Here is a 71626-nt window from a genome sequence, read left to right as displayed (position 1 = left end):
CAGACAGGAGTATTAACCCTAACATGCATGTCTTTTTGATGGTGGGAGGAAACCCATGCAGACACGGTAAGAACATGCAAACTCCACACAGAAAGGACCTGGGACGGCCTTGAGTTCAAACCCAGGACTTTCTTGCTGTGAGGCAACAGTGCTAACCACTGGGCCACTGTGATGCAATCAAGTTTCCACAGAATTTGATAGTAGTAGTTGGAGATTAGTAATCTGTTCTGTTTAAAGAACTAGTATACTTCCCTCTTCATTGTGTCACATATTAAAGCAAATGCCAACTAGATTCAGTATCAATGTTTTCCTACTATTGATTAAATTAGGTAGTATTGTTTTTTTATGTTTGTGCACCTGGCATATCTTTAGTATTTCAGTTTGGCCTTCAACTGAGAGCAGTGTTGAGGCCTTGATTTCCATGGCCTTTAACATGGGGAGCTAATTTAACTAATTTTATCCTGGTATCATGGAAAATCGTCTAGCAGACAGATGCAACAGATTAGCAATTTTTTTTCATTTTCAAATCAAAATATTGATGAATTCTTTAATGACAGGTTTGCTGACCTGAGGAAAAGTAACATTAAATTTGTAAATCACACCAGCACTAGATGCCTAGGGAAGTGTGTTAGTCTACCTGTGCTTGCCATTTCCTCCAATAGCCTCCTGCTCCTCTGAAGGTAGGGACTCCACTCTCAGCACTCACCCCTGCCCCAGTCAGGATGGCTACATGCTGGGCCTTAGAGAAGATCTCCCTAAACGCTGCCAGATCTAAACAAACACACAAACACACACACACACACACACACACCTATGAATGTGAATGACAGCTCACTGGTCTGTGTTAATTTCTACTGTATGCAAGTGAATGTAAATGTGAGGCAGGGTAGTAAATATAAAGACCTAAACCACTACCTGAACTTGGCCGGGTCATGACTTTATTGCCACTGGGGTTTCCAAAGTGGGCACACAGATGAGAGGATATTATGCCTCTACTGGTAATCTGGCGCACAATCATTGAAAATTAGCGGCTGGGGGGAAAATTAGGAAAAATCAGTAAAACCAAACAGCTCTGGGGTATATAGGCGTGTACTCGAGAGGGAAGGTGACCATGAACTATACCTCAAATGAGGTCACAAGAGTGAGCAGCTTTTGCTACTGCACTGCTTTAGTCGCCCAGTATCGGTATCTACAGACGCTTTTCGTTTGTTCGCTCATACATAAACACTGGCATAAACCCTTCTGCAAATGACACCTTAAACATGGCATTAGCTAACTGGTTACAAGGCACGCTGAGCAGGTCACGTCAGAAGAAGGAAGCTAGCGAGTTATTGCTTGCTAACAAGCTAACAAGGCTAACGACAACGATGGCTTTATTATTACCGAAAAATAGCAAATGCAGTGATCCGCACTATGGAGGCAACGATGTTAAGCATGATGATAGGGGGGGCAGAATTTCCATGGTGAAATTTGAAGATTTTTCTAATCTCTGGTTTGCAAACTACCTTAAAAGTTGGAAAACTGGATAACCCGCTGCTTGCGCAGGAAGTTGCTTGCTGTTATTTTCCTCGTTCACCGTCTCACGCACCATAGGTAGATGACTCCGATGGGAGTAAATCAACCAATGGAAAAAAACCGCGAAGAAAATAACAACCATGCCAGTTCCGGTAATAACTAATATGACCACTAGAGGGCGTATTTGCACAACAACGCATGTATTTCTTGGTGTGATTTTTTTCCGATATTAAACTGCTGCTACTTTCGGCTGCTCCCTTTAGGTCCCGTTTTTGTCGATATTAATGCTGAAATTTTTATTGTATTTTTATTTTGTCTTCATTCATACGTCGATGCTATGATTTATGGTATATTGCGGTCACAAGAAACGTGTATGAATTGTATTCAGACACAGTTCAGTTCAAGATAGCCAAACAAAATGATAGTTTTTTTTTGACAAATAATATTTTACTAGAATCCACAATCGAGCAAATCCTATAGCCCAAGAACATTTGTTCATATCACAAAAGCAGTGTAGACTCAGTCCACATGTAGTGCTGTGCCGCCCAATTTTAACTGGACAACTGTGCAGAGGGAGACGGTGGCCTGCAGGTGTTATTCTTTTATTTTATCTATTTATTTTTATTTCATTTTATTACTTTATTGATCCCCGTGGGAAAATTCTTCCTCTGCATTTAACCCATCCTAGCTGTGTAGCTAGGAGCAGTGGGCAGCTGCCGTGCAGCGCCCGGGCTATCTTTCCTTAATCTGTCAGCAGTATAGGCCCGGGCTACGTTTTTCCGATGCGTTTATCATCACAGCTCTCTCTCTCTCGCTCTCTCTCTCTCTCTCTCTCTCTCTCTCTCTCTCTCTCTCTCTCTCTCTCTCTCTCTCTCTCTCTCTCTCTCTCTCTCTCTCTCTCTCTCTCTCGCTCTCTCACGTCATTCCATCGTCATCCTAGTCATCACAGCTCGCCCCTCCTATACCGTCTGGCCGGGTACACGAGTGGCGGCGGCGGCGGCGGCGGCGGCGGCAGCGGCGGCGGCGGCGAGTCTCCTCCAGTCCCACCGGTTGCCAGTGGACGCTGCCCGCCTGGCCGAATATGGCGGCTGCTCCGGAGGATGAGATAGACCGTAGACCGATCCGGAGAGTCCGGTCCAAGAGTGACACGCCTTACATCAACGAGGCAAGGATCTCGTTGCACCTGGAGACAGGTAGGCAATGAGCAGCATGCAACGCTCGCACAGAAGGGATATAGTCTCAGTCACCGTTGGCCAGATATCTCGGGGGGAAATATTGCGTATAAGCTTATTGTGATTATTGTCATCGTCCCCACTGACAGTCGCCACATAGGCTACCAACGTGACTTTATGGTGCAATTTGCAGGTCTGGCGTTATCCATGGTGCTGAGCTGCGCCTTGGCGGTGACTCCACGGTGACTCATGCATTGTAAGATGGGCGAATGAGAATTTCCCACATAGACTGTACCAAAGCCAGACAGTGGTGTGGTCTGCGACGAACAGTTAGAGACAAGTAGGCTTATCATCATCAGGGGCGTGATTGCCTGGCAGAAAGCGGATACGTGATTATTAGCTCGTCGGACGTAAAAACGACACCGCATGTTGCACGAACTTGTCCCCCTTACTCCCATCAGACGCAGCCAAACTTGTCCCCACCTCCATTTGACTCTGGAATATGGCTGCTCCATGGTAGCACCATCCTTTCCAATAGCCTAGTAGCCTAGCATATGTTTGCCTTACAAGGCTGCGAAAACCGGTAATATATAAGTTATTGTTGCCATTGTTGCCATGGCCACCATATAAGCTAGTCTCCATCTTCTGCACCCCAAGGGGGCCTTTAGCTTAATCAGAGGACAAATGTATATCTATCTTCCCCACGTTTATTACGCTTGGAAAAACAACCAACGTTGGGTTTTCACCGAATTCCCATTTAAAATCCCAAATGACCACGTTCCCGGTTTGACAACCCGGCGGTGCTTATCGGTCCAACGCGGCTGCGGAGCTGTCCACTGTTCCCCGGTGCTGAAAACGCCGCCGAGCAGAATCGCTGAACGGACCCCGGGAATGTATTAAGTGTTAATGATGATCCACCTTAGTTAATAAGGAACAGATCTAGCATCCGAATTTATTTGAACCACATCCACACTGCCTGGTGTGACAAATCGCAGTCACGTGGTGTGTAGTCTCGTAGCCTTTATTTTCCATATCGGAGGGATTCCCAACTCTCGAAAATTCCCAAGCAAGGCTGTTGTTCAATATTGTCGTTTAACTCCATAAAAGCTGCACTACTGGATCCGTTGTACCTTACTCAGCACTGACGTAGACTGTGGGACTGTAGACCAGCTAATTCCCCGTGTTACGTTTCATTTAAAAGGTGTAGAATAACAGACTAAAAGAGCACCGGACATGCGTAGGTCTAGTTTAGCCATATCTGGACTAGTCCATCACACGTTACTTTATCATACCCGCATTAAACAAAGATGAGGCATCCCAGTGAGAATGAAGTGTTTAGATGAATCAGAATAAGGTCAGCAATCCTTCACAAGTGGGCTCCATAATATGCCTCCTTTTAGCCATCTTAAGCCATCATGACTCATGGTCCTCAGATCCACCTCCACATAATCTCTCTTAACTGCCTTCTCCAGCCCGTACAGTCTCCCATCCCATCATACCTCCTGTTTAAGATACCACCTTCTTCCCAAGTAGATTATCCTTCCACCACACAATACAGGCCACACGGTGCTCTCTTGAGGCTTTGTATTAGGACTCACTGACAGGCCCCGACTTTATTTTGCGTAAGGGGGGGAGGACTCTCTGTGACCGTGGAAATATTATCTCTTTAGCTTGACTTGGCAGTCTAAGGCTGCATGGAGCTGAGTGGTATCACGGGAATCGGTTCAACCTATGCGGTGACCCTTAACAGCCATACCATTACAGGCATCCTCTCACCATGCCTTTTCCTTGAACTGTGAAGCACTCCTCCTTCACTTGTCCCTCTTTCTTTTTTTCACCCTTTTTTTATAATTCCCCATATTTCAATGGTTTGGTCAAATCTCCGTTTTTTTTTGTTGGTTTTTTTAATCACCACTGAAGGAAGCCATCTGCCCACCCACTCTCTTGTCTCTAATTTATGTTTGTGTTTTTAGCATCTATTTTGCATAAACACAACCCACTCCATTCTTTGATGTGTGTTCATACACAGTTGTGATAATCCCAATCCCTGTGTGTTTGTATGTGTGTGTACATGCATGCGTGTGCACGCAAGTTTGTATATCCAATTACGTGTGTCTAGATGTGTGTCTGGTGTGCTTGTGTGAGTGGAAGACTGGATGTGTGAGTTGCGTTTCATAAACAAAGGTTACCAAGGCTCACCAGTGTTGTGGCTTTTGCCAGATGGTATGTTGTTCTACCAAGTATGACCCCTTTTCAGCCGTATCTATATGGTAGAAAAATAAGATCATTTCACAGCTTGTCAAGTAAAATCAGATCTCTAGCTCGGAACACTGGCAATAATTTATATATAGAGAATAAAAACTGCATATAGAAGATGAAAACAGCACTAATATCCAGCCATTGTCTGCACACGGGCTTCTCAAAATGTAGAGATTGTCTGCACTACAAAACCTTGGCTGCGTTGTTAAGTTGAATTTGTGGTTGAACAGCGATTCGTTTTATTCATCCGCACAGTAAAGCCGCTTTTCATTATTTCCATCCATTCCTTCAATAGGCGAGGTTGATTTGAGAGCATGTGGTCTGGACTTCATTAGGCTCCACTGTGTTCCACCTCGATATGCACGTCTAGTACCCAGGCAGGCAGCACGGCTCTTCAGACATGAAAATCCAGGTCAGCTGGGTGAGAGCTTAGCCCTGCTCACAAAGACCAAGACGCGGCCATTACCACGCTCTCATTCAACACAAAGTGCACCAACGTAGACCTCAATGAGGAACAGAACCAGAGCGGGCTAGACTGAGGGGGCAATGTTGGGGGGTTTTAAACTGCAGCAGCACATGGGCTTTGATACGGGGGGGGGTTGTTTGGCTTTTGACCATAGAATGTGTTGGCAATATTACACACAGGTAGACAAGTACACATAAACACAAACACACATACACATGCACGCGCACAAATACACACATGCATGACAAGCAGAAGAAGGACACAATCAACCTACAAACACCTCCTGCTTTCTGGGTAGTTTCTCTCTCTCTCTCTCTCTCTCTCTCTCTCTCTCTCTCTCTCTCTCTCTCTCTCTCTCCCCCCCCCTCTCTCTCCCTCTCTCTCTCTCTCCCCGTGCCCCTGACTTGCTCATTCTATTTCACACACTTACAGAACCACTCCTGTCTGAGAGTTGGCGTACACATTACCAAGACCTTGGGCCGGGTTAGCAGAACTACCTGGGCAGAATACAAAAGCAAAGTGAGAAGTGTAAACCCAGCTTGCAATGCAGAGAAGTACATCCATTGTACCCCCCCCCCCTCCAACGACCACCCTCACTCTCCCCCTCCTGGCAAGGGTTCATCTATTCAGCTTGAACAAGCCAGCCTTTGTAGTGAAACGGAAGACCTGGGCCAGGCAACGGTGATGACTCAGGCTGAGGCCGACACTCAAGACGGCTGGAAGATCGCGGCTCTTGTGTGACTTGATGTTACTGTACAGGAAGGAGTAAGTGTCCAAGTGTTCTACCCATATAGGAGATGGACACCCATTGGAGCAGTTGTCAGCGCAGCTGGGTAGAGAGGGGCATGAGAGATAGACAGATAGACAGACAGATAGAGAGAGAGAGAGAACGATAGAACAAGGAGGTCGGGAAAGAGAAGCGTGACTCATATCTCTGTGATATGCCAGGTTTCACATCCACACGTTTTTTTGCTCACACACACACACACACACACACACACACACACACACACACTTGATCCTACAGGCTCCGCTGTCCTGTCACTTTGTATTAATTCAACACGTAGAGGGTCCAATGAGAGAAGAAAAAAAGGGAGGGGTGGAAGCAAAGGAAGATGGGAGTTGGTGCATTCAAACACTGAGAGGTATTGAATGGGCGTGAGATAAAGGAGGGACTGACACACTGAACACTCTGTTTTCTCTACTCCCACAGACCTCCATTGTCCGTCTAAATAGCTTTATCCATTATTTAGGGCTGTTGCAGAGTGTTTGTTGATGTGTTGGCGCCAACTCTTTTCTAGAGGGGGGATGTGAGGGGGGGGGGGAGACCGCTGGAGACATAGAACTAAACTTGGATATTTGTGGGAAGAACCTTTATTTATTTATTTATTTCTTGGGGCAGCAGTCTTTTCGTTCAAACCGTGTGTTTTATCCACAAGAAGCTGATGGCAGCCATCTTTCTCTGCCCCAGCTGGCCCGCCATCAGTCCTCTAGAGCGAGATGTTGTTAAGTTGAGGAGAAGACTGGATGAGGAGGACAGGCGATGGCCCGGCTTTGAAGCTAATTATCTACAACACAGTGCTTCCCCAGCTCCTTCCTGCCACTGCTTAGAAGGCGTCTATGAAAGAACAATTAAGCATTGTCTCCCCCCCCCCCCCAATGGAAAACCAATAGCATGATACTGTATATGCCCCTCCCTCCCCCCCCTCCCGTCCAGATTAGGCCAGGGTTTATTCCACAGCACTGCAAGAGTCAGCATCTTAACAAATATATGATAGGAGGGAAGATGAACAAATGGAAAGATGGAGGAGGAAGGAGGTGGGAGAGGGTAGATTAAATGCCACAGTGAGTCTGTTTTAAAATCAAAGCATCAGGTCTCCACCTATCTGTCTTAACGGCAGCGCAGACCTTCATTTTGCATACTAAATCTCTGACAGGCTCATGTGCTCGGTTCAGCTCTTAAATTAGCAACACCATCGAGGCTGGAAGAGGATTAATCTCTTTGGCCAAGTGTAAAATTATAACATAGAACCAGTTGAGATGAATATATATATATAGAGAGAGAGAGAGAGTGTATATATATAGAGAGAGTGTATATGTGTGTGTGTGTGTGTGTGTGTGTGTGTGTATATATATATATAGCAGCTGATGAGTGTGAGATGCACGAAAAAGGCCTGTACTGCTATGCATTAAAACTTTTTTCCTACATATATATATATATATGTGTGTGTGTGTGCATATATATATATATATATATGTGTGTGTGTGTGTGTGTGTGTGTGTGTGTGTGTGTGTGTGTGTATGTATGTATATGTATATATCTGGGGTAATGGGCACTTATTACAACTAGTAAATGTAAATGGAGATGTTGCTCTCAACGAGAGAAGGTTACCTGGCTGTTTATCCACTGTATGAGTGACAAGGAGATTATATTGAGAGTCGTGACCAACAGGAATGGCTCAGTTATGGCTGGGATGGGCATACAACCTAGGCAGGTATCCTGTAAGAATGCCACAATGATAACCACCATTGTCTTCTGCACCCTGCGTCTGTTGTAGTACTGCACAACTTTCGGGTCATTCATTGAAAAGTAGAAACAATACACTAGACAAATCTGGGTGTTGCATTCGGGAGCCTTAGGCACTGGCACAGCTATGTAAATAGGAATGAGGTTGTCCTAAGAATACGTAGCCAGCTGGCATCAGCCAGCACTACTGCACTGACGCCACTATTGATCATGCCATTCTCAGTTGGCAGGCAGTGCAGAGGTATTGTGATGCAAATGGAGAGAACTAGACACATGACCCATGGGTCCCGATCGATAACATGACCCCCCCTGACCACAGTCACATGAACTGTAGAGGAAGTTCTGAAACAGGCTGCATTTTATCCTTCGCTGTTCTAACAACAGAGCTAGTTAAATTGAGCAGTATGGCCTTCTCTTGTGCTTGTGCTTATTTCAGCTTTCTGTTCATGTATGCCATCTTTAACGTCACACACACACACACACACCTCCGGTATTAAGATGTGTGTGTGTATGTGCATGCGTGCATGTGTGCAGATGCATGTATGGTCATAGACACATGCCCCCACATGCTTGTGCAATCATGAGCTTGTGCTTGCAACCGCTGCATAAAAGAAGATACAGAACATATAAAGGATGAAAATGGAGGGAATGTGGAAGATAAATTCAGACACAGTGCAACAGAATAAACTTGGGCTACGCTGTACATATAACACTGAGGTGCAAAATCACAGTGATTGATAACAGTGGTTGGTTACACAAGTAGTGCCAGGTGACTGAGGAGTGGTCATAGCCCAGCGGGTGCAAAGGGAGATCAGGATATATTGTTCATAAGTCTTGTGGCCTGTGGGTAGGAACCGAGTGTTTCTGTGTGTGAAAGTGTTTTGCCTAGTTTACTTACTTTAACACTTGGTTCACCAACTGAAACATCAGGTCCCTTTTACCCATTATCTGTATTATTTTACTCTCTGTATCAGTAATATATTAAAAGAACTTTATCTCTGTCAGTAATTGACATTAATGACCCTAATTATCTGAATTTCAAATTCCATGCCTGACCAGTTCAACTATGAAAATAATTTGTCCTCACAGAGAAACAATTTCCCATGATTTGTCTTGCAGTTCTGTTGTTGATACTGTACATAATTCAAGTCAATACTTGAACATTTATGTTTTCGGGCACCTTGCGATATTTGAGAAGTCATCTGATCCCTTTTAATGGCATTTATTCCCAAAGGAGTTGGATTAACTCCGTGGCATATTAACCCTTTGTGAGTCATTAGAAGTTATTTGAACAGATTTGGAGCAGGTCATAGGTCTTCATTAGGCACCATCATGCTTGTGATTTTCTTTAAATTTTATTACTTTATTGATCCCCATGGGGAAATTCTTCCTCTGCATTTAACCCATCCTAACTGTGTAGCTAGCAGCAGTGGGCAGCTACCGTGCAGCGCCCGGGGACCAACTCCGGTTCGTCTTGCCCTGCCTCGCTCAGGGGCACAGACAGGAGTATTAACCCTAACATGCATGTCTTACTGATGGTGGGGGAAACCAGAGCACCTGGAGAAAACCCACCACAGACATGGGGAGAACATGCAAACTCCACACAGATGATGACCTGGGATGACCCCCCAAGGTTGGACAACCCCAGGGTTCAAACCCAGGACCTTCTTGGTGTGAGGCAACAGCGCTAACCACTGTGCCACCATGCCTTCAATATCCGTAGCCATTTAGTATGGTTATGGATATTGGAGACTATGAGTTAGTATGAGATTGTGCAAGTTTTCTTCAACGGTAAATGGACTGCATTATATATAACACTATTCCAGCTCAAACAGACACTCAAAGCACTCTACAACTAATTCTTGCTTCATATTCACCCATGCACACAGACACACAGACACACACACACACACACACACACACACACACACACACACACACACACACACACACACACACACACACACACCAATGGTGGTGCCAACCATGCAGGGTGACAAACGGCTCATCACAGCAGTCAGTGTTTACATGCCTTGCTCAGGGACACCTCACATTTTTGCAGCTGTCCTGTCACCGGACTACCTGCTCTACCTCCTGATCCACTGCCGCCCCAAATTTTCTCACCTAAAATTGGTATCAGAATAAAGTACACAGATCTTGACTGTATACTTTCTAGGTGTGTCTGTCTTTATCTGTATCCCTTAAACGAAGTGTTAGTCAAGCGTCTTGTGCCGGTTTAATTTTGTAATGTGAGTCAAACCCAGTCTGCCATAGACTGCTTTCTCTCGCCATAGACCACGCTACTTTGGCAGGCTGCCTGAGGCCAGCTAAAGGCTATTTATAAAATCCTGTTATGTATTCTTGCTCAAAAATGCAGTGGCCCTTCTGTTCTGAAAGGTAACGCATGATAGAAACCAAGTGAAAAGAAAGAATAGATCAGCGAGTTGAATGCTGAAACCTCTGTGCGTCTGCAAGAGGGTGCAGCGAAGTGACATGGATGTGAGCACAGGCGTTTGCCTACATGCTTGCGCGTAGCCATAATGTGTCCCCCCGGAGGGCAGCGTTGTTTGACAAAACCAACGGAAACACGGAAAATAAACAAAAGAACAAAATAGAGCACGAAGACCCGAGGTGGAATGCACTTTTGGTTACGTTATGGGTTGACTCTTTGTCCCCGCTGCTGGTTTGGCTTTGTGTCCGTCTCGTCACCATCCTTCCCTATGCAGCCAGTCAGCATGGATGCCATATTGCGCAAGCTTACCGAGGCTTAAGCCCCCAGGTCCCGGGCCCCGGGCCCCGGGCTCCAACCAAGAACCGGGGGCCTTACGAGACATGTTTTTCCAGGCAGGATGTCGGAGTCATCGCATCACCAACCCACTTGGTGATGCGCTTTTAGGTGTAAAGATGGAATCAAACTGGGCTTGTTTACACGGCGGGGTGTCTGAGCATGTTAACTGGCTATGTGATGCTGTTTTCACACTTACTAAATGAGCAGAACCAGGTTCGTTAACAAGGCAGGATGTCGGAGCATGTTAACACACTTGGTGATGCCCTTTTACGCATAAAACAAGGATTCTTTGGGGGGGGGGGCTCCAAAACGTCTGTAGTCCAAGTGCCTAAAGTAATGTTAAGGCACCTACGTATGCCATTCAGCATTGCTATTGTATGTAGCCCCACAGACATGGTCGACACACTGTTGAGATTTTGGAGGTGTGCATTTCTGCACAGTTACCCAGAGACCCCTTCTCTGCAATACTTCCCAGAAGTGTCTAGCTGCAGCCTTAATGCAGGAATTTCTGCCCCATAGTGGTAGACGGTGCAGCATGGTGCATGAGTTGACTTCAATTCCCAGGATTCCGTTTTGTGTCGCTTTAACGATGCACAGGAAGTGATGTACGTAGACCAGTCATGGGAAAGCAACAGGGGTGCTGAGTATGTGTCAGCCAGGGGATGGATGAGGATCTGTTTTGAGCTACTGGAGCTGCTCGAGGCTCACGAGAAGGCCATCTGCAGAGCCACTGTTAATATCTTTGGTTACGTCGCCAAGGCTATCAGTCCCCATGACGTCTTGGCCACTTTGCTCAATAACCTAAAGGTCCAGGAGCGTCAGAACCGTGTTGGCACCACCGGTGCCATTGTGATTGTGGCTGAGACCTGTTCACCCTTCGCTGTGCTGCCAGTGCTCATGAATGAGTACTGCGTGCCTGAGCTCAACATGCAAAACGGTGTGTCCCTGTCAAGTCCCCGTCCTTCTTCTTTGAGTACATTGGAGAGATGGGCAAGGACTACATCTACACTGTCACACCACTGCTTGAGGACGCTCTCATGGACAGCGACTTGGTTCACAGACAGACAGCCAGTGCAGTGGTACAGCACATGTCCCTGTGCGTCTATGGCTTTGGTTGTGAAGACTCTCTCAACCCCCCGCTTAACTATGTGTGGCCCAGTGTCTTTGAGACATCACCCCGTGTCCTCCGGGCAGTCATGGGTGCTCTAGAAGGGCTGAGGGTAGCCATTGGACCCTGTCGCATGCTTCAGTACTGCCCACAGGGGCTGTTCCACCCAGCCAGGGAGGTGAGGGATGTCTACTGGAAGATTTACAACTCCATTTACATTGGCTCCTAGGAAGCCCTCATTGCCCACTACCCACAAGTCTACAGCGACAAGAAAAACCCGTTCATCCGCTATGAGCCGGACTATGTCTTGTAAATATGAACCCATTTTATCCCCAACTCTTCACTCCTCTCCTTTATCGTTGTTTTTCTCTACAGTCCCACGGGCAGCTCCATCATCCCGTCTCTCCTGGCCTAGAGCCCAATCCTTTTTGTGTTATTTAGCGAACTGTCTTTCTGATAGGTGTCAAGCAATCCAACACCGACACATTTAGTGTCAGTTGGCTGTCACCTTTTGTCCTCTAAGTAGAAAGTATGAAAAATGGAACCCTGAAGAGCCTGTATGTATGTGTTAAATCTCCATTTGGCGGCTGTAAAGAACTGCCGTTTGAGGTCAGAGTAGCCTCGCTGAAAGAATGAGATGCAACCGTCAAACTGTTTTTAAGATAGAGGTGGCACGGTGGCACAGTGGTTAGCACAGTCGCCTCACAACAAGTAGGTCCTGGGTTCGAGCCCCGGGGTAGTCCAACCTTGGTGGGTCATCCTGGGTCGTCCTCTGTGTGGAGTTTGCATGTTCTCCCACAGTCCAAATACATGTAAGTTAGGTGAATCGGCCATACTAAATTGTCCCTAGGTGTGTGTGTGTGTGTGTGTGTGTGTGTGTGTGTGTGTGTGTGTGTGTGTGTGTGTGTGTGTGTGTGTGTGTGTGTGTGTGTGTGTGTGTGTGTGTCAGCCCTGTGATGGCCTGGCAGCCTGTCCAGGGTGTCTCCCTGCCTGCTGCCCAGTGACTGCTTGGATAGGCTCCGGCATCCCCGCAACCCTGAGAGCAAGATAAGCGGTCAAGATAATGGATGGATGGATGGATGGATGGGTTTTCTGTGTTGATGGGCCTCTGCACCTGCTGTTTTTCACATATCAGCCGGCATCTCATTTGTTATCAGAATGTTTGATTTGACCAAATAAAATGTTTGTGTATAAAAAAAAGGCATGGGAAAGCATGAGATATGGTCAGCAAACGACGCAAACTGTCAAATCCATCTAACAAAGTTCTGTTTTCTTATTTTCATTGAGGCTTGGGAGAAAAATGGCGATGATCTATCTATCTATCTATCTATCTATCTATCTATCTATCTATCTATCTATCTATCTATCTATCTATCTATCTATCTATCTATCTATCTATCTATCTATCTATCTATCTATCTATCTATCTATCTATCTATCTATCTATCTATCTATCTATCTATCTATCTATCTATCTATCTATCTATCTATCCATCTATCCATCTATATATCTATATATCTATCTATCTATAATTGCAAGTAAAAGGTAACATTTTACCAGGGAAATATTAACTTAAGCAACTTTAAGATGTGAATGTATGAATGGACCGTGGATGATGTATGCTGCTGCTTGGTGTGTGTGTGCGTGTGTGTGTGTGAGAGAGAGACAGAGAGAGAGAGAGAGAGAGAGAGAGAGAGAGAGAGAGAGAGAGAGAGAGAGAGAGAGAGAGAGAGAGAGATACTTTACTGAATATAGTTATACATTATTGTGGCGAAAGCGAACGTATCTGAAGAAGCGGTCTTTAATTGGACTAGTGGTCAACACTATAGGCTTAGCAGAGGAGGCAGACTAAAAGAGGACCCTTAAGCTGGGGATAGATGAAGATAAAGAAGAAGGCAATGTTTGTCTTACTTGATTGGTCATTATCCCCTATCATTTAACACCTGAATCTGATTGTGAAGAAGATAACTGACTATACAATTTTCTTCATAATGAGATTGTGAATATAAAAAAATCTTCTTAACCCAAGGAAAACTATAAATAGAAGGGTCTTTGTTGCAAAACACAATATACGCATGAGAGCTCTTCCTGACATGTTGTCTACGTTAATATTGAAAGTGAGGGACTTATTCCAGGTCAGCGGCTCACTCCCTAAACCCTTCTTCTTTCACACGGTGATATGATGCCTCATGCTTTGAAATGGCAAAACTGCCAAATGTCACCATCAGCTCCAGACGGATGCGAAAGGGAAGAATTTGGATGCTTTTGATCCTATTATAAAACACGTGCGCAAGAAATGCACATATGAAAAATGTACACATTTGAATGGAAAAAAAGAAATATTAGAAGGGTCAGTACATGATCCTCAGACAAAGCCGTAGTCATTCAGTACATACAGGTGCATCTCAGAAAATTACAATATTGTGGAAAAGTTCATTATTTTCCGTAATTTAATTCAAAAAGTTAAACTTTCATATATTCTAGGTTCATTACACATAAAGTGAAATACGCCAAGCCTTTTTTGTTTTAATCTTGATGATTATGGCTTACAGCTCATGAAAATTAAATATCCAGTATCTCAAAATACTAGACTATTACAGAAGACCAATCAAAAAAAGGATTTATAATACAAAAATGTTGACCTTCTGAAAAGTATGTTCATTTATAGACTCAATACTCAGTTGGGGCTCCTTTTGCACGAATTACTGCATCAATGCGGTGTGGCATGGAGGCAATCAGCCTGTGGCACTGCTGAGGTGTTATGGAAGCCCAGGTTGCTTTGATAACGGCCTTCAGCTCGTCTGCATTGTTGGGTCTGGCGTCTCTCATCTTCCTCCTGACAATGGTTCAGGTCAGGCGAGTTGGCTGGCCAATCAAGCCCAGTAATACCATGGTAGTTTTGGCACTGTGGGCAGGTGCCAAGTCCTGCTGGAAAAGGAAATCAGCATCTCCGTAAAGCTTGTCAGCAGACGGAAGCATGAAGTGCTCTAACATCTCCTGGTAGACGGCTGTGTTGACTCTGGGCTTGATGAAACACAGTGGACCAACACCAGCAGATGACATGGCACCCCAAATCATCACTGACTGTGGAAACTTCACACTGGACTTCAAGCAACTTGGATTCTGTGCCTCGCCACTCTTCCTCCAGACTCTGGGACCTTGATTTCCAAATGAAATTCAGCATTTACTTTCATCTGAAGAGGACTTGGGACCACTGACCAACGGTCCAGTTCTTTTTCTCCTTAGCCCAGGTAAGACGCTTCTGATGTTGTCTCTGGTTCAGGAGTGGCTTGACACTAGGAATGTGACACTTGTAGCCCAGTTCCTGGGCACATCTGTGCATGGTGGCTCTTGATACAGTGACTCCAGCCTCAGTCCACTCCTTGTGAAGCTCCCTCAAATTCTTGAATCGGCCTTGCTTGACAATCCTCTCAAGGCTGCAGTCATCCCTGTTGCTTGTGCACCTTTTCCTGCCACACTTTTCCCTTCCAGTCAACTTTCCATGGATATGCTTTGATACAGCCCTCTGCGAACAGCCAGCCCTTTCAGCAATGACCTTCTGTGGCTTACGGGGTATTGTCAAGAGGAAGATGAGAGACGCCAGACCCAACAATGCAGACGAGCTGAAGGCCGCTATCAAAGCAACCTGGGCTTCCATAACACCTCAGCAGTGCCACAGGCTGATTGCCTCCATGCCACGCCGCATTGATGCAGTAATTCGTACAAAAGAAGCCCCGACCAAGTATTGAGTGCATAAATGAACATACTTTTCAGAAGGTCGACATTTCTGTATTATAAATCCTTTTTTTTTATTGGTCTTCTGTAATATTCTAATATTTTGAGATACTGGATATTTAATTTTCATGAGCTGTAAACCGTAATCATCAAGATTACAACAAAAAAGGCTTGGCATATTTCACTTTATGTGTAATGAACCTAGAATATATGAAAGTTTCACTTTTTGAATTAAATTACGGAAAATAATGAACATTTCCACAATATTCTAATTTTTTGCGCTGCACCTGTATACACAGGCACATGCACATTTACAGTTCTGCCTGCCCGTGCACCTCATTTAGTTTCCTAACGCCAAGGGGATTAAAGAGTGAGTCAGCTCTGATTAGGCACTTGCACTCCTCCTATCTGCTTCGCACCCTGCCACTTGTCAGAGAGAGAGAGAGAGAGAGAGAGAGAGAGAGAGAGAGAGAGAGAGAGAGAGAGAGAGAGAGAGAGAGAGAGAGAGAGAGAGAGAGAGAGAGAGAGAGAGAGAGAGTGTTAGACACTTGACTGCTCATTTTACTGTGGCCGCGCTCTCCCTGCTGGTGATACTATGTAGCTACAGATGGTGACCCTCTAAAGCGGTAGCCTCCAATACGATGTAATGCTGTGGGTCGCTATTTTTTGCATTGCTCTGTAATAAGGGGTATAACATGAAAAATGCAATATTTACGATGACAAAAACTAAACTCAGTGTTTCCCAAGTTAAGGTATGTTACTTGCATCAGTGTCATTAGTGTAACGTGCATGGATAAGAAGACACGCTGGCCGCTGACTCGCGAGTCTAAGCCTTTAGTCGAGCGGTTAGCGATGTCTCCTGCGGTGCGGGCGACACGGGTTCGCTTCCCGGCCGCGGCAGTTCCTGTGGTTGCGTTGTCCCCCGAATTCGCTACATTGGTGTCAGAAGTGGGATGGAGCGACCGTAAGGCCATCGGAAACGTATGCGCCATGAGGCGTGAAGGAGCTGATATGTTTAAGCGCGGGGACGCGCTTCCCGAAGGAGGAGGAGGAGGGGGGTGGTGGTAGTGTAACGTGCATGGATAAGAAGACACGCTGGCCGCTGGCTCGCGGGTCTAACCCTTTAGCGAGGGGTTAGCGATGTCTCCTGCGGTGCGGTCGATACAGGTTCGCTTCCCGGCCGCGGCAGTTCCTGTGGTTGCGTTGTCCCCCGAATTCGCTACAGTATGTTACTTGCATCAGTGTCATTTGCTGTTTTTGTTTTTATTTATTGTTTTCATTCTTTTTCCCACGCTGCTTGCTGCAATAATCAGAATCCTTTCAGCTTCTGTATCGTTTTTATGGAAAAGACTGAAACTTTTTAAGCCTCCATCAGTCACTTTATGCGCATGAAACGTCTAAAGCATAATATGTGGGTGTAGTTGCTGACAGATGGTAATTTTGCCCGAGATCACAGAAAGAAAGTTGAATCAGTTCATCCGGATAATGCATTACATTACAACATCTACTGACAGAAACGTTTCATCCCTCATCTAAGTGACCTCTTCAGTCTCACTGACTGCAGGTTTCCTCCACCCTTACAAACAATACAGTGGCATAACCACCGAAAACAACGATCGGTTTCATATGCAAATAGGCGTGACCATTAACTAGAGTTTCAATGGTCATGTGTACTATTCAGAGGATTGTGGGAATGTTTGCAATCACAGCATTGCAATATGGTGACAGATGTAGTGTTATATCTTCCAAATTCATTAACAACTTCCTTCAGTGCATTATGCACAAATCTGTGCCGTGTTTATTTTTAAAGCCAAATTGATGGTCAGTAGTTGATATATATTCTTGAAGCCTATCCAAGAGGATTTGTTCCAATACTTTGGAAAAAATGCTAGCCAGAGCAATTGGCCTATAATTTTCTATGCTGGATATTTGACCAGTTTTGTCTTTGATTACTGGCACTGGTAAGACAGACAACATAGAGTCAGGTAGGATGCCAGGCATTATCAATCCAGAGAAACACAGAGCCAGTTACACTGAGATTCCTTGGCTAGCATACTTCAGATGTTCTGCTGTTATTTGGTCAAGGCCACGTGCTTTGTTCACTGACAATTTCTCAATGGCATAGCACACTTCAGTGGGTCTAATAACCACATCATCATTGTTAGAGACATCGCCAAATTAAATCCATCACTCTTTACACAATTGAAAATATCTCTGTAGTGTTTTCTCTACAATTCAGCAATATTTTCAGGCCCAGTAATCCCATCAATAATGGATGGCAAGGACATCTTACTATTATTAATAACCTTAACTTCCTTCCAGAAGTCATAGACATTATTCTGCTGAAGCTTTTTGGCCATGGAGTTTGCCCTCATGGCCTGCTCATTCCTTTTAATAAAACGTACAGCATATTTAAGTCTAGCGTTAGCCTGTTTCTTGTGTTCACACTCTGGACCATGCCTAGCTTTTTCTGATAAATTTCTCAGTTTCAGTTCTGTAAGCCAAGACCAATCTACTTTCCAACTTTGTTAATGGTTATCATAACTACTTAACTCAGGTAGACTCTCCACATTTAATATCATACACACAGGTATGTGATCTGTTGTGGCCAGACCATACAAGATCTCCACTTTCTCATGAGCATCATGTCATGCTTCATTGGTATATGTGTAGCTATCTACTGGTAACAGCACTTTACTAGAAAGAACCACCTTGTAATCTTGACAAAATTGGATTAGGTGTTGACCAAATAAGGAATTATTATCTGAGATATCAGCATTCATGTCTTCCACAACAAATATACATGCACACACACACACACACACACACATACACACATGTATATACACACACACACACACACATATATATATATATATATATATTTATATAAAAACACACACACACACATACACACACACATACATATATGTATATATATGGGCAGCACGGTGGTGCAGTGGTTAGAGCGGTCGCCTCACAGCAAGAAAGTCCTGGGTTCGAGCCCCGGGGTAGTCCAACCTCGGTGGGCCGTCCTGGGTCGCGCTCTGTGTGGAGTTTGCGTGTTCTCCCCGTGTCTGTGTGGGTTTCCTGCGGGGGCTCCAGTTTCCTCCCACAGTCCAAAGACATGTAGGTCAGGTGAATTGGCTGTACTGAATTGTCCCTAGGTGTGTGCGCGCGCGTGTGCGCGACCTGTGATGGCCTGGCAGCCTGTCCAGGGTGTCTCCCTGCCTGCCGCCCAATGACTGCTGGGATAGGCTCCAGCATCCCTGAGAGCGGGATAAGCGGTTCAGATAATGAATGGATATGTATAACTTTGTTAAAAGAAACACTCAATGGTAGGGAAAGTGCTCAACAAATAAGGAGCAAAATAATCCAGTGAGTCAAGTAAGTTCTTTATGAGACAATACAAGCCTGTTTCATGCCATAAGCAATCATCAGCTGTCAAATTATATCCATCCATCCATTATCTTAACCACTTGTCCTGCTCTCCAGTGAGTCTAGTAAACTCTTTATTTACTTGACTCACCTGTCTCATAAAGAATGTACTTGACTCACTGGATTATATATATAATAGAGCACTTCCCCTACCATTGAGGGTTTCTTTTAACAAAGTTATATACACTACCGTTCAAAAGTTTGGGATCACCCAAACAATTTTGTGTTTTCCATGAAAAGTCACACTTATTCACCACCATATGTTGTGAAATGAATAGAAAATAGACAAGGTTAGAAATAATGATTTGTATTTGAAATAAGATTTTTTTTACATCAAACTTTGCTTTCGTCAAAGAATCCTCCATTTGCAGCAATTACAGCATTGCAGACCTTTGGCATTCTAGCTGTTAATTTGTTGAGGTAATCTGGAGAAATTGCACCCCACGCTTCCAGAAGCAGCTCCCACAAGTTGGATTGGTTAGATGGGCACTTCTTGCGTACCATACGGTCAAGCTGCTCCCACAACAGCTCAATGGGGTTCAGATCTGGTGACTGCGCTGGCCACTCCATTACCGATAGAATACCAGCTGCCTGCTTCTGCTCTAAATAGTTCTTGCACAATTTGGAGGTGTGTTTAGTGTCATTGTCCTGTTGTAGGATGAAATTGGCTCCAATCAAGCGCTGTCCACTGGGTATGGCATGGCGTTGCAAAATGGAGTGATAGCCTTCCTTATTCAGAATCCCTTTTACCCTGTACAAATCTCCCACCTTACCAGCACCAAAGCAACCCCAGACCATCACATTACCTCCACCATGCTTAACAGATGGCGTCAGGCATTCGTCCAGCATCTTTTCATTTGTTCTGCGTCTCACAAACGTTCTTCTTTGTGATCCAAACACCTCAAACTTGGATTCATCCGTCCACAACACTTTTTTCCAGTCTTCCTCTGTCCAATGTCTGTGTTCTTTTGCCCATCTTAATCTTTTTCTTTTATTGGTCAGTCTCAGATATGGCTTTTTCTTTGCCACTCTGCCCTGAAGCCCAGAATCCCGCAGCCGCCTCTTCACTGTAGATGTTGACACTGGTGTTTTGCGGGTACTATTTAATGAAGATGCCAGTTGGGGACCTGTGAGGCGTCTGTTTCTCAAACTAGAGACTCTAATGTACTTATCTTCTTGCTCAGTTGTGCAACGCGGCCTCCCACTTCTTTTTCTACTCTGGTTAGAGCCTGTTTGTGCTGTCCTCTGAAGGGAGTAGTACACACCGGTGTAGGAAATCTTCAATTTCTTAGCAATTTCTCGCATGGAATAGCCTTCATTTCTAAGAACAAGAATAGACTGTCGAGTTTCAGATGAAAGTTCTCTTTTTCTGGCCATTTTGAGCGTTTAATTGACCCCACAAATGTGATGCTCCAGAAACTCAATCTGCTCAAAGGAAGGTCAGTTTTGTAGCTTCTGTAACGAGCTAAACTGTTTTCAGATGTGTGAACATGATTGCACAAGGGTTTTCTAATCATCAAATAGCCTTCTGAGCCAATGAGCAAACACATTGTACCATTAGAACACTGGAGTGATAGTTGCTTGAAATGGGCCTCTATACACCTATGTAGATATTGCACCAAAAACCAGACATTTGCAGCTAGAATAGTCATTTACCACATTAGCAATGTATAGAGTGTATTTCTTTAAAGTTAAGACTAGTTTAAAGTTATCTTCATTGAAAAGTACAGTGCTTTTCCTTCAAAAATATGGACATTTCAATGTGATCCCAAACTTTTGAACGGTAGTGTATATATATAATGTTTCCACTAATATATGGGAAACGTTCCTATTCCTCGGAGGATACAGCATGTTACACCCCCGAGCCAAAGAGGGAGAGTTGCATGTGTACGTGTGTCCGGCTGCGTGTACAAAATGGCTTTTGTCATGATGAGATCAGAGACGTAAACGAACGGCGCGTGGTTTGGCGCAGGCGAACCACGCGTAAAACGTGTAAAACAACTTAACTGCACGGCGGTGAACCTAAACCTATAGTCTAAATCTCCCGGCGCTTTAAACTCATTGGCTGACGTTGCTAGTCCCATGCGCAATAACGAGTCGGGATTGGTGAGGACTGGAGAGAGAGGGAGGAGAAGGAGGAGGAGAGGGCGGAGGAAAGGGGTTGTCCATTCTCGTATGCATGGACTGAGAACTGTTTCAAATCCCCCCCTTCGGCAGAGAGAGAGAGGGGGGGAGATAAGCGAATGTTAACCCCGCAGTCCATCGCAAACATGGCGGGCTGTGGAGGCGATGTAATGCGCCCATGGCACGAATCTGGATCCCTGGACGACGCCACCTCTCTTTCCGTACCCGAGGAGAAACCGCGAAAGAGGAGAGCGTTCTGCCTGGTCCGGATGAAGTCTCGCCACACCGACCGCAAACAGCAGCAACAACCCGCGGCGGCAAATAACAACATGCCGTTCATCATCAATTGCCAAATAGGCAGAGAGATCAAACACATTTGCAGCAACTGCCGCGGAGCAGACCATGTGGAAGGTGAGCGGAATATAAGTTGACTTTGCATGTGCAACGGGGCGAAGGGCAGGAGAGCAGATTGTTGCCCCTGTTTTTATGGCTATCTTTCTGTTCCTGACCGCTCCCTTGGTCTTCGGCAGGGGACATTCGTGAGAAAAAGCTTAACGTGGCTCAATGTACCAAAGCAAAGAAGACCAGGTTTCCCTCACACATCTGTTGTCATAAACACTTCCGCCTGTCAAAAAAAATAAAGAAAGAAAGAAATCCTGAGTATGGACATTATCTTACACGCCCCCCGCTCTGCTGACCCCCATTATGAGGAAAAAGCTGAACGTGGCTTAATTTGTCAAAGCTACGATCAAAGATCATCACCAAATTTCTCTCAAGCATCTCTTTTCACGAGCTCTCTGTCGTCTTAAAAAAATCCAATTGAAGTGCATAAAGATTTTCTTTATCTTCTAATGAGGTTCTAATAATAATATTATAATAATAGGAGAGAGCTGGTGACATCAGATGTGTATGGGAAGTTTGATGATCTTTGATCGCAGTTTTGGACGTAAAGCCACATTAGCGTTTTCCTTATAATGGGGGTCAACGGAGAGGCAACGCTTACTGTAAGATAACGTCGATACTCAGGACTTCGGTTTGGGGTTTTGGTTTTTTGACAGGTGGATGGCTGTGTTGATGGCAGTAGATGTGTGAGCGAAATTTGGTCGTCTTTGATCGCAGTTTTGGTACATTAAGCCACGTTACGCTTTTTTCACGTTATGCGTTGACCGCCTTTGCAGCCCCTTGGTGAACTGGGATCTCTCTCTCTCTCTCTCTCTCTCTCTCTCTCTCTCTCTCTCTCTCTCTCTCTCTCTCTCTCTCTCTCTCTCTCTCGCGCGCGCGCGCGCGCCGCGCACATACACACACACACCATCATTTTAACCTAACTACAAACCTTGCTGGGGTACAGTTAGCCAGATGTCAGAGAAATGTAGATCCATCCTGATCAGGACTGAGCAAAACATCATTTCAGAGTGACTACATTCATTTCCTAGCCCTTAACCCTAACCTTACCCATGCAAACTACATGCCTAACCCTAACCTTAACCTTAACCTAACCCTAATTCTAACCGTAACCCTAAAACCAACTCCTAACCCTAAAATAGACCCTTTTCCTTGTGTGGACCAGGTTTTGCTATCTTTGTGTGGACATTTGGTCCACACAAGGATAACTAAACATGTACACACACACACACACACACACATACACACACACACCATCATTTTAACCTAACTACAAACCTTCCTGGGGTACAGTTAGCCAGATGTCAGAGAAATGTAGATCCATCCTGATCAGGGCTGAGCAAAACATCATTTCAGAGTTGACATCGCCATATGTGCAAACTGGGACCATCGTTCATGCTAGGCTGAAACTTACTGGTTGGTAGAAAATGAAATCTAGCAAGTTCTGATTTTTTTATGATTACTTGTGAGAAATATTCTAGTGCATTTGTCTAATAATTAGGGCTGAGCAACAAATTCACTATTCGCTATTGTACTGGAGTAGAATTAGGTTATTATCATAGTGTGACACAGTTTTGTTGTCTAAATTAATGATGTTGAGAATATATCAACTAAAATTTCTCACAAATTGACATCTGAAATATTTGAGAGAGAATTATTTTGAAAAACTAGCTTTGGTTTGATATTATCCCCGCCTACCTGAGAGCAGGATAAGCAGTTCGGTTAATGGATAGATGGATTGAATACCCCAACAGTTGGATTCTTAAATATGGCATCTTTGCATGTGAAAGCAGATATGTGTATCTATATTTTGGAAAATGCAATATAATTACCATTTTCGATATCGCCCAGCACTACAAATAACATAATACAATGACTTCTTGGAAAACAGTCTTATTTCCTTCTCTAAAATTGCCCCGATCATTTCTGGAGTGATAAATTATTTTACAAATGGACCTTTGCAAGTTAAAAGCAATGTATATCTGGTCAAGTAATGTCACTCCTTTTTATCTTTAACATTGTAATACCTTGCGGAAAGAGATGATGCTCGGGTTTATTTATTGTTCAATCTCTAGCATTTTGAGTAAAGACAATATTGTCTCATTTGTTTTGCTTTTTTCCCCCTGTAATGTCCGTAGACGCCTTGTCTTACTGACATAAGAATAATTCAAGAACGAGCCGACTTCGTAGGTTCTTAACTGTGTAGCTTTTACTAGCGTCATCCGACATACAACCTTCATAACATGCGCGTCTCACTTCCTGTATACGTCACACGCACTGCACGTACACCCGTGAGTAGGTCAAGTTAAACACGTGACCTTTCATTCATTACACCCCCCTTTTGTCTATCATGTGATCTAGTCCTTTAAAATCATCTTTGTGAGACCATCGTAGATATGAGCATGTCGTGCAACGATTTATTGTCAGTTGCACCATCATTTCTCACAAATGCTTCAGGACTGATTGATGGCTGTTTAGTTTGTGGGGGAGTCATTTGATGGAGCACCACTTTAGCTAGCACAGAGTAGAAGAATGTTGCCCCACCGTGTGAGCTGCCGCTAACTGACTCACAGGTTGCCTCAGTCCACACAGCTGGGGTTTAGATAAAGTCAGTGCACACCGCAGATCTTCCTTCTCATCGAGTGAGCTATACCAAGGAGGTTCTCTGCTTATTAACTCATGCTCTCTGAGATGAGCCTTAAACTCTTTTATCTTTTATTTATCCAGGTCACATTAATGCAGCAGGCTGGCTTGGCTTTCAAGCTGTTGGCACTTGGTTGATTAGTTTGCTGGTTATTTATTTATTTCCTTGGCCGGACAATCGGCTCTTGTATTTAGATTTTTTTTCCTTTGCATATCCCTCAAGGAATACATGCAAATCTGCGTTTCTGTGAAGAGGTCGGTGTGCATCCACGTTGGGCCATTTGCTCCTTCCTTAGAGCTTTACTTGAACTGTTGCTGTTCTTGTTATTGTGCATGTTGCTTCTGGGAGAGCCAAGAGATCTTGTCTGAATGCTTCCTCTCATATAGAAGGATTGTGCATGTAATGGAAAGGTGTGCATGTAATGGAAAGGTGAAATTTAAAATGGAAAACTAGAGAATGTTATATATATAGAAAAGCCTTAGATTTAATTATTTTAAAGCCCGCTGTATTCTCCCAGTGGAACTGACGAAATCTCTATTCAGAGAAAGAGGGAGAGATGATTGAATGGGAGAGTTATTTCATGCTGACAATGTGAAGAGATTTCTATTCTATGATTTACATAATTTTGTTTATTAAAAAACTCTTTGCAGATACGGGGTTTCGTCTTTGTGCTACACATGAATTAAATGTCTCCAAAGTCAGAATGTAATTGGTAAAATTTTTCTAGTTTAGCTTGTTTGTGAACCTGCTAATCTTGGATTCATTTTAAGCTGAGGAAGTGGAGCGACTGGCGGCGATGCGCTCTGATTCATTGGTACCAGGCACGCATACACCTCCCATCCGACGGCGCAGCAAGTTTGCCACTCTGGGTCGTCTCTTTAAGCCATGGAAATGGAGGAAGAAGAAGAGTGAGAAGTTCAAACAGACCTCAGCTGGTAAGAGCCAAAGTGCTGTCATTGTTCCTACTAACCCCGCCTTTGCACATACACGTGCCACTAAGATCACAAAGCCTTTTCCCAGCCCACAGCCAACCCTGCCTTCCATTTCATCACAAGTCTGCTGCCACATCTCCAGTAGTAGAAAATGTCTCCCGGCTGCACCTAGCTTAGATGTGTATTGAGGCAGTGTTGATGAGTTGGACAATGGAGGATGCTACAGAGCAGGGGAGGCAGCAGTGATTTAAGCTTTGAAGGCAAAACCTGCTGTATATGACTGATTACGTTAGGATGGTTAAGCAGTGAGGCCCCAGGTCAGCAGCTCCTGATACTGCTATATTAACCCCCTGGATCCCTACGGCCACACCACTGAGAGTCTGGAGAGCTTTGGTATGATTGACCTTTGCTGTTGACGCATTCATTAGGTCTGTCTTCTAATATTGATACGATACAGTTTCTCCACAGCCACTGTGCTTTCCTGTGACTTAATTTTAACATCACTGTCGTCAGTGCATGCATGTGTTCGTGAATATATACTTAGCACAAAAAGTAAGGAAATTTGTGTTTGGTGGGTTAATTTCTTTGTTGTAACAATGCTTCTTGGCAATAAATCTTATACCGTTGGAAAGCCTGTTTATTTCCCTTTTAAATGGGGCCACATTTGTAAGGATCACGCATTTGTGGGATGAGCAGCAGAACTGAGTATGTGGGTTACGCCCATGAAAAATTTGCCAGATATTCTCGGCCAATGTCAAACAGCTTATTTTGCTGTTGCTATTGACTCTTGTTTTGAGCTTCTGGTACCCCAGGTGCTGACAATCAGATGCCTGATATAAGATTTGTTGCCAAGAAGCATTGTTACAACAAAGAAATAATCTACCTAACACAAATTTCCTTACTTTTTGTGCGAAGTTTATTTATGGGTTCAATATACCTTGAATCAAGTAAGGCTAAGGAAACTTGGAGTCGCTGGTAAGATTTGAAGGGCAAATTTGGTGATTTTCAACCTTAGCTGTGTCTACCTGCAACAAGGATAGCATTTGAAAAACACCTGCAGTTGTTCCTAATTTTTTCTGCATCTCTGGGGCGGCAGTGAAACTGAGTTGGGATTTTTTTCTGTCCGACAAGTGACATGTTATGACGTCAGCTTGAAAAACTACAACCCAGCAGAGTTTCTAATACTTTAATCTACTCTAAACACGCTGTTTAAAAAACACATAATTCTTTTGGCTAAGACACAACACTAGTGCAGAGGATTTTGTCGATGATGATACAGAGGCTTACACACAATGCATTCTGGTACATGTAGGTGCAGTGATAAAGACTCAGGCGTGGGAGAACGCCTATTTCTCCATCAATATAGTACACAGTAAGGACTTTATTTCTTCAATCATCTACATTACCTATCAGTGAATTTCCCTTTAAAGCTGTTAGGGATTTTTTTTGTTGACTTTGCATGCCGCTGTTGGCAAAAACGGTAGTGTTTCGCGGAAGAACAACATCATTTTGAACAAGCATTGCCTCTTTTTGTAAATATTTACATTCACTTTAATGCCATAAATCGTCTTGTCACATTTAGCAGGGAATCTGACCCCAAAGATTAGCATTTCAAATCATAGTATACCAAAATCTGATCTTTTCACTGATGTACTCATTTATCAAATTGAGACTGGTATATAATCAATGAAAATTCCTTGTAGCAGCTTTAAATGAAAAGTAAAGTCATGCGCTTTCTTTCATTCTAAACATACTTTGGCTTCAAAATATATTTACATTAATATTTGCGGCTTTATTCATGAGAAGGGCGGGCTTGTTGTGACAGAAATTGATTTTCCGGGTCAGTGTGCGCTAATTCCAGGGAACCACCCCGTTGTTCCTGTTACAATGAATGAAATCCTCCTGTGCTGGCTGGGCTACTCGGGTGCTATCTGAAGTAATGTCCATGTAATAATAGGCAAATCCAAGACATGATACATGCAGAGTATTAAGTTATGAAATTAAAGGTAGTATTTAATTTAGACAGAGGAATTAAGGCTTTATACATTTCAGGTGGCTGGTCTTCGCTACACCCTCTTCCTGCTCTCATAGAAACACACAGGATGAGGAGTGTATTTCAAAACTCAAGCTGGCCTCCCAGCTGTTCTTTTTATATATATATATATATATATATATATATATATGCCTTTTTCTGTGCATGACACATACGCAGATAGATAACATGTTGTGTGTACCATATGTTATTGCTGGACCCTCGCTATTATTTGGTTGTTAAAGCTAAAGTGACTGGTTAAAGTGACTGCTTATTTGTTGGCTCTTTTGGAGACATGAGAAAGACAAGTATATGCCTGCTTGCAGGAGCTGCTCATTGCAAAGTCCTGATGGATATGTTTCAAGTTGCTCTTGCAGGATCCGTTCATAAAGTTAAAATGAACAAAGATATGTGACCTGATTTAGTTTTGTCATTCCAAAGCTGGTCTTGTTAACATCTGCATGTATCCTGTTCTTTCTTTCTCCTATGGCTCAGTCAAATCTGTGACGTAGAAAAATGTTAACAACACTAAAATGCCGTAATAGTCACACAATGATCCACTCTGTTTTCGCAACCTTTTGGATTAGTATAAATTGGCTAATTTTATCATCCTGTGCTTGGCTAGGGTTACTATCCATATGCCCTACTTCAAGCAACCTCGTTGTAAATAACTCCAACCCGAAGTCAGAACTGGTGGCAGAAAAATGGGTAGACCAACAGTTGGGTAACATTTTGGAACATAAACTCTCAACGGATTAAACTTTTCTTTTTCAGAAACATTTTTTGAAAACAATCAGCCAGATCTTTCAAGATATTTAATGAATTGAGAAAGATCAATAACGGTTGCTTCTTTTGATCATATCAGAATACTGCTGTCTCCAGAGACACGGCTTTTATGGAGTTAAAAGCAAATATTAGGTAGTTTAAAGCATGTAAATTTCTTCTGAAGGATGAAACAGTCATGGTAGTGTAGCTTGTGTTTCATAAGGTCATGTAGCCAGAGGACGCTCAGTACAAGTTGCTATCAACAATGGCAAAGGCGACAATTTTTTTGTAGGAAGTGAAACATTCGTAAACACTAAGACATTCTCAGGTGCTTGATATCTGGTAAATGACTGTCCATGACCTGTTGTTTTCTGATATCACCCTGCCTGGTCTGTTCCCTCAGTGTTGGAGAGGAAAATGTCCACTCGCCAGAGCAGAGAAGAGCTGATTATGAAAGGGGTGCTGAAGGAGGTTTATGACAAAGGTCAGTTTTCGAGAATAGCTTGGAGCAAATGTCACTTGTGCTATTGGCTATTAAGCATTATCATGCAATCCTACCTCTTCCTTGTTCTGCAAGTTCCTTTTCGATAAGTGTTTCATTTACCTTGCTTTCTGATTCTCATCTGTCTTCCTTTTATTCAGATGGCTCAGCCCAGGCTATGCGTGAGGAGGTGAAATTGGACAATGGTCGTTCCCCTGTGCTTGGCTCTGGCCTGTCAGAGACTGAAGGAGCTGAGCTCATGGAAGGAGCAACTTCAGCCATAGGTACGCATCAGTGTGACTGTATAATAATGGGCTTTTCCTGTCCTATCTTAATGCATTTTTCACTGAATGCATTTCTTTTAAGGTACAATGGAGTTCCAGATGCCTGGTGAGGCAGGGTGCCAACAAGATCACACCCAGAAATCCAACCAAGTACTTCCCACTAAAAAGCCCACTGTGTATCCAGGTGACGGTGCTGAGTCAACACTCTCCAGACCTCCTGCACTCCACAAACAACCCCCTGCGTTGCCACCCAAACCCTTTAACAGGCTGCCCAATCACATTGCAGGTAGATATAAACATCTGTGTTCACGTGCACAAATCTGTGCCAGTAAGTCTAAGCCCATCTTCTCTTTCACCACACCCTCCTCTTTGGTGCAGAAGGTGCCCCAGTGAAGTTGCCATGTATGTCAGTGAAGCTGTCTCCTCCTCTACCTCCTAAGAAGCTCATGATATGTGTGCCTGCGGCAAGTATGGAGCCCTCACCCCTTGCCTTCCAGAAGTGCCCCCCTCCAAGCCATACTCCGCTGGTTGGGCACTCTGTGCAGTACGGCACCCTGCCTGTTCCTCTCCACCCTCCCAGCCGTATAATAGAGGAACTCAACAAGACCCTGGCTCTCACCATGCAAAGGTTTGAGGGGTGAGGAAATAACTGTCGGCTTCATACACACAGCCACATCTCAGATGCTATCTGAGCCCTTTTATAAATGCACCAACATCAGTTTGATAGAGCCTGCCTACTTTGACACATTTTTGTGGTTACATTTAACCAGGTGAATTTTGCAGCACAGATGCACGATTATGCATTGTGTTTGTCTATGGTTGTATATTGGAATTGTTGTCTGATATTAATCGATCTTAGAGGTATTTCTGGTTTGCTTTACTACTGACTTTGCCTTCGAATATTCACATACATTTCTTGGCTGAAATGCATTTGGGGAACTCTGAATTGGCACAGCAAAGCATCTTCGGATTCATGCAATACCATACTCAGCCTATCACTCCTTAGATATCACATCATACATGGAAAACGCTGTGTTATCAGCCCTCCTGATCTCTGATTAGTGGACATGTATTGGACACATCTCATCCCGCCCTACCCTCATACCTCATCATTCAGCTGCCTGATTGCCTGCCTGTCAAGGCTGATTCTCTGCTGGTCAGCTCTGCACCAGGCATATAGTGTTTGGTTTTTGAATGAATTCATGATCAAGGAAAAGTTCCACTAGGCTGACTTGTGTGCATTTCAGCTATTGTTTGAAACATGTAACCCTTTAAAGAAATATCTTTTGAGAACTACTTGTCTTTCACAATAGTCAGTTGCTGCTTTTGCCTTTCTTTATTAAGTGCTTGTAACACCAGTGCTTCTCTCATGAGCAGTTGGTAGAAATGTTTTTTGGTTTTTTTGGGTCTCTATGTGAACACAGTGAACATGGAATTGTGCAGTGTGACCGATACCAAATGCCGCTGTAGCAAATGCGATTGCTTTAGACCACAGAGGATCTTGTTGGACGAAAACTTTAAACACCATCTGGGCCCACTGAGGTTGAAAAACAAAAACAAAGCAATGATTCAACACAAATTTGCTCACTTCCCACCCGGCCTTCTTGCTCAAGTGTCCTCGCACCTGCATCAGCAAATGTTATGTGGCTGGTACTGTTTGAATTTTGCAGCAAACCATGTTTTCCTCTCATTTTACACCACAAAGGTGCTAGTTACAAGGCCATGGCTCCACTTCATAGATAGGAATCACACTTGTATATCCCACCTGACTAGCCACCCCCCACATTGTTTTAGCTAACACCCTAAGCTCACCCTCCACGTCACTGAGCAAAAACTTCTGACCTTTGCCCTTTTTCTCACCACCCTCAGCTCCATGGTGCATGCTCTTCCCACGGTGATGATCGAGTGTGACGATGACAAAGAAAACCTCCCGAATGAGTTGGACTATGAAGATCTGCCAAGTATGTACAAGGATGAAGAAGATGAGGATGAAGAGGACGAGGAAGAAGAGGAGGAGGAAGATGACGAGGAGGATGACGATGACACACTGTTCACAAGTAGGTGTCTTTATTTCCTGTAATAGTGTTTCAACAGGGCATATTTTTGTGGCTGTTTCAAACAGTTCACCAGATCCTGTTTCTAGAACGGCTCATCAAACTGTGTTTACCTTCAGAGGTTGGTATTGTGATGACTCAACTGACCCGAAATTATGCGTTTGTGTATGTGAGTTGCACTACCCTTTGTACAAATGACCTAAGAAGTGCTCAAGGCTGTAATTTATAATGAGAGTTGTGAATTATTGATCACAGGGCTTACATGCATATGAACTAATTGCACAGGCTCAGCTCTTTACGATCTGCCCATGAGATGTGAGGAAAGAGATGGCAAAGTAAACACTTACAGTGGATATGAAAAACCTACACACCCCTGTTAAAATGGCAGGTTTTTATGATGTAAAAAAATGAAACCAATAAATTATGTCAGAAGTTTTTCCACCTTTAATGTGAAATTGTAACCTATAAAAATAAAGTGAAAAACCTGAAGGTCTGTGGGGCGCCCCGGTGGCCGAATGGTTAAGGCACATGCCACATAGTCACAAGTGTTGTTTTTGCATCAAACATACCTTTTGGAATTATGGTCAAAAAATTCAATCTTGGTCTCGTTAGACCACAACACATTTTCCCACATGGTTTTGGGAGACTGGATGTATCTTTTTGCACAATTTAGCCAGGCTTGGATGTTTTTGTTTTGGTTTTTTTCCAAGTGAAAAAAGCTCCCGTCTTGCCACCCTACCCCATGGCCCAGACGTATGAAGAATATGGGACTCGAGTCAATTTTATTTGTATAACCCAATATCACAAATTTGCCTCAGGGGCTTTACAACAATACAATATCCTATCCTTAAGCCCTCGCATCAGATAAGGAACAACTGCCTAACATTTTTTTTAAAAAAAAACCTATAACAGGGAGAGGGAAAAAAATAGGAAGAACCCTCAGGGAGAGCAACAGAGGAGGGATCTCTCTCCCAAGACCGACAGACGCGCAGTGGATGTTGCGTGTACAGAATAAAACACAATTTACAGAATTCAACATTGAAAGAGGTTAACAGAATTAAAATGGATTTATGAGATATATGAAGAATGTGATGAGGAGGAGGCCAAGCAGCATCCAGATGTCACCAGAACAGCCTAGGACCTGAGCTAGATGACCATCATCACCTTGGAGACCTGGCAGGGGGACAGACTACACAAGCACACAAGAGAGACTCACATCACACCATTCACATACACGGGAGCATAAACAAGAAAAGACATCAGTCAAATCGGGGAGAAAGAAAGACAACATTGAAACAGGATACCAAAATTATATGGATTTATAAGACATACTACGTATATACTTGGCAGCTGATGAGTGCGCGACGCACGAACAGGCTTGTACTGCTATGAATTAAAGTTTTTTTCCCCTACATCTAGCTTAATATGTGTGTGTGTGTGTGTGTGTGTGTGTGTGTGTATATGTATATATATATATATATATATATATATATATATATATATATATATATATATATGATGAGGATGCCAAGCAGCATCTAGGTGGTGACGGGAGAAGAGACAGTAGAAGACATCATTCAGAGAGAGAGAAAAGAAGTGTGAGAGAAAAGAGAACAGTTTGCAGTAGTCAATAATCTATACTCTATAATATCATCAGCGGAACAGTGGTTGGTAAATTTATTGAGACAGAAACTGACCCGCCATGCACTACAGATCATGAAGCACTCAACTTAACGGCAGCCAATTGTAGGATAAGGCAAAAAGATGAGTTTGGATTTAAAGGACTCAACAGACTCTGACTGTCTGATGGCAGCAGGCAGGTTATTCCACAAGTACGGGAACTGGTAAGAAAAGGCCCTGCCACCAGCTGACCTCTTACAGGAGCCCTGTATTTTGAGAGTGAAGAGCTCGAGAGGGAATGTATGGTTTAAGGCGATCAGACAGGTAAAATCGGGCAAGTCCATTTAGGATTTTATAAGTCAGGATAAGCACCTTGACGTCTGATCTAACGTGGATAGGAAGCCAATGAAGGGAGGAAAGAATTGGTGCAATATGGTCAAATTTTCTAGTTTTAGTTAGGATTCTAGCTGCAGCATTCTGAGCCATCTGAAGACTTTTCGTAATAGCATGTGGCAGACCTGAAAACAGAACATTACAGTAATCAAGTCTGGATTAAGCAAATGCATGTATTAAGAGTCTCTGTGTCAGCCATGGACAGAAAAGACAGAATTTTAGCTGTTACGTAAGTGGGGGGGGGGTTGGGCCTCATTCATCAATGGTTCATACGTACAAATTTCTTCTTCCACACCCGTGGAATTTTTTTAGCTGTCAAGATTGTCCGACACTCAGAAGCAAAGCCTGATGGTTATTTGTAATTCCTTCCCCATAACATCTATTGTCTATCTCTTGCAACGAGTAATCACCAAGGCTTGCAAAGACATCAGTGTTCGCCAGTTGGTGTCTAAATTCAGGGATCACCCAGGTTCTACACTGGTCTCTGAGACAAAGTTCAGGGCTAAAAAATTCCATCATTGTGTAAGAACAAATTTGTACATACTAACAATTGATGAATGAGGTCCATTGTTGTCACATGTAGGGAGCAACCAGTACTTGCCAGAAATTCCTGCAGCTCCTTTAATGTTGCCGTAGGCCTCTTGGCAGCCTCCCTGACTGGTTTTCTCCTTGTCCTCTCATCAGTTTTGGAGGGGGCGTGCTGTTCTTGGTAATGTCACTGTTGTACCATCTTTTCTCCACTTGTGGATGTCTTCACTGTGTTCCATTGTATATCTAGTGCTTTAGAAATTATTTTGTACCCCTCTCCTGATCGATACCGTTCAACAATGAGATCCCATTCATGCTTTGTAAGCTCTTTGTGGATCATGGCTTTTGCAGTTGGATGCAATGAAGAAGATGTCAGGAAAATGCCTATAGGAAAAGCTGACCGTTATTTGGAGTTGATCAGTCACTTTAATTGATGGCTGGTGTATCACTGATATGTAAGATGAGTTTGAATGTGACTGGTTTATTCTGAACACAGCCATATCCCCAATTATAAAAGGGTGTGCTGTGCACACTTACTATGCAACATGGTTATTTGTAAGTTCTGTATTTTTTTCCCTAAAATATTTCTGATATTTTTCACTTTATTTTTATAGGTTGCAATTTCAAATTAAGGGTGGAACATTTTCTGACGTGATTTGTCTTGGTTTCATTTATTTTACATCACAAAAATCTGCCATTCTAACAGCGATGTGTAGACTTTATATCTACTGTATCTTGCACGGCCCACGTTAAGGCAACTAAGCTGACAACACACAATGCTATCCCTTGCATGTTTCCTGTTGTGTGGTCTGTAGGCACACTAGCTATGAAGGTACTGAGAAAGGACTCGCTGGCCATCAAGATAAGTAACCGTCCATCTAAGAGAGAGCTGGAGGAAAAGAATATCCTGCCCATCCAGTCGGACCAAGAGAGACTGGAATCAAGGCAACAGATAGGCACCAAGCTAACACGGTGAGACTCTCTCTCACACACACACACACACACACACACACACACACACACACACACACATTCACTCCATACACATAGTTTGCCAACACTGAGCAATTGTAAGATCAAACTAGATAAGGTGCTCAAATATATACACACATACTGGTCGAGTACACATTTGACAACCAGTCACCTACAAGCAACCTACTCCATGGCTACCTAAGAGAGCAGATAAAGAGAGCAGATAATGGATGACATCTCCACGACCCTGAGAGCAGGATAAGCGGTTAAGATAATGGATGGATGGATGTCATAATGGAGCATTGAAGCAAAGCTAGAAGGAAAGAGTGGGGGATTAAAACTACAAGTGGGAAAACAAGAAGTTAGGCAAATGGTGTTGACTTGTGTGAGGATGGTGAAAATGGAGGGGAGGCTGTTATATATTTACATCTTCCAGTTTTCTAGTGAGCGGTGTACATATTCAGTCGATTCAGTTGCGCCATCAAGACTTATCACCTCTTTCCTCACAGAGAATACAGGTGTTGAATACAGGTGCTGAAAAGCTCTTAAGGAAAGTGGAACTCGATGAATGCCCCCGCCCTCCCCCTGTCAATCTTCTCATCCTTACATCATTTATTCCCAGCTGTTTTGCTTCTGCTTCCCCTTCTTTCTCTCCCCCCTCAGTCTTTCTTTTTGTTAGTTGCATGAATCATTCTGTCGCTTCATGCTCACAGACGCAAAAGAGCGTTTAAACGTGAAATCATCTGCACAGTCAGCATGTCTGCCTAGTCGATGCTGAAATCTTAAGAGTCAAATTCTGCACTGCATCAGATTTAAGACTAGCCCAGCACTGTGAAGACTAACTGAAAGGTGGTTCACACACAAAACTGGAGTGCTTTTATGATAAATATCCTGAAACTTTTTTTTTCTTCCCTGAGGCGGCTGAGTCAACGGCCAACAGCAGAGGAACTGGAACAGAGGAACATACTCAAACGTAAGTGACACACATGCATACACTGAGACGAAACAAAATACCATGCATCATGATCTAGACGTATGACTCATTATATCTATCTTTATCCCTCTCTCACACATACACACTCACACCAGCACGCAATGAGTTGGAGGAGCAAGAGGAGAAGAGGGAGATCAAGCGACATCTAACTAGAAAAGTAAGAAATTGGAGGAGATGGAGGAACAACCTTTGATCAAGAGACACACTGCGCACATTTGGTTGGTTGGCTGGTGGTAACATGAACATGGTTACCATGGAGACCTGCATATGTCCCCAGGTGGCAGCCTGTTGGAAATATGATCACGTTAGCTCTTAATGACATCATGTTGTGATATCCACTGCCATGCAACATAAGGGTGTGTGTGTGTGTGTGTGTGTGTGTGTGGTTAGAGGGGCTGAGGGATTGCTTTTGTCAGGGGTGTTGCATGCGTTATTGTTTTTTGAGGATTGTCTCAAGATCATCTCTATTCATGTACAGTAAAGAATAGCTGCCACCATATTATGTTGCCCTAGGAAACCTCAATCAATACACACATGCACACACCGTCCATCTTATTACAATTCACTAACCACTGTAAATATGACATGAACTGTTATTTCACAGCACAGCCAAGGCTAGCCTGCCATTAATCCACTACTGCTAACTCCTTTTTCCAGTTAGCCGAAAGAAATGAAGCAGCAGTTTTCCCGCTGCGAGTGTACCCCTGTAACTGCATCTGCTATCATTTGCACCAGCTGTTAAGAAATAACAGCTTTTGACATGTTGTCATTCGTAGTATTCAGCCAATATAGCAATTTGATAAATTAACTAATCCTTGTTTCTTCGCAACCCCCTCCTACCCCTTCCCAACACATAACCTGAACCCCACCTCCGGCCCTCCCTGCCCCACAGCTCAGCCAGAGGCCCACAGTGGAGGAGCTGAGGGAGGCCAAGATTCTGATCCGCTTCAGTGACTACGTAGAGGTAGCCGAAGCTCAGGACTATGACAGGAGGGCAGACAAACCCTGGACTCGGCTAACTGCAGCTGATAAGGTTAATACACACACGCACACACACACACACACACACACACACACACACACACAAATAGTGAATATCAATTTAGGTAGATTCATAGAATTTATATCTCTAATTATTTACATGACATCTGGTTTTGCGTGTCTTGTTTAGGCTGCCATACGGAAGGAACTGAATGAATTCAAAAGCACAGAAATGGAGGTGCACGAGTCGAGTCGTCATCTGACCAGGTTTCACCGGCCATAATAAAAAAAATCATTCAGAACGTGGCCATACTTTTTTTACTCCCACAAATGCCTCAAGGGCTGAACTGCTACTTGTTGCCCCTGTGTTTCTAACTGATACTTTTCCAGTATTGACATGACACCTTCCTGAAAGACTGGCCTCCAACAATGTTGTTTTTCACCGTGGGTGTGCAGACCTCTGTCTTTGTGCCACTGAAGGGAATAGGACCATATACTTTCAGGCTGGTGGACAGAACTTCTCCCGTCAGTGGAGATTTCACAGACGTCTTGTTTTCCAACAGCCTTTTGTCATTTTTCAGTGATAGAGGTTGTGATATGTTTACTTTGTTGCACTTTCGTTTTTGATGGCACATGGAGCGGGGCTTTTGGAATTCTGATACAGAATTTGTGCCAATTTGAAATGTGGAAATTGAGGATGGGAACAAGGAGAGTTGAGGCACACGGGTTGTTTTCTTGCCTTTCGTCACTTCATTTTTCCCCTCTTGATTGGATCCATCTTTTCAGTGGGGGGATTTTTTTTCATTGGCCAGTTTTTAATTTTATTCAACGGGGGACTGTACAAGGGTACACAAACTCGCCACAGCTTGTGCAGTTGAAGGCAGCTGTATTTTTTAAGCCAAAAAGTCATATGAAAAGATCCCAATCGAAGTAAAGATGCTTTCTGCACAACAAAATCGGTGCAATACCAATTAAAATCAAACATGTACACAAATACCAATCCAGCAATAATTTCAGATTTTCCTTTTATTTCTTCATCCATATATGGGCTGCATTCAAGAGCTCAAAAACTTGGGACGTTTCAACTGAGCTACCCTAGTCTAAACCAAAGCAACTTGAAATGCTGTGGAGGTTGTAATCTTGAATGCATCCCTGTGCAACTGTTGAGTTCTGCAACCCGCTGGGTCACTGTGCCTACAGTATTGTTTACAGGGATTTCACAATTGCCAAATTTACTTGTTGCATTTGATACAGTACGTTGTTGTAGCAACAGTATAATGTTGCTGAGCTCTTTGTTGAATGATGAGTGAATGGACTGTTTTTTGTTTGTCTTGTACACTAAGACGAACCTTTGCAGCGCAAAATAATACAGAAACTTTGCCACCTTTCATTTTAATAATTGTTTACCGTGCATACACCATTGAATTGAGGTTTGATCATGTTATCGGGGAACCGGTTGCCCTGTTGTGTCATCTTTTTTGTATGTGACTGAGTGTGTGCGCGCTGGTGTACAGGAGTCAGAAATGTCACTTGTACCGTTCAAAAGTTTTGATTAAAACGTCAATCTCAGAATTCTAAAATATGTTCATAGATAGTGACATTTAAAAAAAAAAATTTGTAAAGCAGAAAACTGCATGTGATTAATTTATTGTGTGTTCTGATGTATGCAGTTTCTTAAAGAAGGAAATGTATAAAAAATATTAAAAATTATGCTTGCCTGCCTTTTACAAACATGTATTGCACTGCCATTTATAGATGATACAGTTCATAAGCTTGAGCACTCAATTCTGGTGTCCGGCAACTATCCGGTTATTATCGTTCAAGCATGTCTGTGAATGTTCTCATTCATCCAGGTCATGGTTATCCAAAGGAGTTGAATCAAGTGCAACTGGACTTGGTATATATCCGTGAAGATGCACTTGCACTTGATTCAACTCCTTTTGATGATCGTTCAAGCATGCTTTCTCCAATCCCTTTATTAATATGACACACTTTCATCCTTTGGGAAGGCTGTGTATTGACTCTTCTCGATGTGAAGAAGTACTTCTTGAATTAGAGTGTTGAATTGAAGTGTAGGTCAGTTCACTTCAGTCCTTCAGAGTCAAAGCGTCATGGATTCTGTCTCCCGCTGACCTAATTTTCTCTCGTAGCTGAGGTAAAGGTGAGTCGAGGCCAGCGACATTCCAGGCAGACGCATCATCTCTGGTAGCAGATCTCCATTGTATCTAGTAGACTACAACGCTATACAGAATGCATCGGTGTCCCACAGTATTTGTGCCACAGGTCAATGGCTTTGGTCACGATGGCATCTGTGTTTTCCTGTGGTACCTGGATCAGAAGAGGAGCAATAAGTGCGAGTGGCCCAAGACTGTATGACGCAACATATGTTTACATGGCCCTGTGAGTATACGTGAGAGAAAAACCAAGAATGTTTTTTCTGTTTTAATGGACATAAAACACTAGAATGCTTTGCTGTTGTACACTTACGTTGCGCAGAAAGTTGACAACACCCTCTGGTCGGTTAATGCCCATTAGCACTATCTTGTAACTGAGGAGAATCTCCAAGGCAACAAACACCAGGATCTTACAGGAGCCACTGATCACCTTATCCCACACCCTGAGCAAAATCACACAGGACAGGACTAAATGGACCAATCCAATCAAACCAATGTCAAAACCTCACATAAGCACAAGTAATAAAATTGGATGGGAGAGTATGTATTTGTAACTTGAAACACGAGTGCACTTGCTTATTTATTTGTGCATGATATTCCAAAAACATAATTTTCACAGTGCAGGTTCAGTTCAAAAACTGTCTCACTGGAGGAGAAAAAAAATCAGATCATAAAACCATTTTGGCAAAAAGATTTTCAGTGTATGAAACAGGGCAAGCTAGTTAGTTAGAGGTCTTACAATGGCATAATTGTTTGGAACAGCCTTCATTAGCCTAAATATATTAGTGCATCAGCAAAAATTATTTTAAAAAACCTGAGGTGCCCAGTAAATATGTTTCATAATCACTTCTATACAAAAGTTGACTGGGTGTGTGTATGTGACCAGGATTTTCCGTTAGTTATAGACTAACCTCTGCAAGCTAGATTCAGGCAAGCAGCCAGCAAAGCAGCATCTGAACCAGAGACTGTAAGGCAGCCGTGCCAAGGCACCAATATTCTTCAGATGGTTCAGGAGCCGAGGTTCCTCCTGGCTCAGATAGTGCTCCAGACTCTTGGGCTGCACCAGTTGTGAGGAATGAGATGCTTTATCTTACCAATGACTGAAGATGTGATCACATTTGCAGATGTCACATGAATTCCTTGTAACATCAATTTTAAATGGGTCTAAGTTCTAATCCTGACCGGTTTGTTCCCCCTGAATAAGTTTCAAATTCTTCTGCCCCACTATCAGTTCAAAACTCACCACAGTTAATTCCTGAAAAGCTGAATTGAAGATTTTTTTTTCTGGTCAAAAGCATTGATATTGATCGACTGTTCCTATGATAAGGATAACACATATACCCCCAAGCTAAATTTAGTATTTACCAGATGGGGTAAAGAATCTCCAAATTTGCTGTTGAACTGATTAACAAAGCATTTGATCAGCCAATAGCAGTCCACAGGGTCATCTACAATCTCCTCCATGGCTCTGCTAATGGACAGGAAGTCCTCGTCTTCCTCACCCTGAAAGCAAGAGTTAAATTTAATTTAACACCGAATTTAATCTACTTACAAAACATTTAAAACAGGCTGCCAAAGTTGGTATATAACATTGTGGGACAAGCAAGATATAAACTTTTTTGGAGATCTGTTTAAAATAGTCTACACAAGCATGGTACCACTTACCCAAGTTTATGGACATGTAATTTGCATGTTGCAGCATTTAACTTTTAAAGTAGCATATTAAGTCTATACATTTTGCAGTGCAGTGTCAACAAGAGAATCCTTTACATTTCTTGCTATGATTTCATTTGCAAGTTAAAAAAAAAACACTGATTACTCCTTCAGGTCCATTTAGGTTGATTTAGGCACATACCAAACTCAAAAAGTAGGACTGCAGTTTGCCCATTTTAATATGGTCCCAAAATATTATCGACTGATTTGACAGAATAAATGCAATAGATTGTTTTTTGTGGTACATGGCTATATATGAGGTTGTTTTTTTTTTAACTTGAATGTTGCATAGTATGCTTAAATATAATCAGCAATGTGAAAAATATTTAGCCTAGGCTTCTCAACTTAGGTTCTCTGCTTCTGATGTTTGCACTTATCATTACAAGTGTGGCCCTCACTTAAAAAATGCAAGGTTCTGCAAATAGGTACTGTAACAGTCCACAAATCACACCAGTTTCAACAATATTTTCAAAAATATAGTTGATTGAGCACATTGTCAATTTTCTGCACAAGCAAACGCTCACCGTGAAATATTTTACATATGGCTAGGGTCACGCTTAATTAACATGCAATCATGCCAGGATGCTTGAAATGACATTACTAGAAACAACATTGGTTTTTGCTCATACTGCTAACAGAGCTTCAAAATCAGATTTAAAAGTGGTCAGGCCCCCTCTACAATATGAACTCTACCTAGGCTGGATGCAATTCAGCCACAACGCACTCATAAATACAATAAAACATAGTAAAAAGAGCAGAAAAACATTAATGCAGACACAAATACGCAGTTTCACAGGTTTAAGTTATGTCTATATCTCATCTCCATTCTACTCCCACATCACATTAAGATCGCATTCCCTCTCTTCTTTCTGGTAATGTCCGATACTGTGGGAATGTTTCAGCACATCTTCAAGCATGACTATGGACCGACTTTACTCTGCTGCATCCGACCCAAAATTGTGACAGCATTCCATTTCACAACACATTACCTCTCCTTTCTCTCACTCTTAAGTTTAAATGTGATCATCGTAAACTAAAGAATAAAGTGTGCTCCTTGTCCTTACCGGGGGTGAAATCTCAGAACGCCGTGGGAGCACCTGGTTCTCCAGCTGGAACATGCGCAAGTACACCTGGGTAGTGAGTGTGGAGGAGTTAATAAACCTCATCACCTCCAGTGCCTCCACAATGTCCTGGTACTGCTCCTTCCTGTACCCTCCCACCAGAGTGTGAGAATCACTGTGGGGTGGCAAGATGCCTACAGAAGGAGTAAGCTAACTTATACACTGGAAATGCATTACAGTCAACAGAGTTTAAAAAAAAAATGCAACAAATGGTGCCTGCAAAACCATGCCCGAATAGACAAGACAGATTCTTGTCTGGGCCAGTTCAAATTAAGCAGTTTGGCCACTAAATCAAGCCCACGCACTGACTAAAATCTGCTTGACATGCTTTCGCAACTGATGGAAGCAAGACTGGACAATCACAATCTAATCTTGTTGATCAGAACATAAACTATCACAATTTTAGCCAAGATTTCTAGAAAAAAAGGTTTTGCACGGTCAGTGAGGCTTTAGAGGTTTTTTACTGAATTGATTTGTCACATTTGGAAGTCAAAGTAAGATTAACTCGTATTTTCATCATATACTTGCAGAAACTGGAGACACCAAATACCTCACATCAGTCTTAAGATAAGTTGAACACAATCAGAAAATGTTGGGGGGAAAAAAACCTCTTGTTCATACAGTTTGACTAGGAGGGAACATGTTACACTAATGTTGAGTTACAGCTGAGTTTTTCTTTAATATGAGAGACTTAGCAAAAAAAAAAAAAAAAGAGAGTTAGATTCCCTGGTGCTTCAGTTAGATCTGTCTTACCCAGCAATACTTTCCACACATGGATCCTATACATTGAGGGGAGGGGGAACCTCTGACTGAAGGTACTCAGCTTCTCCACATCTAACAGTAAAGCAAAAATAAATAATGAACACAAACTAAACGACCAATACAAAAATTACATATATTAGTGTTACAGAAATAACATGGGTGTAAACCTTAATGTTGACTTGTGCAGGTGAGAGCAGTTCCTTTCAGTGCTATGAGAGCTATGGAAATGGTGGCATTTACTGTTGAGCCTCGTAGTGGTAATGGTAAAGAAGATAATTCAATGAAACGTCCTTAATTGATGTACTCACTTAGCCCCACCTGCCCGAATGAAACTATTTCAGTTTGCAATATTTATAAATAACTTTTCCTCATAAATTGCGATACACAAAAATGGGGTCATCAAATCAGATGGTATGTATGTATTGGTTGATATTAAATTCTACGTACCCAGAGGGTTGTCCTTGAGCAGTATCTCCAGAGATTTCTTCTCCTCCACTCCTCGAAAGCCCACCTTCTCATAATAGGCAGAGCGGAAATTTCTTTGGGGGTCATCAGCCATACTGTCACCTACACATATTGAGAATCGCAGTCAGTATTAGCAAACATTTTCAATGATGTCGTTCGATTTACCATAACGGAAAGTGCAGAAGACAAAAAGTAGCAACTCAAGATAACAATTTGTTTGACTACCGCATGGTATCTTAGACAAACTGGCTGGGCTTTTCCTATGTGACGACAGATCTCCAGTGATTGACAAGAGGTGTGAGTTGACGAGCAAGCTTGATGCTGCTTGTGACATTCATTTCAACAAATTAATTCGAATCGTTTGTACAGTTTAGGCAATGCATATTCTATACGTGGAATCCAAATCGCGACCCATCTTTTGCATTGGTGGACTTTACAAGGATTCCAGTTTGCTGTCGCTGTCTGTAGCCTTGTCGACAGCAAGCCTTTAAGGACTTCTTATTCAGCCACCAAACTGATGTCAAGCTACCATGGCTAAGCTAACTAAGTTTACTACCCGGCTATCTTGCAACGCTGCAATACAAACCACTTAACAATGACACTCAGCTGAAACACATTTTAGCAATAACAGCAATGATAAAGCAGTGTAACGGCGAAAAAAATGAAATGCTGCGTAATACATGCAGAGGTTGTTATTAGTGCCGAGAATGATAATGTGACCTGAGCAGCGCGTCTTGGTACTACGGATTTCCGGTATGTAGTTTTTCAAAATAAAATGTTTTGTCGCACGAAAGGCGTTGTGGTTGTGCTGGTTGTTGTTGCTCTTCTTTGGTTTTTAAAGGCAGTTTGCGTCAGAAATGACGCATTACCGCCTTCTACTGAATTGAAAATAAAACTACATTCTCCAATCTAATCGAAATTATTAGAAAAAAAAAGTTTTTCCCCACCCCTCATCCCATTCTCTTATACTTTCTCAATCTAGGCTCTGAGAGGGCCTGAAGCCTCTCTTAACACCCCCTGCACTTCCTCTCCATTAATTCCCACTTTATCCAAACTCTCTCTCGCTGCATTATCAACTATCTCTGTTCTTCCTTTCTGCCTCAGCCGCACAGTTAATCACCGTGGCCAGAAATGCTAACAACTTAATCTTGCCCCTAAAAAAAAACAATATTCTTCATGCTTCCTACCTAATTTGTTTTTCCTTACTTCTTGAATCTTTCCTTTCCTAGCTTCTTCCTCATAGCCAAAGGCGTAACGGATGATTACCGGGCCCCAATGCAAGCTAGCCAAAGAGGTCTGCAACCCTTTTTTTCTTTTTCTTTTTTAAAAAACGGGCTCCAGCCTGCCCATCACAATTAGACGTAACATAACGTCATGTCAGCTGGGCCGGATTATCCATATAAGGCAACGGGTAGTGCGCCCGGGTAGCGTAGCGGTCTATTCTGTTGCCTACCAACACGGGGGTCGGCGGTTCAAATCCGCGTGTTACCTCCGACTTGGTCGGGCGTCTCTACTGACACAATTGGCCGTGTCTGTGGGTGGGAAGTCGGATGTGGGTATTTGTCCTGGTCGCTGCACTAGTGCCTCCTCTGGTCAGTCGGGGCGCCCCCCCCCTCCCCGGATCGGCAGAGAGGAGGTGGAGGCTCAAAAAGAGAGGGGTAATTGGCCAGATATAACTGGGGCGGGATAAGAGGGGAAATTGGGGGGGGGTTATATATATATATATATATTGTAGTGAATTCGGGGGGGGGGGGGGGGGGGCAACCACAGGAACTGCCGCGGCCGGGACGCGAACCAGTTGTCATGCCTCGTGACTCCCCCCACGCTGATTACACTTGGTTTCTTTTCCGCAGTTTCTGCCGCTGCACATCTCATCTCCACATTTACTACATATCCCCAAAACATGTGAGTTGTGTCTAGATTTCCAGTAACGTCTGGACTGTGTAGTATTCCTTTAACCTATCACATTACAGTTGATACGACAGGATATGACGTACAGTTGATACGACAGGACATGACGTAGAACGTATGGAAGTACTGGAGGTCACAGATGTCATGGGGATGCGGTAGGGTGGAGGCTAGTTCCCGTCGATGCAGAAAACGGAAATGGAATAGAGAACGGTCAACTGAGAATGCGCGAATGCCTCTACCATGCCTCCACACGCCCCGCGTAGCATCCAGGCGCTAGGATTCTAGGAAGACCCACCCCTACGACGAGTACTTGCGCATGCTCAGTTGACCGTTCTCTGCATCGATGGGAACTAGCCTCAACCTGGGGATGCCCCGATGGAGTTCATTAAAGACAGACAATTTGAGTAAACTGCCTCATTCATTATACCGTATCAATGAAGACGACATGGTGTCAGAGTAGTTGATCGAACTCATGTCAAAGAGAGAGAAGATGGATTCCCCCGGCGTTCCGAGCCCTAGGATGGGCTGGGATTCGACGAACCTGCCGGACGCATGGAGAAAGTTCCGACAGCATGTTGAGCTAATGTTCTCAGGCCCACTACGTTTGCAAAACGAAGAAGCAAAGTGCAGTTATCTTCTACTATGGGTGGGAGAAAAAGGACGCGACGTCTTCAACACATGGACACTGACAGCTGATGAAGCTAAGTTACTGAAAACGTATGTATTATGATAGATACGAGGAATACGTGATTCCTAAAGCTAACCCGATTTTTGCTAGGTACAAGTTTCATGAAAAGATGCAGAACGCGGGAGAGTCCTTTGAGAATTTTGTAACAGAGCTAAAGTTACTCGTTAAAGACTGTAACTGTGCTAACAACTATGAAATGGTCCGGGATAGGATTGTTTTTGCAACCAGCTCACCAAGAGTGCGTGAGAAACTGCTTACCCACGGACCAGATTTGACCTTAGAGAAAGCCATCGAAATCACTAGATCGCATGAGCTAGCACAGGAACAGATCAGAATGATGGTTGGCAGCCGCGCCAGTAGCGATGCAGCTGTACGTGCTGTAAATAAGAAACCCGACAGGAATGAAACAGTTAGCCACAGACGGGCGATATGTCAAAGGAAACGATGACCACAAAAAATACAGAAATGAGAAGTGTGGATATTGTGCATGGGAACACAACGACAATGAGGTCTGTCCAGCAAAAGGGAAACAGTGTAGTAAGTGCAAGAAATTTAATCACTTTGCTAAAGCTTGCAAGACAGGACCACAATGACAAAGATACACAAGAAAAGTGCATGGCATAGTAGAAGATGACAATGTGACCGAGGATGAATCCTTCATAGACACAGTTACTAAGAATCCCAGTAATAATGACAAAAGGCAAGCATTTGTTGAACTGGAGTTGGGACCACAAAGGCACAAACTGAAGTTTAAACTGGACACAGGTACTGATGTAAACACAATACTGAGAGACATGTATGACAGGGACTTTAGAGATGTAGATCTAAGACCAGCAGAAATAAAACTCAGTGCATATGGTGGTCAAGCACTGCACGTGACAGGGATGTGTGACCTAGAATGCAAGTACAAAGGCACTACTGTCATGCAAGAGTTTTACATAGTCAGTACACAGGGCCCACCTGTCCTAGGCCTGCAAGCCTGCCTAGACACAGATTTAGTCAAACTGATGCTATATGTCAATGCTGCACAAAATGAACTCACTAATATAATGACTGAGTACTCTGATGTGTTTAAGGGCATTGGACAGTTCCCAGGAGAATGCACAATCCACCTGAAACCGGATGCAGTACCAGTGGTGTGCCCTCCACGACGGATTCCACCCAAGCTCCGCAACCATTTGAAAGAAGAGCTGGATGAGATGGAAAGAGCTGGAGTCATCCAGAAGGTAACAGAACCTACAGAATGGGTAAATGCACTGGTGGTTGTTGAAAAACCCAGCACTGGCAGACTGAGAATATGCCTTGCCCCCTAAGACCTGAATCAGGCAATACAAAGACTAGGGGTGTGTCAGTGTACACGTGTACACGTTTACACGGAAATGAAACCATAACTGTATAATAAAAATCCCTAACCGATAAACGTAAAGTTGTTTTTTTATATATATATATAAACTATATATATGTATAATGCGTGATAACGTCATCATTCTTTGCTGCGTGACAAGTGCGAGCACGATTGAAGCATGGGATGGCGACTAGTAAAGATCTGCAGAGCCCCATGTGGGAGTTTTTTGAAAAGAACGGAGAAGGAAATAAAGTAAAATGCAGCATTTGTCAGACAGAGCTGGCTTACAACGGGAGTACCTGGTCCATGGTCAACCACATCAGACTAAAACACCCGAGTGAGAAGTTACGGACAACAGGACAACAACAGACAATGCTAGCTTTCGCGAGGTGCTGTGACAAGGCGTGGGGCGAAAAGATAACCAACTTCATAGTCGAAATGGTTGCCCTCGACATGCAGCCCTTGTCCATCGTCGAAGATGTGGGGTTTAAGAGGCTAGTGGAGTACCTTGAGCCAGGTTACTCTATACCCTCTAGGAAGACCATCACCACCAGGGTGGGAAAGATGTACCAGGATTGTGGATCTAAAACCAAGCACCAGCTACTGCACACGCCTCATGTAGAGCTAACGACCGACTGCTGGACCTCCCTGAACACGATGTCGTATATGACTGTGACCTGTCATTTTATCGATGAGGCATGGGAAATGCAGTTGTGTGTACTAGCCACACAGAACATGGAAGAGAGCCACACGGCAGACTACATCGAGAAGGAGCTAAACACCATTGTGGTGGAGTGGATGCTCGAGAGTGCCCGGGTAAGCGCGTGCATCCACGATAACGCAGCCAATATGATCAAGGCCAATCAGGCATGTGACTGGGAGTCCGTGAGCTGCGGTGCACATACCATTGAGCTGGCCATAAACGACGGGTTCAAAGCTGTCCCGTGCCTGGAGAGAATCGTCGGAGCATGCAGTAAGCTGGTTGCTCACTTCCATCACAGCACCAAAGCGATGCTTGCTCTCCGTGTGAAGCAGGAGCAGATGGCCCCCCCACATCATACAGTTACACAGTGCTCCAAGACCCGATGGAATTCGGTATATCTCATGTTTGCACGGCTGCTCAAGCAAAGGTGGGCGGTCACCGCTGTGCTCTCAGACCGGTCTGCCACCAAAGCAGGGGATGCTCGCAACCTGGAGCTGAGGGATGACTACTGGAGAATCATGGAGGAGATGGAGCCAGTCCTTAAGTTGTTGGATATGGCCACCACCATGATCTGCGGTGAGGAGGCCGTGTCACTTTCAGTGGTCTACCCGATGGTGTGCGGCCTGATGAATGACCACCTGCAGCCAACGGATGGTGATCGCACGGTCACGACTTTTGTCAACACTGTGCGAGAATCGCTGGCTACCAGGTTCCTCCCGTGGGACATTGAAACTGCATCTAAGCCTGCTATTGTGGCTGCAGTCCTCAATCCCCGATACAAGAAGCTGAGGTTTCTGTCAAGCAACGTGAAAGCTGCGGCAAAAACCCACATGGAGGCTATTTTTGAAGAAGAGAGGGAAAAGACAGGAGCTGAACCCGATTCACCTGAACAAGAAGACGGAGAACCAAATGCAAAGAAACCAAGTGACATGCCCTTTCTCTTGGGCGCGTCCTACACGGAAGAGGAGAGCACTGAATCAGAATTGGAGAGGTGCTTTTCCCTACCGGCCAGTAACCTTGATGTAAACCCCCTTGCATGGTGGAAGGCCCACGAAGGAGAATACCCAATCATGTCAAATCTAGCCAGAAGGTTTCTCTGCATACCAGCCACATCGTTGCTCTCAGAGAGAGTCTTCTCCGCGGCAGGCCGACTTGTGACAAGACTACGGTCCAGGCTTCTACCAGAGAACGTCAGCATGCTCATATTTCTAAACCAAAACCTTCCCAGGTAATTATCAGTTTAACTTTGGGGTAAATGGCCTGAGCTAGTTAGCCAGCGTTTGGCTGCTTATATAACTATTGGCTAGCTTAACCGGTAGCTTAATCGATAAATATCCATTCAATTCCATATTGACATAATCAGAGCAAATGAACTTTGAGTGAACTTTGCATTCAGTGATTTATTTTGTACATATAGGGCTAATGTCGTTCTTGGTCATGTTATTCTGTTTCCAGCTGCCAACGCAACACGGATATGTAATGTGAAAGGGAAGAAGTCGAGAAGAGACCAAGCACTACGTTCAAGACTGCACGCTGTCTCCTCGCCTCGTCTGTCCTCAGCTCTTAGTTTTATCTATATTTTTGGTATTGCAAATTTGAAATGTTATGAGACGCGAGGACTTCAATTTGGAACACAGGCACCTAAGGATGTCTGTTATGTCGTTTATGTTATTTTTACAGTGAAACAGAAGAATGTGGTTTTGATTAGGCTACAGTCAGAAACGTTTGGGCTGTTATAGCCTACCTTTTTTGTTTTATAACGCAGACACTGAGACATGAGGATGACATGTTTGGTTAAAAACTTTAGACATAAGGAGGATATTCGCAAGTTTGCTTATCCATGTGTAAACAACCGTTATTGAACTATTAAAAGCTATTCATTTTTTCATAGTTTTAGCTCACCTGGTCTCCGTGTGTAAAAATGCTTAACATTTAATGCATAGGCTAATCAAATGTCTACCAGAATATGAATAATGATGTCACATTATTGTATAGCCTGAAGCAGAACAGGGGTTGTCAATGTCAACAAGGACTATTTTCAACATGAATGGATAAATAACCACAAAAGACATATATCATTACGGATTTATTGTAGCCTACAAAGACACTGAAGTTCGAGGTTGGATTAGAAAGCTTCTCAGCGGGATCTAATCGCACCGAAGGGCTTCGCGGAAGCGGTAAGCTCCCAAACAAAACAAAAACAAAAAACAAAAAAAACCCAGCAAGTTTCTAACGTATACTCATCCAGAGATATTCGATCTTTTGTAAATGGTGTAGCCTAGTTGCGTCAATACATCGGCGACCTTAACAGCGGTGAATCTATGGAATAATAAGGCTACAGCGACCTCTAGCGGTATAGCGCCGACATACTTTCAAAATTCACAGAAATCCTGAAACGTGTACACGTTTAAACGGCAAACATTGCACAGTGTAAACGTGTACAGATTTTAGTACACGTTCACATCCTTAACAAAGACCGCATTACCCAATGCCTACATTAGATGACATCACACCAAAGCTGGCTGGAGCACAATATTTCAGTGTGCTTAATGCACGGTCAGGCTACTGGGCGATCAAACTAACAGAAGAGTCTTCAATGTTGACAACCTTTAACACGGTGGTTGGCCAGTACAGGTTTCTCCGCCTTCCTTTTGGTGTCATTTCAGCACAAGATGAGTTTCAGAGGAGGATCAATGAGACCTACAAGGGCCTCAGTGGCATTGCAGCCATCGTTGACAACATTCTGGTGTATGGCAGCACAAAAGAGGAGCACGGCGCAAACCTACGGGCCATGCTGCAGAGGATGAAGGAAAGAGGGGTAAAGTTAAACCCAGGTAAATGTGTCATCTGTGTTCCAGAGGTCAAATACTTCGGGCACAGGCTGAGTCGTGAAGGCATCAAACCAGACCCAGGCAAGGTGGAAGCCATCAGAGATATGGAGCGACCTCAGAGCAAGGCAGAGCTTGAGACAATACTGGGGATGACCAACTACCTGTCCAGATTCGCACGCAGATTGTCAGAGGTGAATGCACCACTATGTAAACTACTGAAGGAAAGCAGCGAGTTTGTATGGGATGCAACACACGACAAGGCGTTCCAGAACATGAAAGATCTCATTGTACAGGAACCTGGTCCAGTCCTCACGTACTTTGATCCAGAAAAGGAACTGACACTACAGATTGATGCATCCAAGAGTGGCCTTGGAGCAGTGTTCCTACAGGAAGGTAGGCCAGTTGCATACGCCTCAAAGTCACTAAATCAGTCTGAAGAAAACTACGCACAAATTGAGAAGGAGCTCTACATGGTCCTCTTTGGGTTTAAGCGCTTTCAGCAATACATGTATGGTCACCACGTAGTCATCGAGTCTGACCACAAGCCTCTTGAATCGATACTGAGGAAACCCCTCACAGCAGCACCAGTCAGACTTCAACGCATGATACTGCAGCTGCAAAGATATGACATCGCTATCATGCACTGCCCCGGAAAAGACATTCCAGTCGCATACATGTTGTCCAGGAAGTCAATCGTCACCTACTACTACTACTACTACTTTCGGCTGCTCCCGTTAGGGGTCGCCACAGCGGATCATCCGTTTCCATTTTTTCCTGTCTTCTGCGTCTTCCTCTGTCACACCAGCCACCTGCATGTCTTCCCTCACCACATCCATAAACCTCCTCTGGCCTTCCTCTTCTCCTCTTCCCTGGCAGCTCCATATTCAGCATCCTTCTCCCAATATACTCAGCATCTCTCCTCCACACATGTCCAAGCCATCTCAATCTTGCCTCTCTTGCTTTGTCTCCAAACCGTCCAACCTGAGCGGTCCCTCTAATATAATCATTCCTAATCCTGTCCTTCTTCGTTACTCCCGGGGAAAATCTTAGCATCTTCAACTCGGCCACCTCCAGTTCCGCCTCCTGTCTTTTCATCAGTACCACTGTCTCCAAACCATATAACATAGCTGGTCTCACAACCATATTGTAAACTTTCCCTTTAACTCTTGCTGGTACCCTTCTGTCGCAAATCACTCCTGACACTCTTCTCCACCCACTCCACCCTGCCTGCACTCTCTTTTTCACCTCTCTACTGCACTCCCCGTTACTTTGGACAGTTGACCCCAAGTATTTAAACTCAAATGCCTTTGTCACCTCCACTCCTTGCATCCTGACCATTCCACTGTCCTCTCTCTCTCATTCACGCATAGGTATTCCGTCTTGCTCCTACTGACTTTCATTCCTCTTCTCTCCAGTGCATACCTCCACCTCTCCAGGCTCTCCTCAACCTGCACCCTACTCTCGCTACAGATCACAATGTCATCCGCGAACATCATTGTCCATGGAGACTACTGCCTGATCTTGTCCGTCAACCTGTCCATCACCATTGCAAACAAGAAAGGGCTCAGAGTCGATCCTTGATGTAATCCGACCTCCACCTTGAACCCATCTGTAATTCCAACCGCACACCTCACCATTGTCACACTTCCCTCATACGTATCCTGCACCACTCCTACATACTTCTCTGCAACTCCTGACTTCCTCATACAATACCACACCTCCTCTCTCGGCACTCTGTCATAAGCTTTCTCTAAATCTACAAAGACACAATGCAACTCTTTCGGGCCTTCTCTATACTTCTCAATCAACATTCTCAAAGCAAACATCGCATCTGTGGTGCTCTTTCATGGCATGAAACCATACTGCTGCTCGCTGATCATCACCTCCCCTCTTAACCTAGCTTCTATTACTCTTTCCCAAATCTTCATGCTGTGGCTGATCAACTTTATACCTCTGTAGTTGTTACAGTTCTGCACATCGCCCTTGTTCTTGAAAATCGGTACCAGTATGCTTCTTTTCCCCTCCTCAGGCATCCTCTCACTTTCCAGGATTGTGTTAAACCAGCGGTCGGGAACCTATGGCTCGCGAGCCATATATGGCTCTTCCGGTGACGGCATATGGCTCCCAGACAATTTTGAGTTGAAAATTATTTTTTTTTCAAAAAAATCAGTTTGGAACTGATTTTAAAATACTTGTGATATTTCTTAATAATACTGTGTCATTTTAAAGTAAACAGAAATTAGTTTTGAAGATAAATTTCACGGGTCACGGGTCACCCGTGGGTCGGGTCGGGAACCAATGGCTCGCGAGCATGTCCGGGTCATTGTAAAGGTGAAGAAATCAATTTTATCAGATAGCCAACTAGTTTATCCGCTTCAACCCTTGTAACGGAAAAGATGACGAAAAGAAAAAAAGACGATGATTACCGTGCATTCCAGGCTGCGTGGACAGAGGAATTTGCATTTGTGGAGAGAGCAGGATCTGCGGTATGTCTAATATGCAATGATAAAATTGCATCGATGAAACGGTCAAATATAAAGCGGCACTTCGATACGCACCATGCTTCATTTGCATCGAAATATCCAGCGGGGGACAGCAGGAAAAGGGCATGCGAGGAGCTACAGCGGAGAGTGCAGACGAGTCAGCAGCAACTACGTGTGTGGACCAAGCAAGGTGACGGGAATTCCGCTAGCTTTGCGGGGGCTTTGGCAATAGTAAGGAATGGAAAGTCATTCACAGATGGCGAGTATGCCAAAACATTCATGCTTGATGTGGCCAATGAACTGTTTGATGACTTCCCAAATAAAGACAAGATAATCAAACGAATAAAAGACATGCCCCTGTCAGCAAGAACTGTGCACGATCGTAGCATCATGATGGCAAATCAAGTCGAGGAAACACAAATTAAGGACATAAACGCCGGGACATACTTTTCTCTCGCGTTAGATGAGTCAACAGACGTTAGCCATCTATCTCAGTGCAGTATCATTGCCAGGTATGCTGCAGGTGACACACTGCGTGAGGAAAGCTCGGCTGTTTTGCCAATGAAAGGGACAACAAGAGGAGAGGATTTATTCATGTCTTTCATGGAGTTTGCTAAAGAAAAAAAACTACCGATGGATAAACTTATTTCTGTCTGTACTGATGGTGCACCCTGTATGTTGGGGAAGAACAAAGGATTTGTAGCGCTTCTCCGTGAACATGAAAAGAGAGCCATCCTAAGTTTTCATTGCATCCTGCACCAGGAGGCGCTTTGCGCTCAGACATGTGGCCAGGAGCTTGGCGAGGTGATGTCTCTGGTCATTCGAGTGGTCAACTTTATTGTTGCCCGAGCTTTAAATGATCGCCAGTTTAAAGCTCTGTTAGAAGAAGTTGGGAATCATTATCCCGGTCTGCTTTTACACAGCAACGTGCGTTGGTTGTCAAGGGGGAAGGTGCTCAGCCGTTTTGCAGCTTGCCTGAGTGAAATCCGGACTTTTCTTGAAATGAAAGGCGTCAAGCATCCTGAGCTAGACAACACTGACTGGCTCCTGCAGTTTCACTATCTCGTGGACATAACTGGCCATCTGAACCAGCTCAATGTGAAAATGCAAGGTATTGGAAATACAATCTCATCCCTTCAACAAGCAGTGTTTGCATTTGAAAGCAAGCTGGAAGTCTTTCTCAGGGACATTGAAACAGGTCGTCTTCTGCACTTTGAAAGACTGCAACAATTTAGAGATGCATGCTTAGCAAGTGACTCCACTCAACATCTGGATCTCCAGCAGCTAGCTGGCTTTACGTTCAATCTCCTGCAGTCATTCAAAGCACGTTTTGGAGAATTTCGTGCGCGCACTGGTCTTTTCAAGTTCATCACTCATCCACATGAGTGTGCAGTGGACAAAATCGACCTGACATGCATCCCCGGGGTCTCTATCGGAGACTTTGAGCTGGAAGTTGCTGACCTGAAGGCATCAGACATGTGGATGAGTAAGTTCAAGTCACTTAATGGAGAGTTGGAAAGTCTTGCGCGACAGCGAGCAGAGCTGGCGAGGGAACACAAGTGGACAGAAATTAAAAATCTTCAACCTGAAGACCAGCTGATTCTTAAAACTTGGAACGAGCTTCCTGTGACATACCACACAATGCAGCGTGTGAGTATTGCCGTATTGACCATGTTTGGCTCTACATATGCATGTGAACAGTCTTTCTCGCATATGAGGAACATTAAGACCAACCTACGCTCACGTTTAACTGATGGAAGCCTCAACGCCTGCATGAAGCTCAACCTCACCACGTATGAACCAGACTACAAGGCCATCAGCAAAACCATGCAGCACCAGAAGTCGCATTAAAAGTAAGACATATTTAATTTATTATACGTTAAAAATACTATATGGCTCTCAATGAAATATATTTAGAAATATTTGGCTTTTATGGCTCTCCCAGTCAAAAAGGTTCCCGACCCCTGTGTTAAACAATCTAGTTAAAAACTCCACTGCCATGTCTCCTAAACATCTCCATGCCTCCACAGGTATGTCATCAGGACCAACTGCCTTTCCACTCTTCATCCTCTTCATAGCTGCCTTCACTTCCTCCTTGTTAATCCACTGAACTTCCTGATTCACTATCCCTACATCATCCAACCTTCTCTCTCTCTCATTTTCTTCATTCATCAGCCCCTCAAAGTATTCCTTCCACCTTCTTAGCACACTCTCCTCGCTTGTCAGCACATTTCCATCTCTATCCTTGATCGCCCTAACTTGCTGCACATCCCTTTGCAGCTTGGTCCCTCTGTCTAGCCAATCGGTACAAGTCCTTTTCTCCTTCCTTAGTGTCTAACCTGTCATACAACTCACCATACGCCTTTTCCTTTGCCTTTGCCACCTCTCTCTTTGCTTTACGCTGCATCTCCTTGTACTCCTGTCTACTTTCTTCATCTCTCTTACTATCCCACTTCTTCTTTGCCAACCTTTTCCTCTGTATAATTTGCTGTACTTCCTCATTCCACCACCAAGTCTCCTTGTCTTCCTTCCTCTGTCCTGATGACACACCAAGTACCTTCTTAGCTGTCTCCCTCCCTCACTATTTCTGCAGTGGTTGTCCAGCCATCTGGCAACTCTTCACTACCACCCAGTGCCTGTCTTAACTCCTGCCTGAACTCCACACAACAGTCTTCCTTCTTCAACTTCCACCATTTGATCTTCGGCTGTGTCTTCACTCGCTTCCTCTTCTTGGTCTCCAAAGTCATCCTACAGACCACCATCCGATGCCGTCGAGCTACGTTCTCCCCTGTCACCACCTTGCAGTCTCCAATCCCTTTTAGATGGTGCCTACTACATAAGATATAGTCCACCTGTGTGCACTTTCCTCCACTCTTGTACGTCACCCTGTGTTCCTCCCTCTTCTTGAAATATGTATTCACCACAGCCATTTCCATACATTTCGCAAAATCGACCACCATCTGTCCTTCCACTTTTCTCTTCTTGACTCCATACCTTCCCATCACCTCCTCATCACCTCTGTTCCCTTCACCAACATGTCCATTGAAGTCCGCTCCAATCACCACTCTCTCCTCCTTGGGTACCCTCTCCACCATGTCGTTCAACTCACTCCAGAATTCTTCTTTTTCATCCATCTCACACCCAACTTGCGGGGCATATGCGCTGATAACATTCAGCAATAAACCTTCAATTTCCAGCTTACTCATCACTCTGTCTGACACTCTCTTCACCTCCAGCACGCTCTTGACATACTCTTCCTTCAGAATTACCCTACCCCATTACTCCTCCCATTCACACCATGGTAGAAGAGTTTGAACCCACCTCCGATACTCCTGGCCTTACTCCCCTTCCACCTGGTCTCTTGCACACACAGTATGCATACCTTTCTTCTTTCCATCATGTCAGCCAGCTCTCTCCCTTTACCAGTCATAGTGCCAACATTCAAAGTTCCAACTCTCACCTCCCCATGCCTACCCTTCCTCCTCTCTAGCTGCCTCTGGACATGCTTTCCCCCTCTCCTTCTCCTTCGCCCAACAGTAGCATAGTTTCCACCGACACCCTGCTGGTTAACAGTACCGGTGGCGGTCGTTGGTAACCCGGGCCTCGACCGATCCGGTATGTAAGTCTTATTTATGATCCGCATATTTGATTTGGCAAAGATTTTACGCCGGATGCCCTTCCTGACGCAACCCTCCCCATTTGTCCGGGCTTGGGACCGGCACTAAGGATGCACTGGCTTGTGCATCCTCAGTGGCTGGGTTGAAGTCAGTCGTCACCGACGAGACCAATCTGAGTGAAGGCATGGATGCCCAAGTATATATGCTCATGAGTAACCTACCTGTGAGTGACAGCAAGCTTATGGAAATCCAGGCAGCTACATCTCGAGATGCGCAGCTCACCATGTTGAAACAGGTAATACGGGCTGGCTGGCCTGAATCAAGAAAGAAGTGTCCACCCAGTGTTGCTGAATATTGGAATCACAGGGACGAGATCACAGAAATAAACAGTGTGTTGTTCAAAGGTGAGAAAATCGTCGTTCCGCACACACTACAAGAAGAAATGCTAAAACACATACACACAGGACACATGGGAGTAGAAAAGAGTAAACAAAGGGCTAGAGACATTCTATTTTGGCCTGGCATAAATGCACAGATAGAATATGTAGTGGAGAGATGTCCCATATACATAGCGCGCTGTAGCTCAAACACGAAAGGACCAATGATCTCACATTCAATTCCTGAGAGGCCATAGCAGGTTTTAGGTACGGACTTGTTCACTTCTGAATGGCAAGACTACATAGTAGTTGTAGATTACTACAGTAGATACTTTGAGATTGAAAGACTACATCACACTACCTCATCTGTAGTCATCCACAAAATGAAGGCCATATTTGCTAGACAAGGAATACCTGAGAGAGTTATCAGTGATAATGGTCCTTGTTATAGCTCCAGGGATTTCAAGAGCTTTGCAGAAGCATGGGAGTTTAACCACATCACTTCTAGCCCCCACTATGCACAGAGTAACAGCCTTGCAGAGAGAACCGTCCAGACAGCCAAGATGATACTGGACAAAGCCAGAGCAGAAAGAAAGGATCCATACCTCAACTTGCTGGAGTACTGCAACACTCCAGTCGATGGACTGAAGTCACCAGCCCAGCTGCTATGAGTCAATGACTGAGGTCAGTACTTCCCACCACAGGTAAACAACTCCAGCCACAAGTTGTCTGTCAAAAGGCTGTGCATGCCAGGAGAGTACAGTGTCAGCACAGACAGAAGCAATACTATGACCTCAGTGCAAGACCACTGTCAACACTAAAGTGTGGTGACACAGTCCACATCCAACAGCCAAACGGACATTGGAAACCTGCCACTGTGACAGAACCTGCAGACACAGAGAGATCCTACAACGTCCACACTGATGAGGGTCAAGCCTATCGTCGCAATCGTCATCACCTGCTACAGCCAAAGGACCACACTACACACACAAGCTGTGAAGTACAGCCAGAACCAAATGATGGTACAGAACAAGGGACGTCAATACCGGACACTACATCTTCATACACATACACTACCAGGTTTGGACGTGCAGTTAAACCAAGAAAGGTCCTTGACCTGTAAATGTAAAGGGTGTAGGCGGATCACTGCCCTATGGACATTTGTAAAAAAAATAATAATAATAATAATCATATGTTGAACGTTACATTTTCTGAATTGCACTGAACATGCCAAATGCAAGAGTTAAAGTTTACTATTACCTGCTTATCGTGCTTATGTTGTATTTTGAATTGCACTGACCATACTGAATGCAAGATCTGAATATGATACTTACCTCTTTATCCTACCTACTTACCTAAAGAGTATACCCCATTCAAGTGTTCTGTTTATCATATGCTAAAAAAATAGCATTGTTATGTTTTCACTGTTGCCTTGAAATATTTAGTGTTTTAAAAAATGTGCATGTTTAGAATTGCTTGCTTGCTGGTTGTCCATCGTGCCCGATGATGACCATCTTCTTCTATTTGTGGGTCCTTTGGTGGCTGAATAGTCCGACCCTGGATGCACAGTTGCGGTTGCAGACCGGGCATGTAAAAGTGGTGCTCGAGGGGGTAGGGGTAGCTTTGCGAGCATGCCTCTTTGCACGCTTTGCTACACGGTGTTGTGTGCACTGGTTTTCCATGTACTTCACTCCCTCTGAGATGTGAGAGCGCCAGGTTGTGCGGCAGAAAGCAAGTTCCTCCAAAGAAGAGGGGTTGATCTGACATCTTTTTAGTGTGGTCTTCATTTGGTCTTTGAACCGCTTCTTCCGCCCACCAGCAGTGCGTTGACCAAGGCGTAGTTAGCCGTAGAGGACTTTTCGTGGGAGTCGTTTGCTGGGCATGCGAATAACATGCCCAAGCCACCTGAGTTGATGGTGTTTTAGGGTAGACTCCACGCTGCAGCTGCCTGCCCGCTCCAACACCTCTGTGTGTGGCACTCTGTCCTCCCAAGTAATGCCAAGGATCCTCTGGAGACATTTTACATGGAAGGCCTCCAGGCTTCTGAGATGGTGGCTGTAGATGGTCCATGCCTCACATCCATAGAGTAGTGTGGAGATGCACACTGCTCTGTAAACAAGCACTTTAGTGTGGAGATTGAGGTTGCTGTTTTGGAAAACCCTTCTCCTTAGACGGCCAAAAGATGTTGAGGCTTGTTTGAGGCAGTGCTGAATCTCATCGTCTATTTTGCAGGTGTCGGATAGCATACTTCCCAGATATTTGAAGGCAGGAACAGTAGCCAGTTGTTGCCCTTCTGTTGTGAAGGTTGTTGGGTGGTTTGGGAGGCCGGCAGTCAACTGACAGATTACCTCTGTCTTTTGGGTGTTAATAATCAGTCCCATTCTCCTGTATGCAGTTACAACTGCTGACAGAGTGTTTTGTAGAGCTTCTGGTGTGTGAGCTACCAGGGCACAATCGTCGGCATACTGTAACTCAATAATGGTCTCAGAGGTCAACCTGGTGGTTGCCTGAAACCTCCTGATGTTGAATAGGTTACCATCAAGCCTGAAGTCAATGGTAACTCCAGCCTGCTTCTCCAGCCTTCTTCGTAACAGTGTTGTAACAGAGACTAAGAAGATATTGAACAGGACTGGGGCTAGCACACAGCCTTGTCTGACTCCAGTCTGCACACCAAAGGGCTCAGAACTGCGGTTCCCCACTACCATTCGGGCCATCATTCCTGAGTGAAACTGTCCAAGAATGGTAAGAAACTTGGGTGGACATCCAAATTTCTTCAGGACTTGACACAGCAGGGCCCGGTTAACTGTATCAAATGCCTTTGAGAGGTCTATGGATGCTATGTATAGATCCTTGTGCTGTTCTCTGCATTTCTCCTGGAGCTGGCGTGTCACAAAGATCATGTCAATGGTCCCTCTATCCTTTCGGAAGCCGCATTGTGACTCTGGTATGACCTGTTCGGCTATTGCGAGTGTTAGTCTGCGGAGCATGATCTCGGCTAGAACCTTTCCTGCAATGGCCAGCAGTGAAATACCCCTACTGTTGGAGCAGATGGATTTGTCTCCTTTGTTTTTATAAATGTCCACAATGTTGGCATCTTTCCACTGTTGGGGGACACACTCGCGACTCCACACCTCAAGGATATAGAGATACAGTGTCCTCGTACAGAGGTAGCCTCCTTCCTTGAGGATTTCAGCTGGAATATTATCAGGTCCAGGGGTTTTGTTGTTTTTCAGGGTCTTGACTGCATGTAGGATTTCTTTAAAAGATGGTGGGAGGTCTAGGTCTTGCAAGGTAGGCTGTTGAGGGAGTTCTGCCAGTACAGTTGAGTCCACTGGGGTGGGCTGGTTGAGCAGGGTGTTAAAATGCTCGGCCCACCGCTCCACTAACAGGGCCTGATCCTTGATGAGAGTTGTTCCATCAGCAGACCTAACGGGTGTCAGGGAGCAGTTTCTGGGGCCATAGATGGCCTTAACTGCATCATAGAAACCATGCATGTCGTTCCTGTCTGCATGAGCCTGGATTTCGTTGGCTTTCAAAATCCACCACTCATTTTGCAGTTTCCGCAGAGTTGCTTGGGCCTCAGAGCGGAGGTCTTGCCATTTTTTCTTGAGAGGTTGGGATAGTGGGTTGCTGAGGGCAGCTCTGTGTGCCTTATGCATGTTGTCCAGGAGGGTGGAGATCGTTCCGGCATTGTCATCAAACCAGTCCTGATGTTTCTTGGTTTTGAAGCCAATGGATTGGGCTGCATTGTCAAAGAGGGTGGTGCTCAGAGAGGTCCACTTTTCATCCATCCCAGACTCTGAGTTGATCAGCTGTTCAATGTCAACTAAGTTGTCGGCTAGAGAACGACGGAAGGTGTTTCGGGTGTCGCTGTTGGATAGTCTGGCGCAGTGGAGTGGTTTCTTTTTTGGCCCAGATTGGCATCTCAAGGGTCGGACATGTACTCTGACTTTTGTCAGGATCATACGGTGGTCTGTCCAGCAGTCTGCTCCTCGCATAGCTCTTGTAAGGAGCACGTCTTTAAGATCAACCCGCCTCACGATAGCATAATCAAGCAGGTGCCAGTGTTTGGATCTGGGATGCATCCAGGATGCCTTGTATTTATTCTTTTGTTGGAATATGGTCTTTGTGATGGTGAGGTCATGTTCCGAGCACAGACTAAGAAGTCTTATGCCATTGGGGTTGACTTTTCCAATGCCGTGGGCACCAATCACTCCATTCCAATTTTGCATATTCTTCCCAACTTGGGCATTAAAATCACCAAGCAAAATGACTTGCTCCTTGGGATATTGATGAGTATATCATCGAGTGCCTGGTAGAAGCGATCTTTCTCTTCATCATGAGATGGTAAAGTTGGAGCATAGGCACTTATCAAGGTGATGTATCGACATTTTGCAAGGGGTTTGCTTGCTGGTTGTCCATCGTGCCCGATGATGACCATCTTCTTCTATTTGTGGGTCCTTTGAGGACTCAGATAGCAGAAGATACCTGCGCAGAGATGGTTTTTAAAGTGGCATGGGGGGTGCGCGTCTCCCAATGCCACATGACTTGATTGTAGAGGAGATGGTTCCGATGGCAAGGGGGATCCCTAGACGACCGGCACCTCCACACAACTGCAGGGGGCTGCCGGAAATCCAGTTTTTTGGAAACCGCCTCGAAGCGTACCGCCACAGCTTGCTTTTCTGTTGGGGTAAGCTCCCTTAGCCTTATGTCTTCCCAGACTCACCCACAAGGCAGTGGGGCAGTGGTTGATAGGTGCCAGGGCATGTCCACCAGGGTGGGCCTGCACACCATATCTCTGGGGCCCGCTGCTGCTCCGAGATCCCCTGCCAAGTTAGCCTGGGGCCGCAAGACCCCAGTTACCACGTGTGGCCACGGGGAGGCCTGGCAGGAGTCTTGGTGAAGGAGAGGCTATGTACTGGCAAGGGAAGGCTTACACGCTAGCATGCTTCCCTATTCGCCACAGAGGCTAGCCAGCGGCAGCAAGCTAAGGGCAGGAAGGACACAAGCAGGTTGGAAGAACACATGCACCTTCCCTCCAACTACACACTGCTGCACTAGACGCATCACAACACCCTGTGTGTATGTACACACACACACACTTGCAAGGGGTATACGGAGAGTCATAAGCCGCTCATTAATGCCCACTGGTGTTTCTTCGAGTTTGGGTAAGAGACTGTTCTTAATTGCAAAACCAACTCCATGGATGCGTTGACCTCCTAGGGGGTATCCTTTCCAAAAGAAGGTATAGCCCTCTCCTACTTCATTGAGCGAGCCCTCTTCAAGGAGCCTGGTCTCACTGAGTGCTGCCACATCCACACAATAGCGCCTCAGCTCGCTAGCAATAAGTGCTGTTCTGCGTTGAGGTCTGTCCGTACCATGGCTGACGTCCAGGAGTGTTCTTATGTTCCATGCTGCAAATCTTAGTGGTATAATGTTTGTTTTTCGACCGCATAGTGGAATGGCCCGGCAGGTGCGGTTTCCTGCCCAGGCGCAGTGTTGAGTGGGCAATTTTTGGGCCACCTTTTCTAGGCCGTTCCCTGAAAGGGGTGAGCAGTGCGGTTCCTAAATAGGGCTGCTCAGACGCACAGGGATCTGCCGGAAACAGCTGCCACTCAATCCCAGCTGCTAACGACCGTTGCCCTGTGCCGCTGGCGTGCAGAGCTCCAACTAAGAGCTCCCAGCTCATTCAGACCTGCTCCCGTCATTGGATACTCCATCGCCGCCAGACTTTGTGAGGTCGGGGACTCAGATAGCAGGAGATACCTGTGCAGAGATGGTTTTTAAAGTGGCATGGGGGGTGCGCTTCTTCCAACGCCACATGACTTGATTGTAGAGGAGATGGTTCCGATGGCAAGGGGGATCCCTAGACGACTGGCACCTCCACACAACTGCAGGGGGCTGCCGGAAATCCAGTTTTTCGGAAACCGCCTCGAAGCGTGCCGCCACAGCTTGCTTTTCTGTTGGGGTAAGCTCCCTTAGCCTTATGTCTTCCAGACTCACCCACAAGGCAGCGGGGCAGTGGTTGATAGGTGCCAGGGCGTGTCCACCAGGGTGGGCCTACACACCATATCACCAAGACTCCTGCTTGGTGAAGGAGAGGCTATGTACTGGCAAGGGAAGGCTTACACGCTAGGATGCTTCCCTATCGCCACAAGGGCTAGCCAGCGGCAGCAAGCTAAGGGCAGGAGGGACACAAGCGGGTTGGAAGAACACATGCACCTTCCCTCCAACTACACGCTACTGCACTAGACGCATCACAACACCCTGTGTGTACCTACACACACACACACATGTTTAGAATAATGCACTTGTGTCATAACAATGTTTACTTACTGGGGCAGTAGAAATGTGATTGATGCCAAATGTGTTGTACGTATGTTATGAACAGGACAGCACAAACAGGCTCTAACCAGAGTAGAAAAAGAAGTGGGAGGCCGCGTTGCACAACTGAGCAAGAAGATAAGTACATTAGGGTCTCTAGTTTGAAGACGCCTCACAGGTCCCCAACTGGCATCTTCATTAAATAGTACCTGTTAGAGCCTGTTTGTGCTGTCCTCTGAAGGGAGTAGTACACACCGGTGTAGGAAATCTTCAATTTCTTAGCAATTTCTCGCATGGAATAGCCTTCATTTCTAAGAACAAGAATAGACTGTCGAGTTTCAGATGAAAGTTCTCTTTTTCTGGCCATTTTGAGCGTTTAATTGACCCCACAAATGTGATGCTCCAGAAACTCAATCTGCTCAAAGAAGTGCCCATCCAACCAATCCAACTTGTGGGAGCTGCTTCTGGAAGCGTGGGGTGCAATTTCTCCAGATTACCTCAACAAATTAACAGCTAGAATGCCAAAGGTCTGCAATGCTGTAATTGCTGCAAATGGAGGATTCTTTGACGAAAGCAAAGTTTGATGTAAAAAAAATCTTATTTCAAATACAAATCATTATTTCTAACCTTGTCAATGTCTTGACTCTATTTTCTATTCATTTCACAACATATGGTGGTGAATAAGTGTGACTTTTCATGGAAAACACGAAATTGTTTGGGTGATCCCAAACTTTTGAACGGTAGTGTATATATATATATATATATATCCAGTGAGTCAAGTAAATTCTTTATGAGATAGTTCATTGACAGCTGATGATTGCTTATGACATGAAACAGTCTTGTACTGTCTCAAAGAATTTACTTGACTCACTGGATTATTTTGCTCCTTATTTGTTGAGCACTTTCCCTACTGTTGAGTGTTTCTTTTAATATATATAAATATATATATATATATATATATATATATATATATATATATATATATATATAGTATCGTATCCTTTTATAGGACACCTATGTCCTATTGGACTTGAACCTAGTTTTTTGGCACTTACTTGCATTGTTGTCTCCTGACTATTTCCTTGCTGTATTAACTCTCAGATGCACGTTGCTTTGTGTAAAAGTGTCTGCTATTTGAAATTGTAACATTGTTGTAACATCCAGCAATGATCAATCCACTTCTTTTATCATCAACTCAGTCGCCAAGTTTGTCTTCGATCATACTCGCAACCTCGTGTTTGTCCAACAGAATTCCAAGTCTGACCTTGCTCCTAGTCAATCTTATTCCAACCAATAGGATTTCTCTTTCGTTCTCACTATCAGGACTATAACTTGAAATTTCTTCTCTTTTCTTATTTTTCCTTCCTAATTTCTTCCCGCTGGTTCTTTCAACCTCATCCACCTCCATCTTCCGATCATCACACGAAGGGCATTTTTGAAAATGGCAATTAAAGGAAGGGTAAATTATTTTACACATTTAATGTGTCACATCAAATGTGTCACACATAGAATGCATAATTGTACTGCAAAACTCGTATTTAAGAAGAATGAAACATCACTCCAAATGAATGCTGTCTTCAGATATCATTGTCTTAAAAAAAAGGCTTTGAAGGACAGTTCTCTCATTCACCTTCAGCAGGTGACACAGATATTTTTGCAAAAAATGCTCGAATGGGGAAATGAAACATAATGCTAGGCTATTGGTGGAATAAAGAAAAGCAATACTTTCAGAAAACATGGACTTTAAAAATAAATATGCACTTGAACTCTGAAACAGTATGAAATAAACAGCCACACCTCAAGTAGCATTTCTTGAACATCTTGCCAGTGAAACATGATTAAAAATAATTTTAAAAACACACATTGTCTTTTAAGATTCATTCATTTTAACCAAATGAAGCAAATTAAAAAGTGTGGCCCCTAGTATGTTAATATATACATATGTCATGATCTCAGAGAATCATTGGTTTTGATTGTGCTGGAAGATGTTTATTTATCATTATCTGAAGCTACGACTGAGATACACAGTTTTATGATGTAAATAATTGAGAGCTGTTTACGTTCATCAGAAGCCAAATTTAGATGTTGCATAAACTAATGACTAATTACTAACTCAATGACATTCATTAGTATTCAAATCAAATTTCAAATTCATCATCATTATTATAATATTATTATTATTATTATTATTATTATAGTTATTACTATTATTAATGGAAGGACAGAACATTTTGTTCATTCATCTTTTTCATTTTCATTTGTAAATCTTCTTGGTCCGTGCATGAGTAATTCTCTGAGAAAGGCTTTTATTTTTTCCTCAGGTATTTGATCATGATGTTTAAATTTGATATATTTGAATTTAGATTTCCTCAACTTTTTACTAAAAGCCCCGTTGTTTTTAATTTTCATCATATAGATGTTTTCATCCAGAAGATGAAGTCCAGTTGATCAATTCCACATATTTGCATTACACTTCATTGTATTAGACTGTGTAAGAAAATTAGCATGATGCATAATTACCACGAGTGTCTTCATTCGTGCCATAACAGTAACCATGAATGAATGGAAAAGTATGAATGAAAATGACCATGACTCAAAGTTTAACCTTTATTTTGAGAGAAAGAAGAACTGTTACAAAACCAGAAGCACTAAACTTAACACCACCACATTGGTTACCAGCATATTCTTCTTTTAGCAGTACAAAGCTACTATTCTGGTTAAAAGCATTTTCTGTTTTATAGTACTGTAATCCAACTAAAAGCAATAAAAATTAGACAACCACACACCCCATACTGCACAAAATAGGAATAAGCTACTTATATTTTTTTTTAATGTAAACACCATTATGTTGACAAAACACGAAAGCATAGATAAAAATTAAATGTATGATAGCTAAGTAAAAATAAGAACAAAGCCAAATTATACAGATAAACCCTCTATATTATAGGATCAAGTACCCTAGAATGGGTCAGACTATTAAAATATCTTGGGGTGTTTGGTTTCCTATCCTTTAAAGATAATCTTAAACGACAATACATTTTGATGTTATGCGTTTAGCAAAACTGAGGCTGAAACCTAAATTAAGTCAAAGAATTTAAGAAATTGTTCATGTATACATTGCTCATCTAACACTCAGATCAGCCATTCTATTCAGTGTCTCCAATATACTCTGACATGGGGATCAGAAAGCAGATTCATTGATAAACCTAGTGGTGCAGGGTAACAAAAGTGCCAAGGATCTTTTTGAGTTGATTTGTGAGGCAAATCAGGATGTGGATCTGGAGCTAAAGGAGAAGTGGCTATAGTTGGCATAGTTATAGCGGTTAATGACTGAGGAGGAGGGGGATCCTAGATCAACACTGCTCCTACGTGAGCTGCTCCTGGAAGCTGGAGTGGATCCTGGTGCAGAGGAGACATTGTAGGGACTGCTTATACCTCTGGAGGATATGGAAGATGCCTGGAGCATCCTCACTCCAGTGTTTTCCTCCAATAGAGAATTATCCATAGCCTGCTTGTAGGAGATTTTAAGTTTGCTCTTGGGGCATGTTAGGTTTTTCATGTGATGTCTGGTATCTTGGAGCTTCTGGGCGGTTCTCCCATCCACCCAACACATCTTCAGGGCATCTTCAATGGTTCTCCTACAGCCTAGCTGTGGATCATATAGCCCTCCCGTCACAAATTGGTATTCCATGAACCTCTGGCCTGCCTCATATGGAAGCCACTTCTCCTTAACAGCCTCAGTAACAGACATCTTTTTCTTGGTTTTTACATCCTCAAACCCAAAGTAGGCTTTTTGGGCAGGCTTGAGCCTGAAGGCCATGTTCTCATCTATTAGCCCCTGACGGGAAGCCTCCTGGATACCAAGCCTATGGCCATTACTTGGGTTAACAATGCCCCCAGTGCAAGCCTGGGCCTCCAGTAATCTCTGAGCGGTGATGGAATCTAACAGGCCACGATTCAGAGCCTCCAAAATTGATATCTTCTCTAGGGTCTCTGTGTCAAAGATTGCCCCCACTGGTTCCCATTCACCTAGTGTTTCAACAGGGGAGGCCAGGTTGATGGAAACACTGGATATATGCTTAAGGGAGTCAGTTAAAGCTGAAGCCTCACTGCTGATAATGGTCCTCTGCCCTGTAACTGTGGTAGTTTTTGTTGTAGTTAATTTGGAAAAAGAGGGAGACAAATGTCTTGATGAGCATGATGATGAGGACAGAGAAGATGGATTTGTAGTTGCTGAGGTTCTCATAGTTGAAGAGGAGGATGATGACAATGAAAATGATCCAGGTCTAGTTTGTTTCATGATTATATCTGCAAACTGATTGAGAGTGATGCTACGGGAGCGGTACTGGTTATAAATTGATTGATCAATTACTCCCTGTCCCAGTAGCTGTGTAATATCATACTGTTTACCATTCTTCCTGTCAACAATGACAAACCGGGAGGATCCATCTGGATTAGTGATGGTGATCTCTTCCCACTCACACTCTTGCTCTGACAGCTCCACAAATGTCTCATAATCGATAAGCCCTCTATCATATGCTTCTCGTATGGTCATCTCTTTATTAGTATCTGGGTCCACAATTACCACTTTCCTCTTTCTTCGTGTGTTCTTCTGCATAGACTGCTGTTGCTTCTTCTTGTCTTTGATGGGCAGTAGAATAAGACCAGTATTCCTATCTTTGATACAGCGTTTCTTAAGCTCCAGATAGGTTAGGTTTTCTTGTGTATTGGGATCAAAAAAGCCTTTACTGTCATCCCCTTCGTCTGTCAGAATCTGGTTCATTTTCTCATTGAAGTAACCCCTTTTGTAGGCTACTGCAACATCAATTCGGTGACTGTGCATAGGATCAATAATGCCCCCACTGGCAATTTGGGCCTCTAGTAAACGAATACCATGGCCCTCTTCCACTAGACCCTTTTCGATGGCCTGGAAGAGGGATATGATCTTGCTGGTGCCAGGAAATGTGTAACCAGTTACAGCCCTCTCAGCTGATAGTAGTTTGTCCTTAAACTCAGGTCCAAACAATCTGTTTTCATAGGCATGGCTGACAGTCAGGTAAAGGTTGTTGATAGGGTCAATCAAATAACCTGAGGCTGCCTGGGCTTCAAGTAGTTCCAAAGTGGTCCCAGGTCGTAGCAGTCCCTCTTTCATAGCCTGATAGAAGGGCATGATTTTATCACTGGCTTCATCATAGACTCCTGCAATGCAGGAAGAGCCCTTCAGATAGGGATGCAGGCGATCTTCAATGTCCCTGCTGGTCAGTTTACCCTCCCTTAGTTGATCAACATCAGAATGTTCCAGAAGGTTGGCATCCACCAGGTCTGTGACTGCAACCTGGTTCCTAATGCCCTGGACAGTCATTGGCTTTTCTGGGGCAGGGAGAAGTAACAGCCCTGTGTTGGGGTCTGCCTTGCATTTTTTCTTTAGAAATACATAGTTACATGCTTGCTGGGTGTCTGGGTCTAGGTAACACTCGGGGCACTGATTCAGGGATTGGTACAAGTCCTCATCTATGAGACTACGGTCCTTAGCTAAGTCTTTGGACAGAAATATACTAAGGTAAGGATCCAAAATGCCCCCTACAGATTCCTGAGCTTGAAGCATGCGCAGAGCTGTCTCTTTGTCAATTAATCCATTTTGCATGGCCTGGCCTACTGAAAGAGTCTTGGCTGTGTGAGGCTCCCAGTAACCCACAGCAGCAGCCTCAGCCATCAACAATTGCTCTCTATCCTCTTTATCCACTACTCCGCTGGCACATGCTTCCTCTACAGTTAACTTTTGATTAGCTCTGGGGTCAATGATGTAGCCAGTGGCTGCCTGGGCAGCCAGTAAAAGGTTAGCACTGTCTACAGACATTATTTTTTCTTTCTTGGCCTCTGTTAGAGACATCTTTCCAAGAGGTCCAGCTGCCACCCCACCAATAGAGCCTGTTCCCTTTAAGTAGAGCTTCTTATCAAGAGACACATCTGGAACAGTTTTCTCCCCCTTCAAAAGCTGGTTAAATGTTAGCTTGTCCAGAATACCACAATCAAGCAACTGCTGAGCTGTGACTGGCTTACGGACACCATCAAAAACAAGTTTGGGAGAATCTGCCCTTTCAGGAATAGGTAGAAGTAGCAGGCCTGTATGTGGCTCTATCTTGCACCTTCTCTTTAAAAAAACATAGCTGGTGCCTAGTTCTGTTTCTGGATCCAGATAACACTCAGGGCTTTGGTTAAGAGTTTGGAAGAGGTCTTCATCTAGAAGGTTGCGCTTTATAGCTGTGTCTTTGGGGAGATACACACTAAGGATGGGATCTAGAATGCCCCCTGCAGCCTCCTGTGCTTGAAGCAGATATATGGCTTTGTTTCTGTCAATCAGTCCCTTTTTCATGGCCTCAAATACTGAGAGAGGTGTGTTTGTGCTTGGATCATGGTAACCCACAGCAGCAGCTTCTGCTGCTAGCAACTGATTTTTATCCTCCTCATCCACTATCCCTCTAGCACATGCCTCATCTACTGTCAATTTTTCATTAGTTCTGGGGTCAATGATGTAGCCTGTGGAAGCTTGGGCATTGAGGAGAAGATCTGCACTATCTGAGGACAGGATATTCTTTTTCTTGGCCTCTGTAAGGGACATCTTCCCAAGAGGTCCAGTTGCAACCCCACCAATAGACTCTGTTCCCTTCAGACAGACCTTCATGTCCAGGGACACTGCTGCAACTGTTTTCTCCCCAGTCACAAGCTGGTTAAATGTTTGCTTGTCCAGAACACCACAATCAAGCAACTGCTGAGCTGTGACTGGCTTGCGGACACCATCAAAAATCAATTTAGAAGGGTCTATCCTTTCAGAAATAGGTAGAAGTAGTAGCCCTGTATGTTGCTCTGTCTTGCATCTGTTCTTCAAGGTACCATAGCTGGTGCCTAGTTCAGTTTCTGGATCCAGGTAACACTCGGGGCTTTCATTAAGAGTTTGTAAGAGGTCTTCATCTAGAAGGTTGCGCTTTATAGCTGTGTCTTTTGGGAGAAACACACTAAGGACAGGATCTAGAATGCCCCCTGCAGACTCCTGTGCTTGCAGCAGATATATGGCTTTGTTTCTGTCAATCAGTCCCTTTTTCATGGCCTCGAATACTGAGAGAGTTGTGTTTGTGCTTGGATCATGGTAACCCACAGCAGCAGCTTCTGCTGCAAACAATTTATCTCTATCCTCCTTATCCACCACCCTTTTGGCACATGCCTCATCTACTGTCAACTTTTGATTAGTTGTGGGGTCAATGATGTGGCCACTGGAAGCTTGTGCAATGAGGAGCAGATCTGCACTAGCTGAGGATATGATATTCTTTTTCTTGGCCTCTGTGAGGGATATCTTCCCAAGAGGTCCAGCTGCCACCCCACCAATAGAACCTCTTCCCTTCAGATAGACCTTCTTGTCCACAGACACCTCTGCAACCGTTTTCTCCCCAGTCACAAGCTGGTTAAATGTTGGCTTGTCCAGAACACCGCAATCAAGCAACTGCTGAGCTGTGACTGGCTTGCGGACACCATCAAAAGTCAGTTTAGAAGGGTTTACCTTTTCAGAGATAGGTAGAAGTAGCAGGCCTGTATGTGGCTCTGTCTTGCATCTTTTCTTCAAGGAACCATAGCTTGTGGCTAGTTCTGTGTCTGGATCCAGATAACACTTAGGGCTTTGGTTAAGAGTTTGGAAGAGTTCTTCATCTAGAAGATTGTGCTTTATAGCTGTGTCTTTGGGGAGAAACACACTAAAGATAGGATCTAAAATTCCCCCTGCAGACTCCTGTGCTTGCAGCAGATGTATCGCTTTGTTTCTGTCAATCAGTCCCTTTTTCATGGCCTCAAATACTGAGAGTGGTTTGTTTGTGCTTGGATCATTGTAACCTACAGCAGCAGCTTCTGCTGCTAACAATTGAGCTTTATCCACCTTATCCACCACCCCTCTGGCACATGCCTCATCTACTGTCAACTTTTCATGAGATTTGGGGTCAATGATGTGGCCAGTGGCAGCCTGAGCATCTAGTAAAAGGCTGGCACTATCTGAGGACAGGATATTCTTTTTCTTTGCCTCTGTAAGGGATAGCTTCCCAAGTGGTCCAGCTGCCACCCCACCAATAGACCCTGTTCCCTTCAGATAGACCTTCTTGTCCACAGACACCTCTTCAACCGTTTTCTCCCCTTTCACAAGCTGGTTGAATGTTGGCTTGTCCAGAACACCACAATCAAGCAACTGCTGAGCTGTGACCGGCTTGCGGACACCATCAAAAGTCAATTTAGAAGGGTCTACCTTTTCAGAGATAGGTAGAAGTAGCAGGCCTGTATGTGGTTCTGTCTTGCATCTTTTCTTCAAGGAACCATAGCTTGTGGCTAGTTCTGTATCTGGATCCAGATAACACTTAGGGCTTTGGTTAAGAGTTTGGAAGAGTTCTTCATCTAGAAGATTGCGCTTTATAGCTGTGTCTTTGGGGAGAAACACACTAAGGATAGGATCTAAAATTCCCCCTGCAGACTCCTGTGCTTGCAGCAGATGTATCGCTTTGTTTCTGTCAATCAGTCCCTTTTTCATGGCCTCAAATACTGAGAGTCGTTTGTTTGTGCTTGGATCATTGTAACCTACAGCAGCAGCTTCTGCTGCTAACAATTGAGCTTTATCCACCTTATCCACCACCCCTCTGGCACATGCCTCATCTACTGTCAACTTTTCATGAGATTTGGGGTCAATGATGTGGCCAGTGGCAGCCTGAGCATCTAGTAAAAGGCTGGCACTATCTGAGGACAGGATATTCTTTTTCTTTGCCTCTGTAAGGGATAGCTTCCCAAGTGGTCCAGCTGCCACCCCACCAATAGACCCTGTTCCCTTCAGATAGACCTTCTTGTCCACAGACACCTCTTCAACCGTTTTC

General features: G+C 44.1%; 5 protein-coding genes across 9 annotated transcripts in view; 2 read left to right on the top strand and 3 right to left on the bottom strand.

The window, feature by feature from the left end:
* Positions 1 to 1563, bottom strand: part of sirt5 (sirtuin 5) — a 5517-nt gene extending 3954 nt beyond the window's left edge. The window contains exons 1-3 of one of the 3 annotated variants that reach the window (XM_056277196.1): positions 1506 to 1563; positions 916 to 1031; positions 638 to 771 (exon numbers count right to left, since the gene is read on the bottom strand). In XM_056277196.1, coding sequence (XP_056133171.1) covers positions 638 to 771; positions 916 to 1018 — 237 coding nt within the window. In that variant the 5' untranslated portion in view covers positions 1019 to 1031; positions 1506 to 1563. Of the gene's footprint in view, positions 1 to 637; positions 772 to 915; positions 1032 to 1122; positions 1201 to 1383 lie in introns of those variants that run through there. The other 2 variants (XM_056277197.1, XM_056277198.1) reach the window with 2 other exon arrangements.
* Positions 1564 to 21254: 19691 nt separating this feature from the next.
* phactr1 (phosphatase and actin regulator 1) lies at positions 21255 to 36603 on the top strand. Its single transcript, XM_056276160.1, has 12 exons — positions 21255 to 21544; positions 24950 to 25114; positions 28312 to 28392; positions 28551 to 28673; positions 28756 to 28959; positions 29052 to 29310; positions 30543 to 30730; positions 34084 to 34240; positions 35158 to 35213; positions 35330 to 35391; positions 36127 to 36267; positions 36406 to 36603. The coding sequence occupies exons 1-12, from the start codon at positions 21280 to 21282 to the stop codon at positions 36496 to 36498; spliced, it is 1794 nt and encodes a 597-aa protein (XP_056132135.1). The 5' UTR covers positions 21255 to 21279; the 3' UTR covers positions 36499 to 36603.
* Positions 36604 to 36693: 90 nt separating this feature from the next.
* Positions 36694 to 43184, bottom strand: tbc1d7 (TBC1 domain family, member 7). Of its 3 annotated transcripts, none has more exons than XM_056276162.1 (8): positions 43171 to 43184; positions 42433 to 42552; positions 41977 to 42057; positions 41167 to 41357; positions 39755 to 39892; positions 39301 to 39446; positions 38703 to 38832; positions 36694 to 38543 (listed from the first exon to the last, which is right to left on the bottom strand). In XM_056276162.1, exons 2-8 carry the CDS (start codon positions 42542 to 42544, stop codon positions 38457 to 38459), a joined length of 885 nt encoding a protein of 294 aa, XP_056132137.1. In that variant the 5' UTR covers positions 42545 to 42552; positions 43171 to 43184; the 3' UTR covers positions 36694 to 38456. The 3 variants fall into 3 exon arrangements, with proteins under 3 accessions (XP_056132137.1, XP_056132138.1, XP_056132139.1); XM_056276163.1 differs by having other exon boundaries at positions 43131 to 43175; XM_056276164.1 differs by lacking the exon at positions 43171 to 43184 and adding an exon at positions 42153 to 42203 and having other exon boundaries at positions 36696 to 38543; positions 42433 to 42471.
* A 3393-nt stretch (positions 43185 to 46577) lies between these two features.
* Positions 46578 to 48329, top strand: LOC130109822 (E3 SUMO-protein ligase ZBED1-like). Its single transcript, XM_056276797.1, has one exon. It carries the CDS (start codon positions 46578 to 46580, stop codon positions 48327 to 48329), a length of 1752 nt encoding a protein of 583 aa, XP_056132772.1.
* Positions 48330 to 65354: 17025 nt separating this feature from the next.
* LOC130110157 (desmoplakin-B-like) overlaps positions 65355 to 71626 on the bottom strand; it is a 50909-nt gene continuing 44637 nt past the window's right edge. The window contains 1 exon segment of the mRNA XM_056277152.1: positions 65355 to 68824. Coding sequence (XP_056133127.1) covers positions 65995 to 68824 — 2830 coding nt within the window. The 3' untranslated portion in view covers positions 65355 to 65994.

The sequence above is a fragment of the Lampris incognitus genome, chromosome 3, assembly GCF_029633865.1.
Source record: "Lampris incognitus isolate fLamInc1 chromosome 3, fLamInc1.hap2, whole genome shotgun sequence".
Taxonomy (NCBI): Eukaryota; Metazoa; Chordata; class Actinopteri; order Lampriformes; family Lampridae; genus Lampris; species Lampris incognitus.
Note: the sequence above shows the minus strand (reverse complement) of the source record. Positions and strands in the feature narration are given on the sequence as shown.

What these genes read in the sequence shown, in the direction of transcription:
- tbc1d7 (XM_056276162.1), bottom strand. Translation starts at nt 42,544, where the DNA reads ATGGCTGATGACCCCCAAAGAAATTTCCGCTCTGCCTATTATGAGAAG. An exon ending in CCTGAATCTAGCTTGCAGAG is followed by an intron (nt 38,833 to 39,300) that starts GTTAGTCTATAA and finishes GATTTTGCTCAG; the next exon opens with GGTGTGGGATAAGGTGATCA. An exon ending in TTGTCAACTTTCTGCGCAAC is followed by an intron (nt 38,544 to 38,702) that starts GTAAGTGTACAA and finishes CTTCTGATCCAG; the next exon opens with GTACCACAGGAAAACACAGA.
- LOC130109822 (XM_056276797.1), top strand. Translation starts at nt 46,578, where the DNA reads ATGGCGACTAGTAAAGATCTGCAGAGCCCCATGTGGGAGTTTTTTGAA.
- phactr1 (XM_056276160.1), top strand. Translation starts at nt 21,280, where the DNA reads ATGGCGGGCTGTGGAGGCGATGTAATGCGCCCATGGCACGAATCTGGA. An exon ending in ACAGAGGAACATACTCAAAC is followed by an intron (nt 35,214 to 35,329) that starts GTAAGTGACACA and finishes CACTCACACCAG; the next exon opens with CACGCAATGAGTTGGAGGAG. An exon ending in GGCTAACTGCAGCTGATAAG is followed by an intron (nt 36,268 to 36,405) that starts GTTAATACACAC and finishes TGTCTTGTTTAG; the next exon opens with GCTGCCATACGGAAGGAACT.